Source organism: Panicum virgatum, chromosome 9N (assembly GCF_016808335.1).
Source record: "Panicum virgatum strain AP13 chromosome 9N, P.virgatum_v5, whole genome shotgun sequence".
NCBI lineage: Eukaryota > Viridiplantae > Streptophyta > Magnoliopsida > Poales > Poaceae > Panicum > Panicum virgatum.
This window is the reverse complement of record NC_053153.1, coordinates 73,895,767-73,956,714: the sequence shown is the minus strand read 5'-3', so window position 1 is coordinate 73,956,714 and position 60,948 is coordinate 73,895,767. Positions and strand designations below refer to the sequence as shown.

The window sequence follows — 60,948 nt, the reverse complement described above, 5'->3', positions numbered from 1 at the left end:
CATGGCATATCTCTGTTCTCAAATTACGCCTAACATTCAGTTACGATGAGTTTGCGACGTGACATATCTACGTATTGTAAGCCTGGAAATTGGATCTACCGTTTCTTTTGCCACTCTTGTGTGTTCAGACTTCAGACTTGTTTACCGGCCGGCAAACAAGGTGTTCATGCTTGAAGTTTGTCGTTCCTGGTGTTGTTGATATCTTATCTGCATACTTGATGTAACTCTTTTTGGTTACAAACCACTTGCGGCTTTGCAAATTGCTTGATAATCAGTTTTTATGGCTAGAATGAATAGCTTCATAATGAAACTGCTTATTTCAGCCATGAAACACCATAAAGAGGTACATACCCAGTTGTACTAATTTGGCTCAAATGAGAATTCATCTTAAGTCCTATGTGACTTTGTTATTATTCAGGCAACAAAGATGACTGTTACATATGGTTACAAGATGCGACGTTGATGACCAGTTTGCAATGACAGGGACTTCATTGTTTGTTTAGATAAAAAATTTCGGCCTTTTTTGCTTGCCGTTTTTCTTTTTGTTTTTCGAAAACTGCTTGCCGTTTTTCCACAGATGAAATTTGCAGGTCATCCATAGCTCGGCCGGGTAAAACTGAAAAAGGCCGCAGCGAACCCGGCGCCCTTCAGACTGGCAAAGCAAGCGCAAAAGCACGAGCAGTGGGCTGTGGCGCCGTGGCGGTGTGGGTGTGGCTCCACTCCACTCCACCACGACCACGAGGCCCGGGCAGTCTACTACGGCGGTCAGGTCTACACCTCGCGACAAAAGAGTAAAACCGCCAGGTTCAAACTCCATCGATCGTACGAATGAGGCGATCAAATCCTCGTTCGTCTCTTCTCCGCGGAGGCTCACAAACCAAACCCCCGATTATAAACCCTAACACGGCCAATCTCACTTCACCACTCCTCTCCCCTTCCCTGCTTGGCGAGTCCGGTCGGATGGCGTCCCCGTCGCCGCCGTCGTGGGTCATCCTTGGCACGGCCCCGCGCGTGTCCGCCGCCGCCGCCGAGCTCCAGCCCGTCCCCGACGTCTCCCTCGCGCTCGCCGCGCCGCCGCGCGTCACCCAGCTCACCGTCGCCCCGAGCCCCCGACCGTCTTCGCCGCCGACCCGGACCCGCAAGCCCGCATCTCCGACCCCTGCGTCCTCGCCGCGGACCCCTCCGGCCTCTTCCTCGTCCTCGCCCCGCCGTCCGTGTCCGAGCGCCCCCCCCCCCCCCCCCCCACGGAGGCGCGCGTCCACCGCGGCCCCGACGGCGTCGAGCGCACCATCCACGTCGGTCGCATCCCTACGCCGGCCTGCTTCGTCCTCAACGTGCCCTCCGCCGCCGCCTTCCGCGTCCCCGACCCGGACTTCCTCAACGCCTCCGGCGTCGGCGTCATCGCCGCGCCCGGCAGCCGCGGGTACATGGTCGTCGAGTTCCAGAACATTGTCGGCTGCGACGAGGCCACGCTGATCGGCTTCTCGTCCGAGACCGGCGAGTGGTTCGAGACTTCGAGCAGGACGTCGCCAACCCCCTGCCCGGCTGGATTTGGAGCTTCGACGACGTCATCTCTCACGACGGCAAGCTCTGGTGGGTCGACCTCGCCATGGGCCTCCTCGCCTGCGACCCCTTCGCCGACCAGCCGGACGTGGCCTACGTGCCGCTCCCCAAAGCAGGCGAACACGGCGGGGGCCGTCACGGTTGCAGCTACTGCTCCCAGAGAAAGCGCGACTCCCGCCGCACCGTGCAGGTCAGCGATGGCAAGTTCCGTTGTCTCGAGATGAGCTGGCCGCTCCAGTGCCAGGGCGGCGGCGCACCGAAGTTCACCATGCACACGCTCGCTGACCCGGAGAAAGCTCAGTGGGCGCCCGAGTACTGTGTAAGCTTTGCCGAGATCTGGGCCGGCGAGAGCTACAAGGCGGCGAGGCTGCCGAAGAAGGAGCCCCTGGTTGCCCTCATCACCCCAAGAACCGCGACGTCGTCTACTTCTTCGTGGAGGAGTACCTCTTCGCCGTCAACATGCATACCAAGGTGGTGGAGGGCGAAGCCCACATGGTCGGCGCCTCCCCTGTTCTCGCGTGGGAGCTGCCGCCCGCGCTAACTGCAGGTATATAATGCAGCTTGACCCTCCCCTGCGTGAACTGCTTCAATTTCAGGCTGATGATCGACTATTTGTACCCGTGATCTAAAATCTAAGGTGTCATTCTTACAGGCTTGCGTGCTCCAATGCTTAATTTCATAGTTGATAGGTCTGTGCGTGGCTGCGCGCTCAACATAGTTACATAGGGCATTTACATGTCGAAATTCCCTCACTTTGCTAGTTTGGGAATTTTCAAGTTTCACATTGTAAGCTTCATTCATGTTTGTTTTGCACCCATTTGGGGGCTTCATCTGGCATATTTTATACATGACTCTATCCATTCAGGCACCGGAGAATTGTGGTAGCTAGTAGTTACTTGTGTATTTGAGTGTGTTATGCAAGTAATTTTGCTTGACTGTTCTTGTTCGCTTTAATTTGCACTTGCTATGTGGCGCGTGGACTGCTACGGTGCTACCTGGCTTGAACGGTTCCTGGTGTTATGTTTGGGCTAGTTTTGGTTTGAAGTGTTGTACTTTATCTGTATAACATAGTTTTTGCAACTGCTATCTGAGCTCTGTTCATGAGTTGAGTGCTTAACTGCCCAGTACATTTGTCCACAAGAACTGAATGTCTTCCAAACGTGAAGAGAAAGGCATGAAGGAGTATTTTTACAACGTTCCTACCTAGCATGAAGACATTTGGGTACATATATAGAGCCCGTAGAGATGTTTTCTGGTTTGGCCGTAAGAATTTTCCGTAACGAATACTGCTATCTTGTTGTCCATAGCAAAGGATTTTTACTTCCTGGAATGTCTTGTTTCTCATTTGAGTAGCTTGCACAATGGCACAATGCTTGTACCTGCTTGTATGTAAGGTCATGCAGATGTTTGGCCATATGTTCATAACTTTAACATGAGCCGTTTATCATCTCAAATAAAAATAGACTATTGTTGTTGCCTGCTCCTGTGCAACTGTGCAAGTCACCTCCCGTCACATGTTTTGAAGACTAAGTAGTGTAAAGGAGGCCAGCTTATTTTATCAAAATAAAATGGACTCTGTATTTTGAATCTTTTAACAAACATGTGGCATTTATCATCTGATTTTAGGTTCCTCCGGGAGTCTCTGAAGATGAAGAAAGGGACGGGTGGCAAGCCGGCCACCTGATTGCAAGCAGATCTGCTAGCGTTCTCTTGCGTCGTACTCCAGGCCCAGAAGACAAGTTAGGAAGATGCTCTTCACCGGTGGACATTATGGTTGGTGTTCGTCTGCCTTTTTTTTTCCGAGCAATATCGGGGGGGTGTTCGTCTGCCTTTCAAAAGAGGAGATGTTTATCTTTGTAGAACTTTGTCTCTAGTTTCCTGCGAAACATTTCAGTGGCTCCGGTTGACTCAATAACCGATAGGCATGTCTGTGGATTCCTGTGCGCGGTGACCGGTAATGCCAGTGCCCCTACGTTTCATGAGTTATTTCTGGTTTTGTCCTCCTGCAGAGGCTTGAGTTAGTCTTGGTTGTGCATGGCTTGAGGCTCTACAGCTCGGTATATATCGGTGACAACGTACGCGCACCGATCATGTCGCGTTTTATTTTGTTATGGCTGCCATTCTGCTTTTTGGTGTCTGTTGCGACTTGCGAGTCATCCATCATACACATGGGCTCTTGCAAGTTTTTTCAGCAATACAAGATACACAGACGTATACACACAAGACATTCTCGCGCAATGCCTGCTTTGTACAGCACTCAACAAACTCTGAAAACTCAGAACACGCAACATTCATTCGACTACATGTAGGGGTGACACATTATTGTACAAGGATGACACTGATAGCTTTGTTCTGTAGACCGCCCAGCAACACAAACAGTAGTCACCCAAGGTCAGGTACCGTGAGAGACCACGAGACTGAACATTGAGCAACCAGAGTACACACAACGCACTAGCTACTTACGAGGGCACGGTAAGCATCTCATGGCTGCAGCTTCTTCGGAAGAACAGCAAGGTCGAGAGTCTTGCCATACATCTTTGCCAGAGCCTGCCCGCACCAACCATGACCATCATCCAGCGTCGGCATCCTCACCTCGATGAAGGGAGGAATGGCTGGCCCTTGAGGCTTGACGACTCCTGCAAACACTCTGAGGACATTGGCAGCGTCGATGTCCATACACACACTGATCTCAACCGATCCCTTGGGCAAAGGTGGAATGCCAGTGATCTTGAAGTACCCTAACAGATGGTTGTCTTCAGCACGTTCCCCTTCTCCTTCATACACAGCGATGAGTGCCTCAGTCTGGTTGTCGTGTGTCGTTGTGAACAGCATGTCCCTCCTTGCTGGAACTGTTGTGTTCCTGGGAATAATTGCTGCAAAGTTATCACCATCTGCGCGGATTCCCAGGTTCATAGGGGTCGCCTGAATTGTCAGAAGATCCAGGCTCCCTGAAGGGTCAGTAACTCCAGAAGCAATGGCTCCTTCCAATGCAGCACCTGCAACAGCAGCTTCTAGAGCATCTATGTTCTTGTAAGAGACTTCCTTCTTGCACAAGCCCAGGACAAGGCTTCTGATTCTGGGGATCCTAGAACACCCTCCAACCAATATGACATCATTGATGTCCTCTGGCCAACCAATATGACATCATTGATGTCCTCTGGGACTAACTTCGCATCAAACAAGCACTGGTTGATGATCTTCTCGCACTTCTCAAAAATCGCCCGATTAACTTGTTCGAACTCTGAATGGTCTAGCACCTTGGACACTTTCTGGCCATTCCCCAAATCTACATTAATCTCCACAGTCTCCTGGTTAGCCAGTCTGTGAATTGCATCCTGAGTTGCAATTCGCAGTAGACCCATCGACCTTATTCTATCCATTGTCTGACCAGCATATAAACTGTCAAAATTGGGAAGAACATGGCGCATTATATTCTGAAGGATATCCTCTCCACCAATAGTGCATCCTGATAATGCTCTTATTTGAGAAACACCTCCAGCGGTGGCGGCCACAGCTACATCACAGTACCCAGCACCCATGTTAAATATCAGGGCAATTTTCTCAATGCCACTTCCCATATTGTCATGCATAAGCTGCTGCTGCTGCTGAGCATATAGAAGTGCGACAGCAGTAGGCTCTGGCATCAACCTCAACACATGCAGCCCAGCCATTGCACAAGCTCTCTCAATCCTGGTCTGTTGAAACCGACTGAATGCAACTGGAATGGTAAGCACAGCATTCCTCACAGGATGTTTTAGATGCATCTCTACCAATGCCTTCAATTCAAGCAGAAAGATGGCAAGAACTTCTTCAGGAGTTGTAGATCGCCACATATTGTTCACCAGTGCTGCAATAAATGGTCTCACGCCAATACCCAATGTTTGCACAAGAAAAGGGAGGGCCTTGCTAGCTTGAACTACTTCATCCGTGTCCATTCTTCCAATCAGGCGTTTCATGTTGAATATGGCACTTCCTGACAAGATATCTCTTTCCTCATGTGCATTTTCCTGAGCTGCTCCTCCGGTAACTCCTGCTGAAAGATTGTCATCTTTGAACATGACATACGACCTCATCCCTTTTTGATTGCGGGTGTTTTTTAAGAGCTCAACTTGGTGGCCGTCCCAAACAGCAACACTGCATTTGGAGGTCCCAATGTCAATGCCGATAGCAACATCAGGAAATGACGGCTGTGATTTGTCTTCCCCTGTGGTTTCACTATCCGATGCCACAGTATACGACTGTTCAGCCATCCTACAAAGCAATACTCCATCAGACTTGTTCTTCGAAAGAAACTTTAAAATTATAGAACACAAGTACTGGACAGGAATAGGAACAAACCTAGTCTTTTAACTTTCAACATTACGAGTTAATTTCACAAACCTTCAACTACTTGTGCCTAAATATAAATGAACCACAAATTTTGGGACCAATTTCATATAACTACAACTACTTTTCAAGTTGAATCAAGTAGTTTGTCTAGCGGTAGTGAGTTGAATCAAGTAGTTCGTTTAGCACTAGTGGTATCAGCCATTATATACTCAGATAGTAGATATGGGCAAACCCAGACAAATTGCGTCACTCCTCAACTAGAGGCTGTAAATGCCACTAATACACTGAATTCCCACAAAAGGGAAGCGAGGCTTCGGAGGCGAAGAAGAGCACAATTATTCGCCAAATCTCTGCAATTCTGTGCCTCGTCCAGTCCTCCCATTCCCATTCCATGTTCAGTGCAAAATCTAGGTGGCCCTTAGCGCTAATCACCAAACTATCGCACCATGTATGGGTCCAAGGCTCCAAGCTGCCGCGAGCTCCGCATAGAAGCACAAGCAGGGCACAGGCGCGCATTGCGGACGGCCGAATGCGGGCATGCAGCATTAACTTACATTAAGTAGCAAGCTACACGCATCGCTGCGACCAACGAGATCACAGTTCGAAGCAAGGAAGTACAGGTGAGGGGGGGGGGGATTACTTACTTCACCAGGTGACGGGGGATCTCTGGGGGCGGGGCTTTGCGACGCTTCTTCAGAGAAGAGAACAACAGTGGCGGCGCGCGCGTGATCCGTGGGGGTGCGGAGTGGGATGAAGCGGGTGGAAGGAGGTAGAAGAAGAGGGAAAGGCGAGGCGCCGGGGTGCATCTTCTGGAGACGACGAGAGACCGCAGGCACGCACGCGGCGCGCGCACGCCGACAGGCGGCGCCGCGGAGCCCGCCGAGGTCGGTCGAGTTCTTCCTGGAAGAATCGGGAAGCGGGGGGTGTACGCCAGTGTGGGCTGACCGGCTGAGCATGGCGCCGCGTAGCCGCCCGACCTGGGCCCTTGCTGCAACTGCGTGCGTCTGGGCTGTCTTAGATCTGGGCCCATTAAATGGTCCACTGAAATGTGATGTACTGCCTATTACATCATGTTAGTTATATGGGCCCAATCGAAGCTGAAAAAAACTAAGCCAGCTAAGCCCAACCGGAGACGACACACGGATTTGGGCCTGCCGTTGATTTGCACTCGGGCTGATTATTCAACGCCACGAACTGCGAGTACTGTTTCCTTTTTCAGATCATGCCGCAAAGCCTCGCCACGCAGTATATAAACATGTAAAAGATCCGACAAGTTGATGTTGCCACTGAACTGAAGACGAATCAGGCCAAAAATGATTGCCATGACCTCTCCCCTCCTCCGGCCTCCGGGATCTGATTAGAGTACACCACTTGAGCACCAGCGACTTGCTCGTCTTCCCTCTTTTGACACCTGAGCCATGAATCTTTCCCAAAGGCCAAATCCCAAGCCCCAAGTAGACAAAGTTCAAACTCGGATACAGGTAAAGCGACCCTGCACTGCACCGCACCGACCGCATCGGCACGTCAGACACCAGATCCGGAACCGGAACCCCTTCTACGTTCAACGTCAGCCGGAGCCAGTAATCACCGCGCCCCGTCGAAAAAACTCCCAACTCCCCCACAAGCCGGCTCGGCATCCGGACAAGCCGCGTCGCGTCGTCGCACCACCCCCTAGCGCGGCACGAACACGGAGCCCCATTTCCCGCGCGGGTGCCGAGCACGAGCAGCGGAGCAGCAGCCGGCAGCCCAGCGGACACGGGGCGGTAGCGGCGGTCAGTTCAGCCAGCCTCCCACCCATCACGTCCGCCGAACCGAATCCACCGCGCACAGCATGGCTGCGCCCCCGTGCGCTGAAAACCCGCACGGCCGCGCATCGAGAGCTACCACGGCTGAGCCGCTGATGGGACGTGCATAGGGCACAGGAGCGAGTGGTAAGATTAGCGGCATGATTGGGCGGGTCGGACCCGGCCCGGCACGTACGTAATCATGCTGCTGGGCTAGTGGGTGGGAGATCGTCGATGGATCGTGCCCGACGAGAAGTGAGAACCCAAGAAAAAGATGAGAACACGCACCATGGGACTTGCTCTAGCTAGCTAATCTCTTTCTCTCTCTACTATCCGTCTCTACGTGCGTCACTGGGGAGTTTTGAATCCAGCGGCCAAATCCATGCAAAGTGCAACGACGACGCAGGTGTGGAACAGCCGAACAGGGCGATCCGTTGTCGCGCCGGTCGTCGCTCACCGCTCGCCCCGTGGACTTTTACGAGAGCATGCAGCTCTGAGTTGTAGCTAGAACACAGATCAGTGGTACCACCAGACCAGACAGCAATATATACAATTGTCTGTCGTCCAAGCAGGTTTTTTTTTGTTTCAAAATTTGAAACCCTGACTGCTGCTGCTGACTCGCAGACACTGAGACTGGGATACTCCTACCGCATGTCATACGGGGAGCTAGAGCTGGAGCTGGAGCTCGGTGCTCGGCCGCGAACCAACTTCCGCCGGAGTGACCAGAATTGGATCGATCCGACGGCCCCGCATGCAGGGGGGCGCGTGCGGGGGGTAGAAGGGAATAACGAACAAGACAAGGCCACACACTTGAGGGTGTCGCGCCGCGCGCTGGGCGTGCGTGTCAGGTGTCACGGCATGGGAGTTCGCAGCAGGTTCCCGCGCGTGGGGCCCCTACACAGTGCACAGCAGGTTGAGCGCGAGGCATAATTGTCAATGATGCCCGAATCCCTTGCACGGCATGTTGGGGCAGCGATTCAAACGCGGTTGACCCCGGCACGATCCACAGGCCACAGCCATATAATACTCGCGCTCTTGGATTTGTTCGACTAATTATGTGACTTAAGAACAGTGGTTAAGCTATAGGCTGCCACTGCAGCGCAGGGTGGGGACGGTGGAGTCGTAGCTGATCGAGTAGGTGAGGTAGGGCCGCCGTAGGGGGGGCGCAGTGCAGACATGCGGGCCCGGTGCCCCGACATTCCGCGTGATCCGCGGTGGTCCGCCCCGTAAATCGTTGCATCCCCCGTGGTCTTCTCCACAAACGAACAAGAGCGCTAGCTGCGACCGAGAAGCCCGCTGCAGGAACCAACTAGGATTTGGTTTTGTGTCATTGTTACTTTGAGCGCTAATTATGGTATCAAACAAACTCAGTTTATAAAACTAATTTCAGAACCCTCGCACTAGTGACCCTGAATAATCTAATGAGATCTTTGACCGCGCGATTAGAGAATGGTACTGTAGCATCACTGTAGCCAATCATCGATTAATTATCGTCATTAAATTCGTCACGAAAAGTTACACTCATCCCTAAAAAATTTTTACAAATAGACTTCATTTAATATACCATGCTTACGAGTTTTTTTTTCGACAAACGTGAGCGGTAGAATGCTTACGGAACAAACAAGGCCCTAATTCTTCAGTAGGGACCTTGCGCTCGGCCCGAATCTGATTACCTGATCGATGGATCTCCCCTCTAGGCTCTAGCGCCCGCTCGCCTACCGCGTACGTGAACGTGACCCGCGTACAGTGCCTGTACTCACAGGGTTGGAACATTCGTCCTAGCCGCCGAGCACTCTGCGTCCGCAGCGTCTGTATGCGCTGTGAGCAGTCGTCTTCGGATTTCGCGCGATCTGTCCAGATGACGAATTCCGTTTCTGTTTTTGGCTCCAGAGGAATAATTACATTTTTTTTTCAAGGAATGAGGAATTGCATTTTACAGGCCAAGATAAGAATTACTGAGGAAACTTTGCAGTAACTGATTGTAATTTGTAGCTGATCATGTATGCTCGTGGATTCACTGCACTTGTCAGTAAATCCTATAAACAATACGCGTACTACTGGAGCACATGTGTTATGTGTAGGGTCTTGTTTAGTTGCCTCGTGTAAAATTTTTAAAAGAGTATTTTTTTTATATTTTAAGTACTAAACACAGATTAATTACAAAATAAATTATAGAACTCGTCTGTAAATCGCGAGACGAATCTAATGAGTCTAATTAATCCATCATTAGAGATTGTTTACTGTAGCAATTTAGCGTCTAATTAAGGCCTAATTAGGTTCATTAGATTCATCTCGCGATTTACAGGCAAACTGTGCAATGCGTTTTTTATTTCGTCTAGATTTAAGTCTCCATGCGGGTGCCGGAAAAAATTTTGGAATTTTGAACTTGGCAACAAGACAAAGGGTAGGTCAATGACTGCCTGCTTGTGGCCGGGAATGGTGATTGTTTATTTGACAACTTTGACGGCTTGACGCTGGCCCGGGGGTAGGTTTGCCTGACACCGCATGCGGCATGCATACATGCATCAGCTCTCTGATCGCCCAGCTAGTTAGGGCGTAGCTAGTGGACGGAACGCTCCGCAGTCAGGCAGGGAGCCCTTTGGACTGACCGAAACCCGCCGCTTGTTCTTGCATCATCTCATTGCCGACAAGGAACTGAGTACGCCTCGTTCAGCGTCGAGCTTTCTCGGGGAAATGAACGGTAAGCTGGAAAATCGCAGACAGTCAAGGTGTTTGCCCTGTTTGGCTTTGGCATGGCGCTCGATCATGTGAGAGGATTGTACATTTGTAAGTACCACGCAAAATGGCAACCTTCAAATGGGGAATGCATGCTAGGCATCGTACGAAGCCTGAGCGCAGCGGCTCGAGTGCAGCGGCAGAGCGGGATTGGCTCTCTGCTTGATGCTGCCAGCAGTTCTCTCATCCCCATGACGGCCCGATGGAAGCAACACGGCCTTGGAGTACATACTGGGCTCCGTTTGGATCACTAGTAGCACAACTAGCACAAAAAAGAGAATCTTCATTGCATGATGCACTAAACGAAGTTTATTTGCAAAAAAATTTCACAGATGGGTATAATTTTATGCGACGAATCTAATGACGGTAATTAATCGATGATTGACTACAGTGATACTACAGTAACCGCCCTTTAATCGTGCGGTCAAAAGCCTCATTAGATTCGTCTCGTGAAATAACGCAGAAGTTGCGGAGTTAATTTTGCAAACTGACTTTACATAGTACCTCTAATTATTGGTCAAAAATTGTGCTACAGACCAAACCAAACAGGTCCACACGTCTTCTTCCTCTCTTTTTTTTTAATGAAAAAAATAGAGAACTAGTACGAGCACCATCATTCATATCTGCAGATTTTCTGTTGTCTCATGTACAACACCACCATATCATAATTTCATAGATCTAAACATGGCTTTTTTTTTTTCTTTCAGAAGATTTGTAAAGTGAAGCTGTGCATCATCATCATCGTGAGAGCAGCCATGAAAAATTGAAAATGAAACTGTGCGGAGAGAGAGCAGAGCCGAACTGTACCCACCAAATCCGTCAATCAATCGACCCATCCACTCCATCCACCGATCGAGCAATCACGGGGCTCCACCATGGCCACCATGCATGGTGCCGCTGCGGCGACGTGACGCGAACCCGCCGGACCTTGCGAGACTTCCCCAAACAAACAATGGAGGCAGCCCCGCCGCCCCGGAGCCGAAACAAAACCAACCCCAATGGGCGACGCAGCGCCGCGCCCCCTCACTCTCACCCTCAGCGCCAGCGCGCGCCTGCCCGGCCCATCCCCTCTCTCGCGTCCCCGTCGCCTCATCGTCCTCGGCCGCGGGATTCCGCCGGGCGCAACCCGACGCAGCGCTCGCCGCCAACTCGCCCGACCCGGGTCAACCAACCCAAACCGCCCATGCGGCCCAAGCCGGCGTTGCAACTTGCAAGTTTAGTTCGCATGCATGCATGCAACGCACGCTCGCCGGTGGATCTCTCCTCTGTTTCCCGGCGTCGGGGATTGCAAAAGGCGGGCTCGCCCCGCCGGCCCCACGACGGCGGTGGCGGCGTCTGCCGACGGGGACCGGCCGGACGGCGTGCTCGGCCTCGGCTTGCATTGGGTTGTAATCTGCACGGGGGCCTTTGGACTCGGGAGGAAAGCTGGAAAAGGGCGGTTAGGTAAGCTGCCAGCACTGTCGCGGACGGGGGCAGCCAGTTTTTTGCGGATAAAGGCCCGGGACGAGGTGCCGCTTTTGCTCGCCTCGCCTCGCGTCTCGTCTCGCCGGCAGTTGGCTGCCGGCTTGCCGGCGAGGGCGCCGCATGCATACGTCAGTGGGACTGAAGCTTTCCATTTCGAAATCCTTGTCCGGGCTGGGCCAGGGCCAGGCCTGCGTGCCCAGTTAGGGTCCAGTGCCGGCTCACGGGCGTTCTTTTCTTTTTTATATTTAAAAAAAATCAAAATTTCAAAAATATATATCCGTTTTGAAAAATTTCAAAACTACCCCGGTCGCACTATTGGGCGACAAGCCCTAGATATAATTTTTTTTTCTTCAAATTTGAAACGAAGTCCATGGCCGAAAAAAAAGAAATGGGGGCCTGTCGCCCCCCATAAGCGACAGGGGGGCTTGTCGCCCCCCCCTCGGGCGACCGGTGGCCCCCACCCACAGGCGCTACAGGGGGGCTGTCGCCCCTCCCCTCGGGCGACCGGGCCATGCCCTCCTATATAAGCATCCGACCCCCACGGGTAGTGCACAACTTGGGAAGCCGTGTGCAGTACGAAGACAGCCACGGGTCGTCCCAGGCCTCGTCGTCGTTCCCGTGTCCGTCGACTGTGCACGAGCAGACGTCGCAGTTCTTTCCCAAGTGCAGGTAACGTACATATCTTTTTAAAATTAGATCAAGTGTTCCTACATATTTACTAATATCACAAACAGGATACGATCCAGCTACTGCGTTCGGCCATACTGGAATGTTTAGAGGGACAGCACCAGTTGGCGGACCGTATCCAGGGATGGTACCGGGGCCACAGATACTGGCCTACACAGGTTAGTTTATGTTTCGTATTTCGGTTTCTACATGTCATGACGAAAGACACGAGCGTACGCTAACATCCGGATTTTATGCGTAGGATTCTACCCCGATGCGGGCGCCGGACCTTTTTCTTCCTCCGTTCGACTAGATAACGAGGGCTTCACCTTAGACAACATCGACAGCTTGACTCCAGAAGAGCCTGCCGCGGAAGGTGACCCCGATGTCTTGGGGTATTCACAGCTAAGAGGAGCACCACTTGGGATCTCTCAGCAGCAGACACCGCAGCCCCTTTCGCGTCCTGAGCGACAGGTGAGGTCTCCGGATGTTCTCACCTACTCCGAGGGCCATGTCCGTGCCCAACAGAGGGCTAAGAGGGTCCGACGCCCTAGGGGTGGTTAGATATATTTGATATTTGTATCTCTGATGTTTATTTGTAATGAGATAGTTGTGGACCGCTTATTTGTATCCGATGTTTATGATTGTGCTAGTTTACTTGTCATTTGTTTCTATAGATACTATTGATGTGGACTTATTATGTTTGTGGGTTCCATAATGCTCGTGAAATCAGGGAAGTTCTTTCGAATTTTTTCCGTGATTTAATGAAGGACAAGTTAGGTGCGGTAGGAGTTAGCGGCCGAGATCCCGTCGACGATGATGACGACTACACGCTCGAATAGCTCAAAATAGGAACCATAGTGTATCTAGCTGCGTGTACGAGATCACATGTTGCCACTGCTCAGCACGGCGATCACGGGTTTCCCAAATGTCGCATTCTTTGCCCAGACATACGTGACAAAAGACGACAACCCAATAGCAGTGTCCTTTCACCATTTCAAAAAGATGTGACAACACGACAACCACACCAGCTCACCTTCAAAGCAGTCTCTCTGGCAAGGACGACGGACCTGTCATTCTACAGCGAAGGTCAGTGGCGTGTAGTGGGGAAGGCGGCATCTAGGCGCGATCGACCGAGCGGCAGCAATGCAGTGCTGTGAGTCTGCATGCACAAAGATGCATCGAGTAGTCATTTCGAGAATCGAATCTAGCCTTTTTAGTGTTAGGTCAGCTAGCCTCTTCATTGTGTTGTCATGTAGGCTTTTTAGGTGCATTTACACTCCACACTCCGGGTATCAAATCTTTGTGCGCCTATAAATACTCCGAAGTTTGTGAACTCCCAGCAACACTCAAACACCAAAGCTCATTGTATATCCAATGTCTGGAGGTGGGTCTAGCGGGAAGAATTACTACGGTTTTGGGAAAGAAAAAGGGGGAAGAAAGGGAGACCCCATAATATGGGAGGGGCCTCTTGGACCTGATTCCTTTCCGGAACCAGTGTTTGAGTTTCCACCACAGCACAAGAGTGAATTTACCAATGAAACTCCTCTTCGACAATACGATAACCGTAGAGAACCGTGGCCAAAATGCAGACATGGTGAGGGCTGCTTAGTGCAGATGTGCACCGACGGGATGGATGGCGGTCGGCGTTTCTTTAAATGTCCACACGCATGGGTAATACTCGGTTGTTTCATTTCTTTATCTTCAATGAGACATCTTACATGAAATTTATTTTGCAGTCTTCCGATGCTCCAGAAAACTGTGGTTTTACTAGGTGGGTCGATCCTGCACCAATTGATTCTGTTCAGGAGTTCATCGAGTACATCCAGATAAAGATCTTTGATCTGGAATGCAAGGTGAACCATTATGAGGAAGTGAGCGAGGGTAACAAAGATGACGAAGATGATGATACCAGCAATGCTGCTGGTTCACAGGATGAACCATGCACTATTCCTTACTGCAACTGCCCTTGTCACAAGAAGAAGGGCCCTGCGCCTCCGGCACCACCGCCTGCACCACCTGCAATGGGTGGATACTGCGGAGAAGGCTCAACGCAGTTTGCTACGTGGGGGTACGGCTACTAGGACTACCCTAGTGCTAGTGACATGCTGCATCGTTGTGTTTGTTGTGTTTTTTAAATTACCTAAGGCATGTTAGGTTAGTCCGGAATCTGTTTACCGTAGTTTGCAACGGGTTCTGCCATGCCACTGCATGTGTGATGTGTGTTTCATTATCGTTGTATTATGATGTAAAATTTGATGGTTCACATTATGTAATGCATTTTCTTAGTTCTTATTTCTTATCGTTATATTAATTAAATGTGTGCTTTTTAGTATTCTAGTGACATGAAAAACTCCGAAAATATTAAGGACAAGTTCAAACATTTCATAGATTCCCGGCTACAACTGCAAATTAATGGTAAAAGTTACAACACACAGAGTCAAGCTCTCAACTGAAAACATAAACAACTAATTACAGTGGCATGTGCACGCGACAAGATAATTTCTTGTTGCATCTAAACCTACCATGCCTTATGGAATGTAAAATGCCGGGATTACATGGTACTACTCTACTGAGTGCACCGAGGATATTTGCCCTTCCTAATTGCTTCGGGCCCGGCTTCCTTCGCACGGCGTGCCCTCTCTCGCTTTCTCTCTCTGTCAGCTTCACGTTCGGCCGCCGCCTTACGATCCACCTCCTCCATCCTCTTGCGGATCTCTTCTTGCTCTTTCTTGCGCTTCTCCTCTTGCTGTTCCTCGTGCTTCATTCGGCGTCAACGTTCTGCAGCCCACCTTGCTTGTTGTTCCACAAAGTCCTTTGCCTGCTGCGACTGCACGGTGTCGAACCACTGCATAAAATCACAAAGAGGCGGAGGAGACTTTGTCCAACAAAAGTTAGAACCATAACTCAATGTTAGGTCACAAAGAAAAATAGCGTATGTTGTCCTGCTACCTTGGCCCGGTCTTTGCCGTATCGCTTAGGTGGATCATATTCGTAGTTCTCACACATAAAGAACCTCATGCCGTAGTCATCTCCTAAAACCTCAGATTGCATGAACTTGCATAACGAACCGCAGAAGCACATTGGCACATTAATTCCTTCAGGTACGGTGGCTACACACTTGCTCCACGGAATGTAGGTTGATCCTGACGAAGACATTGGCGCTATAGTGCGGTGCGCCAAATGACGAACAATGATTTAAATAATGCACATATCGTATACCAAATCGATGCGTGAAAATATAGGTACTGTCATAATTCTATTGTCTTATGCTGCAATATCAATAAGATACTGTCATAATTCTATTCTAATACAAAATTAATTTAAAAACAAGTATGTAATAGTACTCAAATTGTAATACTAAACGAGTGTTCTAAAGCACCAAATCTAATTCAGCTAATCCGCTAATTAAATTAAATTGTTATACAGTATCAACGGATTCATACGAAAGTTATCGGTAGATCACAAATGCGGAATTCGGCAGAGTTTCGCCGCTTTTCTTCTCCTCACCCCTCTCTTTTTTCCGGAATTTTTAGGCTCAAATGACAAGGGAATGGCGGCCAGGGCTTATATAGGGGGAGGGACCTGTCGACCGTGGGGGGGCGACAGGCCCCCCTTTCATTTTTTTTCGGCCATGGACCTCGTTGCAAATTTGAAGAAAAAAATTACATCTAGGGCCTGTCCCCCTAGGGCGACCGGGGGTATTTTTGAAATTTTTCAAAACGGACATATATTTTTGAAATTTTGATTTTTTTAATATAAAAAAGAAAAAAAGTCCGGCCCACGGTCTCCAACCCCAAGAAGCCCAGCCCTGTCCAGGTCCAATCAAGGCACTGAGCGTTAGAAACGCCACCAGCCCACCACCACCATTGTCTGCCGGGTGCCTGCGTGCAAATCTTGTACCCCTCTGTTGGTCGCCCACTATCTACCCTAGCTGGTTTCATGGCCATCTGTCGCGTCGTGGACACGTACGCCCGATCGTGCCGGTGCAGCCTTGAGCCTTGTGATTTGTGAAAACCACCAAAGCAATGGCTCCATCCATCACTGATGCCCGCAACAAGGCTAGCTTCATGCTTTTTAAGCTTTGGTGGCAGCAAAAGTAGCGAGACGACAATCATTGCAACAACAACACGGGCACGGCACATCAACAATCAACCGGCAATCATTTGCGCGGCACTAGTTGGCATTCATTTGAAGTTCAGGCCCTGCATAGTTCCCAACCCATAAACCCGGTGAACGCAAAAAAAAAAACATCACATCCACTACTACAGAAAGGTTAATTTGTCCCGGTTGGAAAACTTTTGTTGTCCCGGTTGGGAAACTTTTGTTGTCCCGGTTTCCCAACCGGAAACGCGAGGCCGGGACAAAAGGGGGTCCTTTTGTCCCGGGTCTGGCAACCGGGACAAAATGCTACCTTTTGTCCCGGTTGGTGTTCCCAACCGGGAACCGGGACAAAAGGTCCTTTTTTTTCCTGTTTTTCTTTTCTCAATTCTTTTTCTATTTCAATTATACGTTTGCATTTCAATTAAACTTATCTATTGGAATTTAGTGTGTATGATCTCCACTAATATATATATATATATATAATATTTGTCCTAGATAATTTTCATATATAAATTAATTCACTTATATATATATGTATACACATATCTATACATGTGAATTCCTTTACATTTGAAAATGTCTAAGACCAATATTATATTTATATATAATACATACATACTCATAAATAGAAATTTAATACATACACACATATATATTTACATAGGTATATTCGTTCTTAATTACATATATACGCGCATATTATCATATTTGCTGCGATTGTCAATATTAGATAGTCCATCATAGTAGAATTCGCCTTTTGGATCGAGGACTTGCTCAATAATAAATCCGGACAATTGTTCTTGAATCGCCAAAATCTTTTCCTCCGTTGTGAGTTTATCGCGTATCTCCTCGACCTATGGAAAAAGGGGATAATTAATTACTCGTAATTAAAATACGAGTTCAAATATTTACAAGTTTTTTACTTACTTCCTCCTCCCAATCTGTCCAGTCCTTTGGAGGACCTACCAGACCATGGATGTTCTCGCATACATAGTATGCGCATAATACAGTGCCTTGTTTCTGCCTCATACACTTTAAGAGAGAAGAAATTATCAGGTATTTACATGAATATATAATAAAACTAATGAATCGTGCAACGAATCATCCAAGTGCGTACCGCAAAATCTGTCTTGATCTTCAATTCCTTGTCAAATTTGCCTGGATGATTTTTAGCGAATTCTTTCCAAATCCTGTGCATGATTAGAACAATTATAGTCAAGTAACAAAGTGATTCAAATTATCGGTCATCGACGGAGTAGTGGTAGAATTACTTTTTCATCATGTTAAGAAGATTTTCGTATTGTTCTGGAGGTCTCCTCAATGAGTCCATAACCACGAGTAGGCTCTTCTCGGGAATTATGATAATTAGGACCCAGTGTTCACTGCAAGATTATACGGAGGCAGTTATTGGTAGTTAAGGTTTAAACAATTCGATTACAGAATAGAAAGAGTTAGATGAAAGGAATCACTCACGCAAAGTTGTAAAGAAACAATATCATTTGCTTGTTGTGATGAACACTTATGTACTTGAACAAGTTTTGGTATTGCTCATCGGCAGTGTCGCGTAGAATCCTCCAATTACAAGTAATTGGGTCGATGAAGCCGAGGTGAGAGTATCCCTTTCTCCTGCAAGTTTGTATCTCCATTCTACATGATACCGAATAAATTAAGGGATCAGTATGTTGAGATCATGCAAAACAATACGTAAGGAGAGTAAAATACTTACAGAACCCACAAGCCGACCATAGAGATGTCGAGGGCCTCCTGATGGAATAGTTGGTAAATTTCTTCCTAGTTTATCCATATAATGGCCTCCCCCCGTAAGAAATCGTCATCTTTAATCTTTGCGCCCTGCATGAAGATGCAATCGGCCATCACACGCATGTAGTGCTGGTGCAGCTTATACATTTGCGTTGGAAGCACGGACACTACTTCGGGGGGTACAAGAGTTTTGCCGATCTCATACGCCCATTTGACGACCACATCGGCCATTGGAATATCTTCTCCCCCTGCAATCTGAGCCGCTGTCAGGTTTGATTCTTTCAAAAATGTAACAAAGTCTTGTTCTTGCGTCGTCTGTGTGGCAGAACCACCTGAATTATCCCGGCTCAAGTGCGCAGGCCATCACCATAAAGGCAACACCAGCTCAAACGCACTTCAAACGGAACAATTCTTGGTCTGTCGGGTAACGTCCCGATACAACCACCGGTTCTCGGATTGAACAAGCATACCCCGCACGAAGGCGAGTCCAGAGATATTACAACCACAATTTTACAACACAGGCATAATATTGATTACAAACCAGTTCAAAACATTATTACAAAGCCAACTTAAGTAAAACAGTTATACAAACCAAAACTTAAGTTCAGAGTTTAGACAGCGGAAAAAAAAAATAAAACACGACGACTACAACACGTCGTAAAAGTATACCAGGCTAGCCCAAGCATAGTATCACTCGTCAAAGTCATTGCCGGCCGAAGACGTATCCCACTCTACGGACCAGCCAGGAGGCAAAGAGCATGGATAGGTCAAGCTAGCGATCTGATCCTCAAAACTCATACCTGAAAAATGGTTTCAATAGCAAGGCTGAGTATTTTAATACTCAGCAAGACTTAACCGTCAACGGGCCTACTAAACCCACTGTAGCTAGACTATGCAAGGTTCTGTGGGGCTCTGGTTTTCCTTTTTGCTGAAAAGCAATAAAGAGTATATCCTTACTTTCAAGTTTTAGCTTTCAAGATTCTAGTTGATTAACCATTCTATGTAAGCAACTACTATCCAATCATGGTAGAAAACTAAGCAAACATCAATATTGATAAATAATATTGTTGCTCTTATTACTCTGTGTGGCAAAGGAATCAAGCAGTCTCATTTCATCGTGAGAGGCGGATGATTCTGAATCGAAATTCAACCTTGCAAGGATAAACCTAGCACACACGTCTGGAACACCGCCAGGTCATTCCCAAACAACCGTTCACCTTTCTTTCCGGCTTGTGGATAGTGCCACTCTCCCCGACTACAGGGCTCCAAGGCCGAACCTTGTCCCTCGAAGTCGTAGTGTTGCGCAACATAAAAATAAAACCTATCCCTAAGAGAGAGTGGGAGGTATATCCACTCCCCGGTCCAATCGGCTACTAGGCTTGCCGCGTACCATATTTACGGCATGTGACTAGTACTTTCAAAAACTTAACCACCGCTACCACACACCGCGACCTTAGCAAGTTCATCAACACAGACGGGGTCTCACATAAAGGTCATGATATCGAACACGACCCCGTCCGTCGTCCTTATATTGATAACAGAAAGTAAACAAACAATTCCTATAAAGCTCGCGAGTGACAGGCAATCACTCGACTTTTACCGGTCCTATAAGCTTAGCAAGTAGTCGAACTCAAATCTAGTATTCAGTACACGAGTTCCTAGGATCATGCATCTAGGGTTTCACTTCAACTCCTAAGAACTGTAAATGCATAAGCAAATAATAACAGTAAATGATAATAATTTGAAATATAGGTTATGTCCGGGGCTTGCCTTCTCGGTAGTCGCTAACTATTTCAGCTCTAGGCTCTTCCGAACATTGGTTCGGGGCTTCAGTTAGTTCAGCGGCGTTCACCTGGACTTCTGGATCACCTCCGTCAGACTCCGGGATCAGCTCGTACGTCCCGTCCGACAAAGTAGTCGTATCTATATGTAATGCAAGAACAACATTAAAAACACACATGGGCAATCGTTTATAGAGTAGTTAAATAACAAATCTAACTACACAAGGCATCATGATCAACAGCACAACAAGGTTAGACTAACTTCATAAAGTGAGTGGTGGTTGATTCCAATAGCAATTAAATCAAGGTTTGCTAATTAAATAAACAACTCAGACCACAAATCGTAATAAATTTAGCAAAATTATCCTAAACAGAACATGAACAGAGTAGGCTACCCTGTAAAAATCATGCCAAAACATGTAGCCATTTAATCACAATAATTCATTCATTCAGACAACACCTAGAATAAGCTTGAATTATACAGGTCAGAGTAGAGCAAAGTAGAAGCTCAAAATTTAACAGGAGGTTGACACAGGAATTAACTAGCTGCTGGGGGCTCCAGCGCGAGGCAACAGGCGGGGGGGGGGGAGGAGCAGAGCGACGCGTGGGTACCAGCGCGAAGCAAAGGGGTGGCCGGGAAGGCTCTCCACGTCGTCGGCGTCGGTGCTCTGCACAGCGGCGGCGAGAAATAGAGCAGGGGACTGGGGGAAGGGGAAAAGAGCCCAAACGCAATTCCAAAAACTCCAGGGACCCCACTGTAAAACAGCGATAACTTTTAAAATAGGGCTCAAATGAAAAAGTGCCCAACATGAAAGTTGTTCAACTTTTCAAGATCTACAACTTTGATGTTGTGCAAAAATTTATTTGACCAAAGATTCAAGAGCTAAAATTAAAAACATAGAAGGGAATTTGAATTCTAGGAATTTTGTCTTTTTCAAAGCAATTTAACTTCAAATATAGACTTACAAGCAAAATGTGTTGCCATGCAATAAATGCACTGAATTTTGCAAAAACACCCTCCACAAAAGCTATAATTGCACACCCAAATCAAACATAACTGCAGAAAGGACCTTGCATAAAATCATAATTACACATATAACCTTTTATAATTACAAAAAGATCCTTTTTCAAGTAATTCAAGCACATGATGCATATAAAATATACACAACTACTGTGCAGACACCCAGGGTGTTACAGTCTGTCCCACTACGAGAGGCTCTATTGATTGTTTCTTTTGGGCTCCGAGCTGTGGAACGTCGGACGACGACGACTTTGATTGTCTCTTCTTTTTCTCAGTAGTTTTGATAATTGTGCGTTCGTAGTCTGAAGGGGGATCTCTCGGAATGAATTTTCTCTTATTTGCTTCGCACATTCCCTTAAAAAATTTCAAATCTATCAGATTTATCACTTTCTCGGGCTCCGGCTTCGGCTTGAAGTGCTCTTTAACTCTTTCTTGAGTTATCCGATCGCATTCTTCAAGGCACATGTCCCAGGGTTTAATAGGAGCCTCCTTGGTTTTCTTCTCCTTTTCCTTCTTCTTTGGAGGCTCCTTAGCCGGTGCAACTACCTTCTTTGCCAGCCGCTGTTTCTGCTTCTTTGCCGGCGGCGGAGGGGGTGACCATGGAGGCGACGGTGACGTTTGAGTGTTCATCGGCGCATGAGATGATGGTGATGGAGAATGTGCCGGTGAACCTTGCCGAGACAGTGCTGCCCTTGGGGAGTTTTGCGGAGATGCCGGCCTTGGAGAGGCATGCTGAGATGCCGGTCTTGGTGTTTGATCATCTGACTTTAGGACAATGTAGCGCTTATCCCATAGGATGTTGCCATGAATGGCTTCTGCTAGTGTCCTCTCCCCATCGCCTCCAGGAATATCAAGCTCGAGTGTCTCCCAATCCTGGCACACCTGCTCCACGCCAACTCTTGTGTATCCTGGCGGAATTTGCTGCCCGTGGTACACGTCGCCTGGTTGGGTTGGCATGGCGGTACCGTACGCAACAGTGAACATTAAGTTCTTAAGGGCAGTCTGCAGGTCACAAGGTGTCCGCTGGGTGATCTCATCCACTGGAAATCGCTGTGGGGCCGTCGCTTCACCTGCGGCCTGGATCCCCGTTGGCTCGGCGACGGCGACATCTGTGGAAGCACAGCTGCTTTTCCGCTGAGACAGATGATCGGCTGCGACATTAGGCTCTGGAGGCACCGTTTGCGCTTGCTGTTGCTGGCTCATTACTATGGCCACTTGGCGTTGAACCTCTTCCTCCAGTCTTTGATCATGTGACATGAGCCGTTCCTCTAGCCTTCGCAAGTGCTCCCGCTCATCATTCTTTCTTCTTTGCCGGCTTCTATATGATTCAATGTAATCCCTGAACCCATACTTCCAGGGAACCACGCCGTTGCCTCTTGTGCGGCCCGGATGCTCTGGATTCCCAAGGGCGTAAGTCAGCTCGTCCCTCTCTCTATCCGGCTGGAATGTTCCCTCGGCCGCTGCTTGTATGGCCTCCTGTAGTCTCTGGGCTGCTCGCTGGATGTTTGGCCCATAGATGCAGTCACCAGTCAATGGGTCCAAGCTTCCCCCGTGACCATAAAACCAGGTCCTTGACCTTTCAGGCCAATTCATGGTCGCAGGTTGGATGCCTCTGTCAAGCAGATCCTGCTCCATCTTCTCCCATTTGAGTATTGCAAGCTTGTAGCCTCCTTGGCCTAGAGTGTGATGGTACACTTTCTTCGAGGCGTTGTCTTTGGCCTTCTGCACCTTCTAAAGCCCAAGCTCTGAAGACTTGTATTCCATAAATGCATCCCAGTGACCCCTGAGCTTTTCGAGCTCGCCGGTAAATACGGGTGTGGTCCCGGTCTTGATATATTTCTTTGTCAAAATTTTCTTGAATGATTGCAGCTGTTCGGCCGTCTTACTCAGGGACCAGCGCTTGCATATCTCTTCGGATTTAGCTGGAACCGTGAAGTTTTTTTAAGCTCCCGCCAGCACCATTCTTTTTCTCTTTCGGGTACCGCATCCCGTTCCTCGCTTGGATTGGAAGCTTTCCAGAGCCTGAAGCTGATCGGGATGTAGTCCCTGACAATACATCCGGATTGTCTTATGAATTTTTTGGCAGCAGCTTCTGGAGCGATCGGTTCGCCATCTGGACCAACTTCTGTTAAAATGAACCGCCCTTCCAGTTTTTTAGTTGGGCCTCGCTTCGTCTTTTTCTGCTGCGACGATGATCCAGACAGCTATAAAAAAACATTCATAGTATTCATATAGATTCAGATGAAAATATGATTGTCACTACAAATAAGTATAGTTGTGATATGTACATTAGCACTTTGTTCAGTAGCAGCGTCATACTGAATAGATGGTGGCTCAATTCCATCACCGGACATATTCAAATATATGTCGGTATTACTGCCATCATCAACTTGTTCAGCAACATCTCCTTGACCTTCGCCAATCATATTCCACAGGAACTGTTCGTCTTCCGCGTCTGTGTGTCGCGGGTCCATCGTAACTAAAATATGAATACAAATAATTCAATAAAATATTCACATCAATATTGACTAAGTAATTCCAAGTATGTCACTAAGTAATTCAATAAAATATTCACTAAGTAATTCCCATATTATGACTATACTGAATAGATCTAGTCACAAGAATTCCAAAAAGTCCTTATTTGCCCCGATCTAGAAGGAGACTATGTTTGGATCGGACTTCGTTTCGCTAGATGTTTCTTTGGATCGTCGTACGTTTAGATAGACGAGTATTAGATGGGACGACAACGTTTACATGGACGTGGATTGGATCGGCATACGTTTAGCTGGACGAGGATCAAATCGGCGTACGTTTAGCTGGACAAGGATTGGATCGGCGTACGTACACACATACACACATATACATACACATATACATACACATTCATATATTTACAAATTAAATATAATTTCACTATACATTAACTCATTAAACAAATTAACACCTAATTTACATCAAATTAAATACCATAATTTACAATTTAAGAAATTCACACAAAAAAATTAACACATTAAACAAATTAATTTTACTAAAATTCATTATCAACTAATTTCATACTACATCAAATTAAATACCCTAATTTACCATTTACAAATTAACACATTAAACAAATTTCATATCCTCAAATTTGTAAATTAACACATTGAACACATTAAACAAATTAACACCTAATTTACATCAAATTATGGTTTTAATTTGCACAAAATTCACTAAAATTTGGTCATAAATCAACTAAAATTTGAGCCTAATTCACAAAAAATGTAGGGTTTGCGGGCGGGGTGGCGGCTGCCCACAACTGGCGTGCTCACGTACTGCGGCGAGGTTGTGGCGGCACACAGGCGCGGCGACGGCTGGGCTCGGCGGCGGCGCACGGGCGAGGCGGAGGTCGGGGACGACGAGGCCACGCAGTGCATCGATCCTCCGGGCGCGGCGCTCGGGGAGGCGGTCCACTGGGCGGGGAAGTCCTCCGGGCGGCGCTCGGGGAGGACGACGGCGGCGCACTGGGCGGGGAAGTAGTCCTCCGGGCGGTGCTCGGGGAGGACGACGGCGGTGCACTGGGCGGGGACGTCCTCCGGGCGGTGGTCGGGGCCACGACGCGGCGGCGGTCTCGGGGTCGCGGGGCGGCGGCGCGGAGCTCTCGGGGCGGCGGTGCGGAGCTCTCGGTCTGGGCAGCGCGGAGCTCGGGACGACGGCGGCGAGGAGGGTCGACGGCGCAGAAGTGGCTAAGTGCTGGAAAAGGGGGCGAGGGGAAGAAATATATGGGGGGCCTTTTGTCCCGAGTGGAGCCACGACCCGGGACAAAAGGCCCTTTTGTCCCGGGGGGTGGCTTCACCCGGGACAAAAGGCCCCTTTTGTCCCGGGTGAAGCCACCACCCGGGACAAAAAGGCCCCTTTTGTCCCGGGTCGTGGATTCACCCGGGACAAAAGGTATTTTTGGGCGGGCCGGGAAAATTCCCGGCCCGCGGCCCACCTTTAGTCCCGGGTGGATCTACCACCTAGGACAAAAGGGGCCCGTTTTCCCTCATTCCCGCCAAATCTTATGTTTGTTTTTATTTCTTTTTACTTCTCTTTTAAAATAGGCTTTCATTTGTTAATTTAGTTAATAAATTTTGATTCCAAAAATTATGGAACAAAATTTCTTATCTCTATATAAACTTGATACACGCAACAAAAATAATTAATTTTCATTCAAGTGATTGGGTCAACGAAATATCTAACTTTTTTGAATTCATATTTGTTATTTTTGACCATGCAAAAATATATTAGGTGAACAAATTTTTTGAAACTGTTGCTTTTCGACAGAGAGTGGATTCTATCACGATATTAACATTTAAAAAGTGAATTTTACATAAAATTAAGTAATTTCATGATATTAATGACTAGTGTGTGAGTTTGAGAGATAGTGTGTGTGTTAGTGAGATTGTGTGTGTTAATGAGAGAGTATAGTGTGTTAATGTGAATGTAATTTCATAAAATAAATAAAATTATAATTGAGTCTGATAATTAAGTGAAAAATATAAAAAATGATATATATAACACATAAAGTATAATTGTACAGTACATATATAATAAAAGTATTCGAATTGCGATTACGTTTTTATACAATAATATAAAATGATTCAAGTACACGAAAGATTAGCGTTAACAGACTTTCTCTTCACAAATGTACCTTGATTATGATCACGGCGCAAGTATGGAGCATCATCATTGTCTAGCAGGATGCATGGATCAACATTTACTTTGAAAGGTGGAATGGCAACAAAATTATTATATTCTTCTGACAAGTCTGTCTTGTCCTCCACTCCAACGATGTTTCTCTTTCCTGATAGAACTATGTGTCGCTTAGGCTCATCCTTTTGCTTGTTTATCCCTTTCTTTGGCTTGCTGGACATGTCCTTAATGTAGAAAACCTGAGCGACATCCTGGGCTAGGACAAATGGCTCGTCTATACCCAAGATTGTTGAGATCAACTATTGTCATCCCATACTCATCTTTTGTTACCCCTCCTCCAGATAGCTTAACCCATTGGCAACGAAATAGAGGCTCCTTGAAATTGGGACCGTAATCCAGCTCCCATATCTCTTCAATGTAGCCGTAATATGTGTCTTTTTTTCCATTATTATCCGTGGCATCCATACAAACACAACCGGAAATATCAGCTCAAAGCCAACAAGACATTGCACCACATCGTTTTGCAGCTTTATCAAATTCTCCGGGTCAATTATCTTCTGTGAAACTGCGTTGAGGAAGGCACATATCTTCACGATGGTTAACCGGACGTTATCAGGCAGAATCCCCCGCAGCACAACCGGAAGAAGTTCGGTCATAAGCACATGACAGTCATGGGACTTGAGATTTGTAAATTTCTTCTCTGCCAAATTTAAGATTCCTTTTATATTGGATGAGTATCCAGATGGAACCTTTATACTGCTCAAGCAGTCAAACATGGTTTCTTTCTCTTCCTTGCTAAGAGTATAGCTGGCAGGACTTAAATATTGTCGTCCATTATCTCGCTGTTGTGGATGTAAGGCATCTCGTTCTTCCATATGACGTGCTTCTACTGTATCTTTTGTATTTCCGTACACTCCCAAGAATGCTATCAGGTTGACGCAAAAATTCTTCGTGATGTGCATCACATCAATTGCATGACGAACATCTAAGACTTCCCAATATGGTAGCACCCAAAATATAGATTTCTTTTTCCACATGGGCGCCATTCCATTTTCGTTCGGAACAGGTTGGCTACCAGATCCCTTTCCAAAAATAACTTCTAGATCTTTTACCATGTTGAAGACGTGTTTACCACTACGGTGCATCGGTTTTGTTCGGTGGTCCGCTTGGCCTTTGAAATGCTTGCCCTTCTTTCGTACCGCATGCCTGATGGGAAGAAACCGACGATGACCCCTGTATACAACCTTCTTACAGTGAGTCAACCATATATTATCGGTATCATCTAAACAGTGTGTGCATGCTTTGTATCCCTTGTTCGAATGTCCTGACAAGTTACTAAGAGCATGCCAGTCATTGATCGTTACAAACAGCAATGCTCGTAGGTTGAAGTTTTCCTGTTTGTATTCATCCCACATCCGTACACCTTCATCGCCCCAGAGCAATAAGAGTTCTTCGACCAATGGTCTTAGGTACACATCAATGTCATTTCCGGGCTGCTTTGGACCCGGGATAAGCACTGGCATCATGATGAACTTTCGTTTCATGCAGAGCCATGGTGGAAGATTGTACATACAAAGAGTCACAGGCCAAGTGTTATGACAACTGCTCATCTCACCAAAAGGATTCATGCCATCCGTACTCAAACCGAACCTTATGTTTCTCGCATCCAAATCAAATTCAGGGTACGTTCTATCTATTTTTCTCCACTGCGACCCATCAGCGGGGTGTCTCAACATCGAGTCTTTCTTGCGTTTCTTTTTGTGCCATCGCATCAACTTAGCATTATCTTTATTTCTAAACAGACGCTTAAAATGTGGTATTATAGGCGAATACCACATGACCTTCGCAGGAACTCTCTTCCGGGGAGGCTCCCCCTCGACATCTCCAGGATCATCTTTTCTAATCTTGTAACGCAATGCACTGCATACGGGACATGCATCCAAATTCTCGTACTCGCCTCGGTAGAGGATGCAGTCATTGGGGAATGTATGTATCTTTTGCACTTCCAATCCTAAAGGGCAAACAAGTTGTTTGGCTTCATACGTTGTGGCAGGCAATTCGTTGTCCTTAGGAAGCATTTTTTTAACAAGTTTGAGTAATTCACCAAATCTCTTGTCGGATACACCATTTGTCGCCTTCCATTGCAGCAACTCCAAGGTGGTGCCAAGTTTCTTCAATCCATTTTGACAATCTGGGTACAACAACTTACGGTGGTCCTCTAACAACTTCTGGAACTTCAACCTCTCTGTTTCACAATCACAGTCTGCCTGCACATTGTGCAATGCTTGCCCCAGATCATCGCTGGGATCATTTTCTGCTACATCTACTTCGGGCTCTTCCATGGGAATATCGTCATCGAATGCACCGATTCCAGCATTCCCGGGATAGTGGTCGTCAAAATCTTCTTCTTCATTGTCTTCCATGGTAACCCCCTGTTCTCCGTGCTTCGTCCAACAAACATACTTCTCCATGAAACCATTTGCGAAAATGTGGCTGTGTAGGATTCTTGAAGATGAGTAATCCTTGTTATTGTTGCAATGAACACACGGGCAGCACATAAAACCATTCTGTTTGTTTGCCTCAACCACAAACAAAAAATAATGCAGGCCATCAATGAATTCTTTCGAACGTCGGTCAGCATTGTACATCCATTGCCGGTCCATCTGCATTTTAAATAAATCGATTTGAATTCTTTACACGTATCGAATTAATAAAATATATCAAACCTAAATTAAACTAAATGTAACATAACATGAATGATTAAAAGATATGCAATATCCATCATACATCTTGATTAATTAAAAGTAGTACTTAATCTATTACAGAACTTAACAAGGGAGTACTATACATGAAACTTAAAAATTCGGACAACAACACATAGGTTTTCAACCATCCTTGCGTTGGAACGCAGAATGCTGTAACGGATTTCTTGCTGGCGCAGAAGAAGATGGCGGAACTGAAACCTCCGAGGTTGGTGGTGACGAACCGTAACGTCGCAATAAATCCTCAAGATCAAACGGATGTTCCTCGCCCATTGCCATGCATTCTCTATATTCTTTTTCCAAATAATGGAGCGCTGCCGTATGAAAAGCACTAGGTTTTTTGGACCGACGACCTACTCGAGTTGTGCCCTTCTCTCCAGAAGGATAACGATCACCCCCACCGGCACCACTCCCTCCAGCTGCTGAAGCCATATTTTACTGAAAAATACCTTTATTTTCCACAAAATTATAAATTCTTACTATTACAATGCAAAAATTATTTACAATTACAATGATCAGATTAATAACTCTTGCAAATAATAATGAAATCATATAAAAAAGATGAAATGTATCATTAATTGAAAGAAATCTCTAATTAATTGAAAGAAATCTCTATAACTTCTAATTACTTTGACACCCTTCAGTTCCAGGAGTACACTCTTTTCAATATCCAGAAACCCTCTAGAAGAAAAATAAACCTTTATTTCTAAAAATGTATATGTCAGTAACCTCAACCCTGCGGTGATGACACTGCCTTTCGGGGGGACACGGTGCGGTACAAGGATGTCACCAATCGGCCGGTCGCAGCACCAACATTTACGATTAATAGGCACAGCACTTGGCACAGGCAGCGTGCTCGTTGATATGCTCTCAGTACAACAACGGCCATGCTGACTGCGTCAAATGCTGTCTTCTTATCAATCGGAAGTGCTGGTAATGCGACCAACCGATTCGCGACGTCCTTATAGCGCATCGTGTATCCCCAAAAGGTAGTGTCATCACCGTTGGATGGAGATTAACGACAGATACTTGTTTCGAAATAAAGATTTTTTTAGCTTCTAGATGGTTTCAATGTGAGCCTGAATAAATACATCACTAGAGTGTCAAAATAATCCATTCATAATACAAAAAATTCTAATATACTCATTTCATTAATTCATTCATGAATACAAAAATCAACTATCCACAATATGATCATATATACAAGTACATCACATTAAGTGTCTACACTCGTTCTAAAAATTTCTACTATCCACATACTCATCTAAATCTAAAAGAAAATCACACCTACATATGCAATCTAGCTAAATGTCCAAGAAATGAGCTAGCTACACATTTTCTCTATTTCTAAAGCATGAAATGAGCTATACAAGCCAAGGAAGAAGAGAAAAACAAGCCTCAAACCTTTAGCGCCGATGGATGGACGGGGAATCAAAGATCTTCACAAATGTGGTGAAGAAATGAGTAAGAACTCCTCTCTCCCGAGCCAAGAACAGCAAGAAACAAGTGAGCTGAATGGCTCGGGCGAGGGGAGAGGGAAGGGGATAAGGGGTACAAGGCCCTTTGTCCCGGTTGGAGACACCAACCGGGACAAAAGGGGGGGGCCATTTATCCCGGTTGGTGGCTCCAACCGGGACAAAAGGCTGCGTTGCCTCCAACCGGAACAAAAGGCCCTTGTCCCCCCGCTGGCCCGGCTAGCCGTTGGACCCGGGACAAAAGCCACCTATTGTCCCGGTCCCAAAGGCTGCCGGGACAAATGGCCTGGAACAAAGGCCTATTCTGTAGTAGTGATCAAATGTTTCGACACATGCATGGAGTACTAAATGAAGTCTATTTATAAAACTTTTTGCATGGATGGGCTGTAAATCGCGAGACGAATCTAATGAGCCTACTTAAGCCATAATTTGCAACATTGATGCTACAGTAACCATCCGCTAATTATTAATTAATCATTGATTAATTATCATCATTAGATTCGTCTCGCGATTTACAACCCATCTGTGAAAAAAAATTATAAATAGACTTCATTTAGTACTTCAAATTAGCAAGATTTCATTGCAATTTTTTTTTTTTCAAAACATCTAAACACGGCCTATCGGATACAGTCACGCTGTACGGAGTACCTGTCAATGGCACAAAATAAAACGCCTAGAGCTGCACTTGTTAATTCGTGCGAAACTGATTGCTGCTGCTAGCTTGCCAGAGGTGACGTGGCCCATGGATGATGATGCATGGGCTCCCACATTCCTCCGTGACCCAGCACACCATTAGCAACGAAAACTCGTGACGAAACAGCGGCAGATGGAGGACCAGCATGGTATTGGTAGGTAGCTAGCCTACGATGAGCTGCCGTGACATTGACCCGCACCTGCGTACGGACGGATCGGAGGAGTCGTCCATGGCGAAAAGGCACAGCGGCGGTTGGTGGTCGCGCGATGTGTCATCGTGCGTGGCGGCGAAAGCCACCGAGATGCCAAGGTAGCCTCGACACGGATCGCCGAGATCACATGAGTGATTGCCATGACCCAACAAAGACTTCTCCCATCGCCGTCAAAGGCTACGTACCTCTCGGCTCTCGCTGTCCCGGGCCCGGCCCCTCGAGATCGTCACAAGCCGAGCTTGAGGGCCAGGCGTGCCAGCTGCTACCAATAGCGCGATACGGTTGATGCTAATAATAAATAATCCCGGACAATGCAAGAGCGGCGCTAATGGACACCTCTGATCACAGGTTTGCCTGTTGCTCGCTTGGTGGTTAGCCATGCATGGGGGGGAAACCCCACGTGCGAACAGCAGCGGCGCATGCATGCGTGATGCGTACGTCTCGCGATCGAGCTCTCGGCGCATGTCCGGCGCCGGCGCCGAGCCAGCCGCCATGCATGCGCGGCGGGTGTCCGCTAGCTTGCTGCGCGCGCTCGCGCGCGCGACGCCCCAACCGACGGTCTAGTCTTGCTATGCATGCAGCGACGCATGCATGCAAATGCAAAGGGGCTTCGCCGCTGCTTCTCTGCTTCGGCGGCTATGCCGGTGACGTTTTGTTCCAGAGAATAACACCGCTGGTCGAAGCATTGTCGTCAAATGTGAACGACTGTAGAAGCCTGACCCCGCATGCATGTGATCCGCTCCATTGGCATGGTGCGTGTCTTTTTTTTCAAAATAAAAACTTTAGTAGCGACGGCGGGCGGCGTGATGATAAAAATTGACAAAGTCATGTGAGTATATGTAAAAGAGAGTATAATGAAAAGAAAAATATTCATACGGTACACGTACGCAAATTCGATGATTACATATGCAACCACTTCATCAAACTTAAAGAGTACTCCCTCGGTTTTGGATATAGTTCACTTAAACTTTGTTCTAAGTCGAATTTATATAACTTTGTTAGCTAGGATCCATATCCACTATAAGTTACCTCCGTCCAACTAATGGATCAATTATGTAAATATTTAGATTTTCTCAGATCTTGCCAATGCCATCCTTATTTTCTAACCTCTACTACCAATTACACAGAAAATTGATATTTACCAACTTCCTAAGTTCACTCCTAAACCCCATTCATAAGGATTTTAGTCCACTTCGTCAAGGTGATATGTTTTCTCTTGGAGCTAGCAGCTTAGCACCTTGCCAAAAGAAATTTCTTATAGCTTTCACCATTTTTGATACAACATTTTTGTAAAGTAAATATCAATGTCAGTATTGATGATTACCACCTCAACTCTTTTAAAAGAATTGATCATCTTTAATCAAGTCATCATTTTAGAAAGACTAAGGAGCACTTTCAAGTTTCATGCGGCCTTCTCAACATCATCTATCGATCCCACAACAAATCTGAGATGGAATCATTGTATCCCGCTCCCATCACAAGTTGATGCATGCTTGCTGGCTCTCACATCATACACTAACCTGCACATATATAGCTCCATCTCTTGCTTCCATGCACTACAATCATCGGTAGCCCCCGTATTCTGACATTCAGGCATTCACTATTCCTGCGATTGGTGGTAAGCTACTTTGGCTCCGGCTTTCCTGAGTATCTAGACAAAGGTTGCTTGAACCTAGTGATGTAGATGCATGTCCTCATGTATTCATGTTTGGTTCTGTGATGTATGGTTGGTTGGGTAGACGGTCATGATTTTCAATGAATTGCTTCTCCACGTGGGCATTAGGTTGCAACGTGTCTTCTTGTCTCGGCAGTGAAATTCAACCCCTACTTGCCATCGAATATGGCTCTAAGCGAATCTTGTATAGACTGAACCAGATTGGGAATGACAGTAGACAACCAAGTATATATGAAAATGCTGCATCAGCATGAGTATGAGTGCGGATAGGATCCTACAACTAACCGATAATGATCTCACGGTATATGATCAAGATACTAAATTTAGGTGTTAACTAATATTTGAGTGTTGAAAGAAGCATTCAATTGTTACACTTAACGTTTCAATTTTTTTCATTGTGATTTTTTAGTTTGAATCGGCCTGCACACGGGTTACTTGCTTGGAATCATATGGATGCTGGTGGAAGAAAGGAAAACCGGTAAAAGTGGACGTCCAAAGCCCAAACGGTGGAACCTTGCGCGGGCAAACGTCCGTTGCCGTGTGCTCGTTCCCGTTGCCGTCAGCGCGCGGTCTCGGACGCCCCCGTTCAACCTGTGACTGTGAGTTGAACGGCACCCGCCCGGCCGGCTTATAATACTCTCTCCTCCGACTCCGATCCTCTCGCCCGGTCATCACTTCCCCTTCCCTCTCTCACTTCTGTCGCCACCCCACCACTTCACGGTTCACACCACTCCCCCTCTTCTACTCCCCTTCTTCCTCCTCGTGAGAGCTTCCGGCTTCCGCGATGGCCATCGACAAGGTGGACGCCAAGGAGAGGGAGAAGATCGAGGCCGTCCGCAAGCTGCTGCGCAAGCAGGCGCCGCTGTCCGCCAAGCAGGTGGCGCCCGAGAACCAGCTAGCTAGCTTTGCTTTCCATACATACATCTCTGCCTCTGCTCGTTTCCCCTAAGCTTGTTTTCTGGGCCATGGCGGCGAGCAGGCGCAGTACTGCAACGACGCGTGCGTGGAGCGGTTCCTGCGGTCGCGGGGGGAGAGCGTGAAGAAGGCGGCGAAGCACCTGAGGACCGTCCTCTCGTGGAGGGAGACCGTCGGAGCTGGTACGCTCATCAGCTCCCATTCGCCGGGAGCTCCCGCCTCGGCCCCTCTCCTCCTCCTTTCTTTTCGAAATCTGTGGTGGTTGCTCTGCCAGTGTTCATTAATGCCGCTCTGCTCTGCTCGAGCAGCCGCCGTGGCCGGTTTTTGCAGCTGCCGGAACCTACGGCACTGTGTATTTCTAGTCAAGCTACTGTACCGCCCGCGCAGAATTTATTGCGCTGCCTGCCGATTCGGTTCATTCCTAGAAATTTTCGAAGTACAGTCCGCAACAGTGCGATCCCTTGGTGCCATTATGTCCGAATGATTTTTGCTTCCTTGCTCGTGGAGCTGCTAACAAGGGGCCTGCTTTTCTCTGTGCGGGGCAGATCACATCATGGCCGACGAGTTCTCCGCCGAGCTCGCCGACGGCGTGGCCTTCGTCGCCGGCCACGACGACGACGGCCGCCCTGTCGTGGTACGCATCACACGCAGATCTTGCTAAGTGCCAAGCGCCTGCGGTTTTTACCTCAGACAAACTTTTCTTCAGACATACTGATGAGCTCTGACTGGAATTTGTTTCTGCTCGCGCAGGTGTTTCGAATCAAGCAGGACTACCCCAAGTTCCACTCCCAGAAATCGTAAGAGCCACCAGCACTCACCATCGACTCATTTGCCCGACATGCCCTTTCTTACACTTCCGTTTTGGTAGGTTTGTACGGCTGATGGTGTTCACGCTGGAGGTGGCCGTCGCGTGCATGTCCCGGTTCGTGGACCAGTTCGTCCTCCTCTTCGACGCAAGTAAGTAATCTACCCTCAGAACCGATACGAAAATACCCTGCGCGCTACGCTCCATTTCGTTCTTGGTGGTATTTGCCCTCGGCTCCTCCAGAAAACCGAAAGAAAAATTCCAGTCCGAGATCGAAGCAGCACTGGTATCCGTCGGTACTGGCTTGCAAGAGCCAGGCGCGGTCTCGGCCAGTGCAGAGCCGGTGGTCTGCTACTCTGGCTAGTGGCGGTCCGGTACCGCCTCCGCCGGCCAGACGCGCACATGCGCCTGGCTGGCTCGGTGAAGCCCTCTGCTCTGTGCTCACTGCTCAGAGGGTCAGTCAGACCCCCCCACCGCACCAGCTGCTGCCTGCTGCGTCGGCTCTGCGCCTGCGCTCGCTGTCCCCGCGCGGGCCGCGGCCTCGGGTCCGGTCGGCTCGGGTCGCGTCGCGTTGCCATGCCGGATGCCGCTGCCGCGGCGTGGCGTGGCCGTGGTCCCGGGCCTTGACCGAACGAGCGCTTTGGCACGGTGGCAGGCACGGCCGCCTCTTTTGGGGAGGCCGGGCCGTTCTCGCCGGCAGCAGCTCCGCTTCCCGCCGGTGCGGTATGAACGAAACGAGTAGTCGGGAAAAAATGATTGAGCTCGCCCCGGGAAAGTGCAGGGATTCAGGGAGGAAAAGGGAGTCGAGTGGGTGGGGTTGACTGGACGACGGACTGACGAGACGGTGCGAATCTCCTTTGTGGCGCAGGCTTTTTCCGCTCGGCGTCGGCGTTCCTCAACCTGCTCATGGGCACGCTCAAGATCGTCGCCGACTACTACCCCGGCCGCCTCCACCGCGCCTTCGTCATCGACCCGCCGTCCCTCTTCTCCGTCCTCTGGAAGGTATGTACGCGTTCCCGGTGTCTTGCATGCGCTCAGCGATCGGCATTGACCAAGAACGGAAGGAACGTAACAGTGGCATGCATGTTCGGCTCTGCTGCGCCCGTGTTGCAGGGAGTGCGGCCGTTCGTGGAGCTCGCTACGGCGACGGCGGTGGTGTGCTCGCTGGACTTCGAGGACTCGCTGGAGGACGCCTCGTTCACGGCGTACCCGCGGACGGCGTCGCTGCGGTTCGAGCCGGCGGCCGTCGTGGGGAAGGCCGGCGTCGGCTCGGCCTCGTCGCGGTTCTCCGTCACCCCCACCGACAACCCCGTCAAGCCGTGGTACCTCTCCACCATCCCGGCGTCCGTGGGCTCGCACTCCGTGGTGCCCACCAGCAGCAGCCCGTCGCTCGTCGGCGCGTCCCCGCTCTCCGCGCGCTCCTTCTCCTTCGCGTCCCCCGCCGCTCTGCGCTCCACGGCCGCCACGCCGCCGCCGTTCCCGCGCGGCGGCGGGGGCGCGCCGCTGACGCCGTCCTCCGCCGCCAAGGGCCAGAAGACCCCGCCGCCGCAGCCGCAGCCGCAGCAGTTCCCGCGGACGCCGCGGCCGTCGTTCCTGCAGTCGCCGTCCATGCTGTTCGCGTTCCGCAAGGACGGGCAGGCCAGCCGCGTGGAGCGCGAGCGCGAGTCCTTCCTCCCGTTCCTGCGCTTCTACCGCCGGCTCTACGACGAGATATCCTACCGCGCCAAGATGCGCCCGCCGCTCGGCGGCCTCATCTCCATCGTCGGCGAGAAGTTCAAGCAGAAGCCGGTGCAGCAGCCGCCGCGCCGCCACGCCGGACTCCACCAGCAGCACCACCACCATTACCAACACCAGCAGAGGATCTGATCCCCATCGGTGCTGCGTGGCGACCAGAGAATTTTCTCCATACAGCATAAATCCGATGCTATATTATGCTATGTTAGTCTTTTGCCAACCTTTTTTTCTCTCTCCCCAGTACTTAGGACCTATGATATTCTTGAATCCATGTAAAATAAACATCCCAAAAATGTGAATAAAATCGATCCCTTTCTGCGCCAGATTCTTGCTGATCTCACTGTGATTGGCTCATGTTCATCTCTCTGTTTGGTCAATTGAGCATGTGCTTGGCTCGAACCGAAATTTTAAAATACAAAATAAAAACTCTGGACAGAAAAGTAGTATCATACGACGACAGCAAGGGCTTGGACTCTTTTCAAAGTTCAAACACGCGACAATGTCACACGACAGCACGAGTCCACGGCCTCCCACACAGTTGAAGGCAGAAACCAACCGGCAAGGCTCCATGGCTCCATGCGTGATGATGCACGATCGAGTTAGGACGGGGCCCAGGTCACCTACCGTTGAGAAAATTCAAATGCTGAGAGCGAAGAAGAAGAAAGTGACGTGGAGATCGAGTCACGACGGTTTTTTCCTTTTCAAGCTTTTGCCGTAACCCTGTCGGCCACTCCGTAAACCACCCAAACCGTCCGTTTAGCAGGTCGTATTTGGTGGAGAGCCTGCAAGCAATACGGTTCGACCACCTTTTGATTTTCAACCTGTTTTTCTGTGTAAGTTGGTTTTGCTTTGAGGTCATCTGGGTTGACACTTTGTGTTTTCCTACGAGAGCTTACAAAAAACAAAGCTGCTCATGATGGAGATGATCACAAGACACATCATTTCCCTTGCTTTGCATCGATCCAAACTGAAATTTAAACGAGCAGCAAACATTGCTAGCCGGCGTGAGCAGCTAGCCTCTTTTCTCCCCCCTCGAGTTCCGGTAAAGCAAAGCCATGCAAAAGCACAGGGGGTGCATCACTGTTGTGCTTTCCTCTCTCTGTGACCGCCGCTGCTAAAACAATTGATCGCCGGCAACAGTGATGCAGTTGCTTTCGTTGATCCAGAGGCAGGATCTGCTCCGTGTGGGCCGGTCTGGATCCATCTTTGGCTTTGTCCGAGAAGGATCGCTGCATGCTCCGTTTGGGCAAACTGGGGGAAAAAATTTGGCTGGAACAGTCCCATCTTTTCACATGATTCACATCTGCTTTAAAATTTGTTGGGGACTCCGTGCTGGAAATCCAAAGTATTGTGCGCCTGCTCTCTGAAATTTTGTTGGATTTCGTGTGTGCAGTTTTGCTAGATTTTACTACTACTGGTGCATGTAGCTGAGTGTGTAATATCTGCATGGACTAGTGTGTGCAACTCATCTTTCCATACGTGATAGATGTGAGCTATGGAATCGACTGCACTCGCACCGTTGGATATGTTGGGTTTGATCATTACTCTGGATAAATCAACCTTGATTGCTTCTAAAGGTTCTCAAAAGATGAAGAAGAGAGCATTGATCAACGATGCGATTGAACTCGACCAATCTTGGTAACAACACTGGTAAATATAAAAATGAAACGAAAATAGGAATCAAAATGAAAGCGAATTTGGACCTCATGCCCTTGCTTTTCAAACCCATGCGTGTTGTGTAGCATTTCTATGTTCCTTTTGAAGTGCCTTTGTGTTGTGTTGTGTTGGTATAAATTTGTCAGTGATTCTTGCCTTGGTATGTACTAGTAGTAGTCCAGTCATACTTCCATGTATGTGAGTATGTGACCCTCATGAGCTGTATGTATGGGTCTCGCTAATTTACGGTTGACCCCCCTCCCTACGGTCGATCTCCCGACCGTTTTTTCTCTCTCCATTTTTAGTAATTTTTTTTATCGTTTTCCGATTTTAGAAATTTTTTTGTAAGAGAAAATTTGGAGAGAGAAATTTTTTGACAAAAAAAGTTAGAAACAAAAATTTGAGAAGAAAAAAATTGAGAAATTTTGAAAAGAAAAATTTTACATTCAGAACAAAAAAAAATTAGTAAAAAAAATTTGCATCCGAAAACAAAAAAATACTTATAGAAAAAAATGCATAAAAATCAAAAGAAAAAAAGTTTTGGGTACAAATTTTTGGTCGGTAAAAAAAATTTGATATATCAAAAAAAACTACCTCCCGCCCCGCCACCTCCCCGCCGCCGGATCCTCCGAGCCGCGCCTCCCCGTCGCCGCCGGCCCGCCCCACCGTCTCCCCGCCGCCGGAGCCGCCGCGCCTCCCCGCCGCCGGATCCGCCGCGCCGCGCCTCCCCGCCGCCGGAGCCGCCGCGCCACGTCTCCCCGCCGCCACCGGCCCCGGCCCCGGCGCTCGCTTCGCTGGATCCAGAAGGAGAGAGAAAAAAAGGAGATAGAGGAGGAAGGGAGTGGGTGAGGAGGAGGAGGAATCACGGGAGTGGGGTATGCGGTGGGGAGAGGAGATATGTGAGCACAGTGGGGCCCACCATGTGTTTGGGTGGAAAAAAATTGATCGGGAGAAAGAAAAATTACGGTCAACCTGAAAATCAGCATCGTACAAATATTTAATTCTGAAAGTGTATGGATCCAGGAGAGTACAACTTTTTTGGTAGCCATTCTGGCTGCACGCATGCACGTACCGACGTACTACGTAGGTAGGTGTACCGTGTACCTTTTGGCACGATCTCTCGTGGACAAAGGGAAGGAGAGAAAATTGCGAGCCGGATAGATAGATTCGTGAGGAGTCACGGGTGACGGGCCCAGGCCACCCAGTCCCTTCGTACCTCATCAAGACACGACACGACGCTACGACGGAATAGTATACCTGGCCGCAGGCTTCGGACCGCAGGAACGGTCGGTCTGCCTGCCCCGCGCATCGGACGGGGAGGACGCACACGCGCGCCGCAACGCCGGTGTCGCCACGGCAACCGTACCCCACGGCACGGCACGCACGCACGCACAGGCCAGGGCCCGGAGGACACGCAAAAATATTAGTGTCGCCGCCCAGTCGCCCACACGGATGCTGCCGGCCGCGCGCGCCGTCGACGGCCGCCCGGCCCGTCGCCCACCCGCCCTCCAGGCATCCCAGGCGCGGCCACGTACGCCCGCTTTACTCGTCGTCTCAACCTTGCCGCGAGGCACCGCTCGGTTCGTGACCCCTCGTGCAGTCGTGCTCGTCTCGATCCCACAAAGTCCACGAGCCGCTTCTCCGTGGCGGCATCGGCCGGTGGCGCGTGCCGCGCGCGGGCGGTGTCCGTAGCCGGCGTCGTCGCGGGGCTCGCGGCCCCGCGGCATCCGGCTGCGCTCGCCCGGCGCCCGCCCGGGGCCAAGCGGGAAGGCGCCAAGGCCACCGCGCCCTCCGATCCTCCCGGGCTCGGCGGCGACCGGTCCCGTCTCCCGCGCACAGTTTGATGCCGACGGGCGCGCGCATCGTTGTTTGGGACGCGTCTGGGCCGGGCGGGCGGGGCACGGCTTGGCGCCTGACGTCTTCCCGGGTGTCCGGTTCCCGTCGAGGCATTTCTTGCTAGGGCTGACCTTGGTATCGGTATCGCCGGGGGCTAAACTAAGTTACCGTCTTGTAAGCCGTATTGACGCTGCCTGTTCTCTTGTTCCTGTCTGCTTCTACCTTGCGAGAAGTTGCTGTTGTTCAGTGTCTTGGGACTGTGAACTCACTCCTCGCGAGGATCAGCCGGCCGGCTGCTGCGTAGGACGTCATATGCAGCAAGAAGGCTGATTAAAAACAGGGTGGATCAGTGAATGAACATTTTTAAATCAGTCAGCAACGGGATGTAGCACGAGTTTGAAGTTGAAACAAAAGGATTGAAGTGAAGAAGACGGTCGGGGCAGGTACGAGATTGATCAGTGATTCTGACACGGTGAATCACAGGAGAACGTTTGGTTGGTAACCCGGTGGAACGTTTGGTTGGTGCCAGTACGAGATTGATCAGTGCCAGTACGGTTGCCAGATTTTACCATCACAGGAGAACGCTTGGTTGGTAACCCGGTGGAAGCAGACCAAATTTGAGACAGTACCAGTATACCATAATAGAGCTTGCCATGCGATTACGGCCCCATTTGGATGTAGGCATTGAAGCTTGAAATTCGGAATTGATATTGAGGGCATCCAATACCAGCTGTTTGGATGTTCCAGGAATCGGCATTGGAAACTCTCACCAATACCGAATAGAATTCGGCGTACCACCGCACCCACTCCCACAATACCGAGCTCTCCACCTCTGTATTGTCTGGAATCGTCCTCCCCGCATCTCCTCTCTTCCTCCCCATATCCCTGAGCTCCGCCTCCGCTCCCTCTTCCTCCCCGCATCCCTCTCTACCTCTCCTCACTCCCTTCTCCCTCTCCCCGCTCCCCTCTCCTCTCTCTCGCACGCATCTTGCAGGGCCGCCGCGGAGCCGCACCGCCTGCAGCATCCCATCGCCATCGAAGAGGTGGTGCCCGGTGCGCGGCGCGTGGAGCGAGTCCCTCTGCTGGGTCTAGCAGCCCCCTCCCCCCGCGCACGAGGGCGCCGCCGAGGCTGCTGGACGAGGCTGGGTCCGCCGTCCGCGCCGTCCCTCTGTCGGGTCTGGCAGCACCCCTCCCCCGCACGCGCGAGGCCGCCGCCGAGGACGGAGCTCGCCCGCCATGGACGCCGGCTGGAGTTCGGCGCGGAGGAGGACGGGGCTCGGCGGCGGCGGCGCGAGTCCAGGACGCAGGAGGACGGAGCTCGCCCGCCATGGACGCCGGCTGGAGTTCGGCGCGGAGGAGGACGGGGCTCGGCCCTTTCCATGGACGCCGCCGTCGAGCTCCCCCTAGTTCGAGCTTCGCCCGCCATGGACGCCGCCGTCGAACTTCCACCCAAGGTCGGAGCTCTGCCTTTGGTCAATCTCGTACCATATTTCAATTCCATTCTTTTGCATCCAAACAGGAATCAGATTTGAGCTACTTGCTATGATTCCAAAAGGCAATTCAATGATCATCCAAACAATGATATTGGCATTATAGCCATTTCAATACCACAGCTGCTTTGGTATTGAACCCAATTCAATTCCAACCCTCTCAATATCTACATCCAAACGGAGCCTAAAGGTATTTCTAGTGTACGAAACCGAAAGCAGCAACTTTTATAGACATGTACCTTTCCCTTTCAAAGGGGTTTTGCATATAGGCTTATAGCTACTGATAAGCACAGATACCATTGTTCAGGACATGCAGAAGTCAATGCAAAAGAATTTACTGGCAATTTTCCTCTTATTCTGACAGTAACAAGATTATTGTATACATCCCTGAAGACAGTTAGGGTACTAAAATGTTTATAGTCTTGAGATGTTCCAGAACAATGCACATCATTTCCATGTCTTCGCACAATCTGCATATACCATGACATATCCCTTGGCCCTTTTTTCTGGTGGAACTAGGCTGTTACTTGTTAAACTGAAGACTGAATACCAATGATACCTGCAAGTTATTGACAGATATACATGTAAGTGCCATCTATCCGAGGGGTCATATAAGCACGTAAAGCAGCTTCCTTCATACAAGAATCTGTGTATGTACACTTCTAGTTTTAGAACTTTCTGTTAGACTTGCTTCAAAAAAATCGTAAAAAATGCCAGTCTCTTTCCTACAGTTTGCAATTGCAACACTAAAAAAAGGCTTGGCGTTTACCACATCCAATTCTAGCTCCTGCATTTCCTGTTGACTTGCTCAGTTCATGGCCACCTTAAAAAATATCAATGGAACATAGTCAGGAGCAGTTATAAAAATACGAAGATGCCTCACACTAGAACAATTATTAAGGAATCACAATTTGCAGATTATTACAGAAAATGGGAAACAGGGATCAAAACACTGATGCTTGAAGTGCAGCAGGGCAATCGGCAGTTGAAAAGAGTATGAAGAAAACATGCAAAACCAGGTGAAAAAATAAGTGCACATGTAAGTGAAAATTAGGTCAAAACATGGAAAATTTATTTATTTTTCCACTTGTAGCATCCAAATGATATCTGTAGCGATTGAACCTGTAACCAGTACTCCTAAGAATTCAGCATCCAATGAGTTACTATATGACAACTTTGTAAACAATTATCACATATTGTGCCATTATGGATGTTTTTCTTTAGCTAATGTTATCCCTGTATAAATACTGCTAATAAGCAATAAATGGAGGACGGAATCTCATAAGCCTCATGTACAAAACAGAAAGAGATTAAAATTTTGACAAGTAGTTCTCGGTTTCCAAGTGCATCATGATGTAGCAAATGGTATGGTAATGCTGCAAAATGGCACTATACTAGAAGCAACAGCTGTAATGATTGAATGAGATACTGCACCCTAGAAGCAACAAATGATAATTGGAAATCGCAATTGAGCAGCTGGCAATGTCAGTTATTCTGGCTACATCCAACATTCATTAAAATATTTCCAGAAAGATGAGGCCCCATCTACATCAATGATGAACATACAAGATATAATAAAGGGCCTTCAACTTTCTAAGAACTACAATATAATTGCAGTGGTAACACAAGCATGCTTACCCCTCCCTAGGTCATCAGGATCAGCATGAACAACAACTGCCCTTCCCAGTATGGAATGAGGCCCGCTCAATGAAATCTTCAGAAAGCAGCAGAGAAAGATTATCAGTTGATCAAAAATTAAAATTAACGAGCTTATATTTTACATCCTTGGAGACAACCAAACCTGTAGGTCCCTTATGAACACTTCTGCAACTCCTGAAATAAGTATTCGAGGCATTATCAGGAGGCAGGAAATGTTTCATAAACATACATCTTCCTTAGAGAATAAATGATCTAAGATTAGGCTTAGTACAAATCATCTTTGTTGGCTGCTATGTTTCCCAGGTTACCCACATGTCGTTCATTATCAAATGGTGCTCCATGGGGCTTATTGTGAGGGTTAAAATGGGGCCCTATGAAGCAAATAAATCTTTCAGAACAGCAATAAGAATGGTGGATACCAGCAAAACTATAACATGTATTGTTGTGAGACACTAAGGAGAAGCCCAATAGTAAAAAATATGTTTGCAATAAGCAATTCAATTTCCCTTGATCGCGCGCGATCTTGCAAAAGGATAAAACCCTTGTACTAGTAAGTGGTAATGATGTAGTGTTTGACACCTAGCTACACTATGGTTCCAGTAGACTAATATGAAGAAGGCAGTAGCTAGCAGTCTGATAGTATAGTCATAACAATAGGATGATGAAACAATAACAATGAAACTTATTCCATAGCAAACATCAAATTTCGCAATTCTCTGATTCACTACTAGTATTGGGTGCCCAGTTGGCCTTTTCATCAATAGCTGCTGAAGTAGTTTCATTCAATAGCAAAGGTGAAGTTTGGAACAGACCAAAAGAAGGTTTAGTAAAACGTCTCCCAGACATAGGAATTCCTGCGGTAACATGTATATGTACATATGCATAATCAGCATTTATGCACGACACGCTTTGTGTGACATGAGAACCTACCATATTGCAATATCTTCATTGTACAGCTGAACTGGTTCACGAAATCCCCAATCACACAGATTTTACACATCTTGAGGGTTACTTGAGCCGCTTAAAACGTTTCGAGTTTCGACGCAGTTGTGATTCACTGGCACATCAAGCAGTATTCCCAATTCGACAGCAACCGTCACAAACCAAGCAACCATGAATCCATGATAGGCAACGAAGGCGACGCACCGGTGGAGTTGCAGCCGTTGGTGGTGTCGCCGAAGACGTGGATGTGGAATCCATGCATGCCCGGAGCCAGGCCCGTGACCCTGCCCCTCACCTCGGTGTACCCTAGCACAGACACGGGGAACAAACACCAGCAGCGAGAAGAGGTGAGCTAGGACTTCCGACGGCCGTACGACCCGCAGAGTTCGAGAGAGCGGTTACCGGTGGCGGGATCCTGGAAGAAGTGTAGAGCGCCAGCGACCGTGCTGTTGGCCCCGCCGCCGATGAGGGCAACCCCCTTGAGTCCGCCGGCTTTCCCTGCCATGTTTCTCCGTCCGCCGTGCCGGCACTGGTTCGGCTTCCTCGCTTGCGCCTCTGCCTCTCTTTTTTTCGCCGTTTTGTCTTCCAAAAAAAAAACACGATGCAATCCGGCCCACCGGATAAATGGATCTGGCCCATCTGGAGAGTAGACCACCGACCACCGACAATGTCCACGACCCAGTCGGCCCATGAAAAACATGGATCGTGGGGCCTACCGATCTCTCCTCGGTTCCTCTCTTGTGGCTGGGCCAGCGCCCTCCACTCCTCAACGCCGGTGCTCCGGCCGCAACCTCGCCTCGCCGTCCGCCGTCCTCCTCCATTGCCACTCAGCTCGCTCGCCTCTCGGAGACGAGAGGGAGGGAAACGGACGATGCCGTCGGAGAATGAGGTGGACTGCGCCGAATCGGCAGTTCGGCATGCTCCTCCGTCTCCGTTCACTAGCAGGTATGCACCTGGACGCTATCCTCTTTATTAGAACCCTACCCTCTTAATCGGGATGGAGCTCGAGTAGCTTATTTTCTTCTCCTATATATATATATATATATATATATATATATATATATATATATATATATATATATATATATATATATATATATATATATATATATATATATATATATATATTTGAATCGAGGCCGCCCCCATTTCCATTCCTTGAACGGAAATACAGAAGTTCAGGTTGCAGAACAAGTCATCTGGAAAGCAGGGGGGGAGGGGGGAGAAGCTAGGAAGACAGAGCCCTAGCGCGTGTAGTCAGTAGTCACACGATTTGATTCAAGTCTAGCAACTACACGAGGCCTCGGAACCGCACAAAGATAGCTAGTCATTACATAACCAAAGAGGAGAAAAGTCTAAAAGACAGAGCAGCCCAGCGAGCACCGAGCTTTGGAAGTCCAGACATAGCACAACCCTCAGCAAGGACTTCATCATTCTTCATCGTCTTCTTTTGCCGCTTCATCTGTGTCTTGATCATTCGGTGGTGGTGGTAGGAGCATCCTTGTCGTCGTGCTGCTCTGATTAGCCAACATCTGACACGCCATTGACAGCAGCAAGCCAACTCCTTCCTTGATCTGAGCCTGCATCGTGTCCTTGTGGAGCCCTGCCCAAAAGGATAAGAAAGCACAAGCCCGACAAACGATTTCAGCCGGGTGACGAATCAGTTTTGCATTAAAACAAGCATTGTTCCGTGCTTCTCCTATGTATATGACTCATTTATTCCTATAACAAAAATCACCTCCCTTGGTTTCTATCACATAAGTACTTCTTGTCTGACGAATCAATCGGCCCCATCCAATGTTTCATGTAGTTAATTCAGAAATCAGTAACTTGTACTATATCTATATAAGCATTTGTAAAAGTATTACGTCTTTGGTATTTTATTTAGTAATTCTGATCCATGAACAAAACATATCAGTACGTATGATCCAATATGGTAGCATGGAATTCTTTTTGCATTGGTGGAGTTTCTTTGTTGGCCGGTAAGTAATCTAACAGTTTCTCAAGAAGAACTGTGCATACCCTTTGATATAATGGGCATCACATATACTCATACCATGTAGTCTGTCTCCTTGATAATATGTTCGGTGATCAAGGAACAAAATATCTGCTATGGTGTCCTCACCCATTGATCAGGAAATGCAGCATCTGCTATGGCATCCTCACGCATGGATCAAGAAATGCGTTGCACACTGCACATACTACACCTGTCCTTTCTTATTTGTTGTTTAAGATATCAACGCCGTCTCTTATAAAGGTATTTGAATATCGGCGTTTCTAGTTATATTATAGCAAAATTTATTGAGTTAGATGGCATTGAAGTTTCTTATGACTAATCTACCAATAGAATTTTCATCTGACATTTTAAGACTTATTTTATTTTATATCAAACCATCATACCAGTTCAACCAACTTTACACTTCTATTCTGCCAATCATGAACAGGTGGAATGCAATAACGAACAGGGAAAGAAATGGTAGGACAACAATATGCCATCCAAGCATGCCTAGTTGACTGGTACCAAAGGAAAATAAACATGCTTCCAGATCACATGGCTCAATATTCAGCTTCCTCGTCATCATCTTCAACTTCAGCTCCGACTTCCTCATAATCCTTCTCCAGTGCCGCAAGATCCTCCCTTGCCTCTGAGAACTCTCCTTCTTCCATCCCTTCGCCGACATACCAATGAACAAATGCACGCTTTGCATACATGAGATCAAATTTGCGGTCAATACGGGAGAAGACCTCAGCCACGGCTGTGTTGTTGCTGATCATGCAGACCGCTCGTTGCACCTTGGCCAGGTCCCCCTCCTGGGACTACAGTTGGTGGTTGGTAGTTTATCCCGCATTTGAATCCAGTAGGACACCTGTGCATGTGGAAACACAGAAAGATGGTCATGTCTCGTGCAGCTCCGAAGATTACAATCTATATCTGTCTGATATAACTAGGTAAGAGTTGTGAGCATATACCAATCCACAAACTGCACTGCTCTCTTGGTCTTGATTGAATGGACAGCAGCATTCACATCCTTTGGCACAACATCGCCACGATACATCAAACAGCATGCCATGTACTTACCATGCCTGGGGTCACATTTTGCCATCACACTTGATGGCTCAAACACAGAATTTGTGATCTCGGGAACAGAGTGTTGTTCACGGTAGGCCTTCTCCACTGAGATAATCGGAGCATAAGAAGAGAGCATAAAGTGTATTCGAGGATAAGGAACAACCGAACAAGGTTGGTCTGGAACTCAGTTATGTCAACATTAATAGCTCCATCAAACCTCAGCGAGGTGGTCAAAGATGATATAACTTGAGATATGAGCCTGTTCAGATTGGTATATGTTGGGCGCTCAATGTCAAGGGACCTCTTGCATATGTCATAAATAGCTTCATTGTCAAGAAGCACCACGACATCAGTGTGTTCAATTAGGGAATGTGTGGAGAACACACTATTATAAGGCTCGACGACAGCAGTTGAAATCTGCAGCACGAAATGGTTTCAGTACAGCGTACCTGTACTTTACAATGACAGGTACCTCTGCAAGCTTATAGCTAGGTACATAAATAGTAATGTTTAGAATACTTTTTTACTTGCTCTAGTCTGAAGCATACAGATTTATGTCTTATCCCATAAACTCTATGAGGATAATAAAGAGAATGATTATGATTGTTCCCTGGGAGAGAGTATAAAATTCTAATGGATCTCATCTTTGCTCTATTTAGAGGTACACATACTCACGTGAATATCAAGGTTATAATTAATACAGTAACACTCATGGAGATCCGTAGAGAAAATTAATTTTGTTACTATTAGTGATAAGTGAATGTAGGCCAGGGAAGGATAACTTTCTGAAGGCAAGCTATGTCTTATTGCAAGAACACTTGAACAAATAAAGAGTTTGGCTCACTGATAGAGGTAGCTCAACTGTAATGGTAACAAAATTTATACTTTATTGGGGACTCTTCCGGAAACTTGACAAAAGCAACATACTGGCTACTGGGTGGAGAGAGAAGGAATAGGTGCAAAAAGACTAGACTAGCTTACAAAAAAAATGAAAGTATGAAACATTACATATCTTGATTGACTTCTCTTTTGAAGTTATTAAAGATATTTGATTAATCATTTTGTTTGAATTGAGATCTTTCAATCTTGGTCGTACAACAAAACTGATGACACGACAAAAATATTTTTGGTCATGGGTACTATGTTATATCTGTAGTCTTGCCAAATCAAGGTTCATAATGACCACTAAAGTCATCTTATTTTCAATGTTACACACTGAATACTACAATTGTTTCTTGGGTGGTAGTACTTGGCAATTTATTGGTGACTGCATAGATGCGAATATGATAACAAAATGGTTCATACAGGAATGGTATGAGATTATCATAATAATACCTGTGGTGAAGGATAGATGGTGAATCCAAGCTTCAACTTCCTACCATAATCGACTGATAGACGCTCTAAAAGTAACGAACCAAGTCCAGAGCCAGTTCCGCCACCAACAGCATTGAAAACTAGAAAGCCTTGAAGACCAGTGCAGTTGTCTGCCAATTTTCTTATCCGATCAAGGCAAAGATCTATTACTTCTCTTCCAACTGCAACAGAAAAATAACTTCAAAAGACCCTCAGTATGCAAACAGGATAGGTATTAATAAGAGCATCTGACAGTTTCCCAAGCATGCTTATCTTTTTGAAGGTGCCCTAAGTTAAAAAAAAAGGTGATGTTGCTTGTATAGTACGACAAGTAGTTGCAACTTAGAATGATTGAATATTTAATTCATAGATCCTGTCCCCTCTAATATTCAACTTTTTGTGGGTTAGTTCAACCTGTACCTTTCTAGAATTATTCAAATAAACAAGTATATAGTTTACACAGCTTTTTTTTTTAGGGTCAACCGGGGGGAGAGAATCCCCCACCTGATTCATTCATGGTAGCCCCTTTACGTCTCGTGAGGTTTACAAAGGTTTTGAGTACATATTTTACACAGTTTGTAAATGCACCCAGAGTATTCCACAATTCAAGATAGCATTTCCGAACTCTAAGAGTTATTATACCCTGATCAATATACCATTTTAGATTGCTGAAGAGATTTTCTTTTCCTCAGGAAATGGATCAAGGTGAGGCACGGCATATCACACCTGTGTAATGTCCACGGGCAAAGTTGTTCGTAGCGTCTTCCTTGTGGGAGATGAGCTGCTCCGGATGGAAGAGCTGGCGATATGTCCCAGTCTTCACCTCGTCGATAACCGTGGGCTCCAAGTCAACGAACAAGGCTCTCGGAACATGCTTCCCTGCACTTGTTTCACTGAAGAACGTGTTGAATGCATCCCTTGCAACCCCAACCGAGGTGTCACTGCAAGGCAACGGGCAAAAAACAGAGAAATTTAATACTGCAAAAATAGGTGAGCTATGCATGCAAATCGGAGGCCAGTCACATGCTTATCCTCCCCGATGCTTGTTTCACAAAGGAGTTTCATTTGTATGCAGATATTTTTTCCCGTCTTTTGATTGTGGTCCCTTTTCTACTTTTTAAGCAAGTGGTTTTGGATGCAGGGGTGTCATCAACTCATAAAGAAAAGTTTCAGAGCATCCGACAAGGTTTCTCAAGCTTTTGCTTTAGGCTTTCATCCAGTAAAGATCGTCCACAGGATTATCTCCGAAAATTCCCTTTTGTGGCTACTACTACAAGAATCCAGAAGCCGCGTTATCTCAGATAAATTATCTGTGCTGGAATCATTACAGAGTGACAAAAATTCGACAGAATTCTCAAAGAAGGGTGAGATGAACAAAGAGTCAGAAGTGCAAGAATTGGCTTAGCAGAGGGCCTCACCTGGGCATGAGGCCATCAGGCTGGATACCATGCTCGACAGCTCGAGGCAGTAGAGCTCCCAGCACGAATTCCCCACCTGGATGCCTGCCTGCCCGATATGGATGCTGATGATCTTCCTCATCTCTCCGTCTTTCCCTCTCTCTGTTCTTCAATTCTGCGGCCCTGGGAGAGCAGGAGCAGACACTTGCACGGGGAAGAAACCTGCGAACCAAAAAGGCTTGCACCACTGCACACGGGGAAAGGGCTTGCCCCTGAGCAGACGGGAGAAAAGGAGGACAAGGCAGCGCAGCTGCGTCAACCGGAACGTTCTTCAGAAAGCAGAAAGCTGCCGATGGAGTGTGCGACGGTTCGCACAGGTCGGACGGAAAGCGACCCCTATGGACAAAAAATTCTTGGTGGATTGTCTAGCAACAACGATTACTCCTAGATGGGGGTGCCTATGGGACTGTAGATGATGATGATGGTGATGATGATCTACTCCAATCTGTCTGTCTGCTATCTTTAGGCTAATGACTGGGGAGTGGTGGAGTTGAAGGCAAATTCATTTCAAGATGGAGGCTTGGTCTGAATTTTCTCTGGTTCCTGCAGGAATAGACACATGCCGCTGTCGAAACCTACGCTCTGAATAGTTAATATTCTTTTTCATTGGGGGACTCGTGTAAAACCTAATAAAATAATCCTTCGTCTTCTGACATCTAAGTTGCCGTAGGTCGTCTGTCAACGTGGGAATGGAACTGCAGATCAGATCTTCTCATGTACTATGTTCCTCTCAGGACACGGGCCACGCCATCTGGTAAGATAAAAAAATGACCGCGCTTCGTTTTCACCATCCATACCAAAGCATGTGCCACCATCACAAACAAGAGTAGTAGGAGTAGGACACCGCCGCCGTGGATAATCCATGACAAGACGCTACGAAAGATGCGCGCCAGCCACGACTGCGGCACCGATGTGCGGCACCCCGTACAAGAGCGGCTCATGTTGATGAGCTCAACAGGGGCAATCTTCATTGTTACTCATGCTGTTCGCACCGTACCACTGGTTGAGGCCCCGATTCAGCAGCCTAACGAGCCAATGTTCTGCTCCTAATCAGTGCTCCAAATCTTCCGATATCTGACAGGACAGCACGAGCATCATGCGGCTCTGCCTGTCGTTGCCCTGGCTGGACAGTAACAGCAAGTGTACAAAATCCAGTTAAAATATCTTGTGTCTTCTCTGCATCACAAATTCGTCTCCGGAGAGGCAGAGAGACGTCGGGAATACTTGCCAAAAAAAATCGTAGACTTGTGAGTCCTAATTTTCCCCTACTTCAATTCCAAGTCCATCAGTACATACAAATCATCAAGTCGAATATCAAGTACATGTGTGCAATGCAACTCATGTATTATTGGACAAATCTACCGAAATCTAACCATCTTTTTTCTCTAAAATAAAACCTAACCAGCGTCAAGAACAGCAGCTATCTGAATCTACCAATGATTTTTCTTTTCAGTTTCGTTCGTTTAACATGGGAGTTGGGAAGTTCTGCACGAGCACACCTGAAACGAGGACAGGCACGCTTCAAGCTACGAGGATGAAAGCAAATATTGGCATGGCAGATTGAGGATGCCTTGGTTTTATTCTGCTCTTGATTCGCGCAGTCATCCCTGCCTCGACCCGAAGATGATGATTCTTCTTTCACCAAGTCCCAAATCTCTGCCTGCTCCTGTTTGACCTCGTGCTGCCAATATTCAGTCCATTGCAGGCAGTGAGCTCGCTGTTTGCCACGAGCCCACGACAAGCATTGCTTCAGGCTGCTACGCTACTCCGAGAGGTGGCACATGCGCGGGTGCAGCGGGCACCATAGTGGTTGGATCGGCTCGGCGCGGATGCCGCGCGCCACCATTCGGTACCTCCACTCGTTGAGCCGGGCCGTGGCGTTGGCGTAGCGCTTCCTCCCGTTGGCGCCCTTGTTCCCGGACCAGAGCGTCTCGGCGGCGGCGGCGGCCCTGGGCCAGAGCCTGGCGTCCAGCACGACGGCGTCCGACTGCTCCGACCAGAGCGCCACCTCGCCGCCGAGCACCCGCGTGGCCTCGTCCTCCGTGAGCCCGTGCAGGATGTCGTAGTCGTAGATGCGCTGCCACGTCTTGAAGGGCGCGCACCACGACCCGCCCGTGCCGCCGGGGTCGTTGAACAGAGGCGTGCCCTCGCGCTCCTTGTCCTGCACGTCGTAGCGGCTGTCGTTGCCGACCCACCCGCCGTGGCCGCAGTCCAGGTAGTAGTAGGACGCGGAGGAGACAATGGCGCGGTAGCCGGCGGCCACGATGCGCTTGGTGTTCTCGGCGCCGTTGTTCCAGGTCTGCAGCACGGTGGTGTCGCGGGGGAGCACCGTCTGCCCCACCGACACCTTGGGCCCCAGGAGGACGTCCTCCCAGTACACCACCGTGCGGTTCAGCTCGTGCACCAGGAACGGCCGCGTCGCGTTCACGAACAGCTCCAGCAGCCGGTCGTGGGAGCCGCCGTCGGCCAGGAAGCGCCGCACCACGGGGTCGTCCTCCCAGCACGCCGTGTTCACCTCGTCCGCGCCCCCGTGGAGGTACGGGTCCGGGAACAGGACCGCCAGGTCGCGCAGCACGTCCTGCGCCACGCGGTACGTCTTGGGGTTCAGCGGGTTCAGCTGCCCCGTGCCGGGCTCCGCCGCCAGGGCCGGCTTCGCCGCCGGCGCCCAGAACTTGTTCGCGCAGGTCACGATCTCCGGGTACGCTCCCGCCCACGACCCCGCGTGCCCTGAGGTGGAGTGGAGAGTTCGCGTTCGAGATAAAATGGAGTGGCCAATGCAGGACACGATTGATTTGGACTTGTTACTCACCGGGCATGTCGATCTCGGGGATGACGCGGATGCCGAAGGCCTCGGCGAAGCGGACGACGCGGCGGACGTCCTGGTCCGTGTAGCGCATTTCGGGGGAGTAGGAACCGAAGTTGGCGAGATTGGGGACGGAGGGGAGGACGAGGGGGAACGACTGGGAGTCGGTGATGTGCCAGTGGAACACGTTGAGCTTGTTGAAGGCCATGGCGCGGATGGTGCGAAGGATGTCGCGGACGGGGTAGTAGTTCCGGGCGGTGTCGAGGAGGATGCCGCGGTGGGTGAAGAGGGGGTGGTCGGAGATCTCGATGTCGCAGGGGACGATCGGCTGGCCTCCCGCGGCGGTGCCGCCGCCCGCCCAGGACATCTGGGAGAAGGTCTCGAGCCCACGGATGGCGCCCCATGTCGTGGCGGAGGAGATGTCGGCGGAGCCGGAGTTGAGGGGCACGGAGAGCGCGTAGGACTCGTCGACGTCGGGGCCGAGCGGGACCTCGGGGTCGGAGACGGAGAGCGCGAGCAGGCGGATGGGGACGCGGGAGAGGGTGTAGTTGGCCGGGGGCACAATCGGCGCGTGCCGCTCGCTGCGGATGAGGCGGCCGTAGTAGGCGATGGCGTGGCGGAGCGACGGGTGCGACGGCGAGGCGCGGATGCTGAACGACGGGGCGAGCGGCGCGTACACCGCCGTCGGCCACGAGACGGTCACCGGCTTGGGCCACACCTGCACCTTCTGAGGCGGCCGCGGCGGCGGCGGCTGCGAAGGCGGCAGGTCGCGGGAGGCGGGTGCGGCTGCTGGATGGACGAGCAGCAGCAGGAGGAGGAGATACGGCGATGCCGCCATCGCCGAGGTTTAGGAGGTTCACCGTGGGGATCGAGTGCGTGAGTGACAGCAGCGCACAACTGCAGATCCAGTCAGTGGGTTTGACATTCTTGAGTGAGTTTGTTAACCCCGTTCGGTATGGGTGGTTGGCGTTAATCCGCAGCACATGGATCCGAAATTACCCCTTCTGTGGCAGTCTTTATACTTATCGAAAGACCAGAGAACATCCAGGTCACCCCCGTAGGTTGCCTGAACAGAAATATCTAGGTCGTCCTTCTAGAGGGTCCGACTGGAGTGCAATGAGCAGTTTTGTGCAAACGTGCAAGCGGTAGCTACGGCACGCTCGATGCACATCCGACAGCGAGTCGTCATTATTCACTTAACCCCTCCCACATGGTAACGTTGGATAGAAAAACAAATGCTAATAACCCCTGGAAAACGAGAAATCTTACCGATCGTGCATCCTCTCTCGGCAGAAAGATCGCGCTATCAGCGCCTGCTTCTGCGCCGTCGCGGTTTGGTGGCCATCGCCGTCGTTCGACGGGGTAATCTGCGGCGTCGGCGTCGTCCAACTCGTCGCCCTCTTCCTTGCCGACGCAAGTGATTTGTGTCTTTCCGACGAGAGACGAGCCTCACTAATTGCTGCGTCTTCGGCCATCACCATCTCATCTTGTCCTTGCGTCTAGCGTCTTGGGTGAAAGAAGATCCGTACGTCGCATGGTTTTTAATTAGGTGCATGAGTTGTCATCAATGCTAAATCTTGATCGTTACAGCAGGATAGGTAGTATTAAATTAATGGATGAAGTTGAAGAGTTTGGTGCAAAAGGTGAGATTAATGTAATCCAGGGCACCAGTTTCAGTCCAGGCACCAATGCGACCGGCATGGACGAGAGGTAGTAATACCTACTTATTTATTGCATTAAATTTTCTATGGTTAGACATGTAACACGAGATCTTAAAATTTTTAGAATCGAAGTACCTTGCGATAATTTAGATGATGTCAAAGACGGTTACAAGGATGATGGATTTAGAACGCCAACGAAGAAAGCGAGTGTCCCTAAGGTGAGTATATTTTTTATTTAAAAAGTATACATTTACAATATGTTTATATTATTTTTTTGTTTATATTATATAATTATTTATTCACAACTGATATTCATATTATGCGGTTTTAAAGGTAGGGATGCTATTCGATGATGTAGAATCAGTACAGGAGTTTTACATGAACTATGCACATGACATCGGATATTGGGACATGCAGACCAAAACAAAAGGCAAAAAGATTCGGGTTCACGCAAGTGCACGATATGCAAAGATGTCGGGCATGATAGACGTAATTGTCCAAAGAAAGAATCAGGGGCTGATACACATGAAAGCTGAAGCCTGAACTGCAATTTGTTCATTATCTCTTCCTGCTACATAGAAAAATTGCATCTCAGATTTGTTTTCAGTATGGAACACTATAATCCTTTGAGTTTTGATCGCCCTCTTCATTGTTATGAATGCTACATATGCTATCTCATATTGCCTCTTCACTGCTTACATATTCTTAGAAATAATCACCTTCTCTACAAATGCAGTTATGGCAAAATGAACTTGAAACTCATCACTATTGCCAAAATTGATCAGCTTCACACATTCTTGCTCAATTATGCATTACAATTTGATGTTAAAAATCAAATAACTCAATTTGTCGAAGCTTACAACCAAACTTGCACACACAACTAAACACCATACAGTTCACCATACAGCTTACAACCAAAACACTTTCAAACTGTTTCAGTACTACAAGTACAAGGACCATTCAGCCTACCAAACAGTTTCAGGTTGTTGGTTTCAGAAACTACCAATGTGTGCAACTGTGCACTGATCATGACTAGAATAAGATTGGCAGCAATTCATTTATCTGAAACCTCCTCCTCTTCTTGTCCACACTATATCTCACAGAACCATGCTAAAACATAGCAAAGATCAAGGATGGCTACTAGTAGAAGCAAGTCACTTCATCTGTCGCAAATGACACAGGAGTACGTGCATTGCAGCACGGAGTACATGGCATCAAATTTGAATTTGAGGAGCTTTGTAGCCATGCACTACTGTGTGGACGACATCAGCGGAATCAAGGATGCATCCAAGAGCAAGGTTCTGTCCACCATCGACATCCAGGTTCTCCACCATCACCATCCTCGAACTCGATGAGCACCTTAAGATGGAATGGATTGGAGCCTTGTCCCACCCTGAAGGCAATCCCAGGAAGTGACGGAGGTAGGCGACTCGGGGCCAACGGCGGGCGGCGTCCCAGGGGCGCGGCAGAGGTCGGCGACCCAGGGGCGAGGGCGGGCGGTGTCCCAGGGGCACGGCGGAGGTCGCCAACCCGAGGGCGACGGCGGAGGTCGGCCCTAGCGGTGGACGAGGGCGAAGAGCCCGAGGGATGCGGCGGGCGACGCCCCTCGGAGCGGAGGAGAGCGGTGAGCCTGAGCGTCGGTGGGCGGGGAGCCGGGGAACCAGCGCGGCGGCGGCGACCAGGGCGACGAGTCACTCTCACACCAATGCGATGGGGGATCTGTAGACTGATTTGTGGTGGATCATTTTTCCTAGGGGGGTTTTCGCATTATGCTCATTGGGCTGCGGGTACTAAGCGGGAGGGGCTTATTGTAAAACTCGACTCGCCGTCGGATGTGCATCGAGCGTGCCGTAGCTGCCGCTTGCACGTTTGCACAAAACCGCTCATTGCACTCCAATCGGGCCCCTTCTAGAACATCCGCTACCGCCAAATGTGTACCTCGAGATTAGTGAAAAGCTAATACTCCCTCCGTTCCAAATTATAAATCATACCAAAAATTTTGGAGAGTGAAAGTTTTTCAAATTTAACTAAATTTATATAACAAAATAATAACATTTATAATACCAATTAAGTATCACTAGATTCTTTGTAAGTTATATTTTCATAGTATACTTATTTGCTGTCATAAATCTTTGTGTTTTTCTCTATAATTTTGGTCAAACTTTAAGATGATTTGACTCTCCAAAATTCTTGGAATGATTTATAATTTGGAACGGATGGAGTACCTTGGTTTAGGTAGTGTTCATTTGCATCAACCTTTGCGTACCAATATGTGATCCTAAGTAACATTCTTTTTTAACCGTGACACGATCAGGGTTAACGAAACCGGTGGGAACCGATCCGGTTTGACCGGTTACCGGTCAAACCGGTCCGGCCCGGTTACGATTTGGGCCGGTATCAAACCGGCCCCAATTCAAAATTTAAATTTGAATTCAAAAAAATAAAAATTCCCAAACCGGTCATACCGACCGGTAAACCGGTCAAACCGGCCGGTAAACCGGTCTACCGGCCCCAATTCAAAATTCAAATTTGAATTCAAAAAATAAAAAATTCCCAAACTGATCATACTGGCCAGTAAACCGGTCATCCCGGCCGGTAAACCAGTCACACCGGTCGGTATACCGGTCGGAACCGGTTGCACATGTGTAAGCATCTAGGCCTTCTAGGTTTGTTTCGGTGATTAATGACAACATTTATTGTGACTAATGAGTTTGTGCAGCTTAATGAATCATTATCGCTCATTTGGTCATATGTCAAAAGAGGCCCCTCAATTTCATTATTCAAAAAGGCGATCTCGGCATTCAACTCAAATATATATCAAGACTAAGGATCTTTCTAGTCCTAAGTGTCGTAAGGTTGAGAAGGACACTTAGGTTAGTATAGGTTTTATAGTTTTGTAGTAATCGCACTATTAAGAGGGGTTAAGGCCAAGTAACTTGAGCATGGTGTGACATCCCAGATTTTTAAGATGCTAAGCAAGGAATATTAAATATGATTTCATGCTTAATAAACAAGAAAAACTCAAATTATGTATTTCTTTTGGAAAATAATATGTGTGTATGTATGAATATGCATGTGTATGTATGTGTGTTTATGTGTATACGAATTTTTGCACATGAATGACAGGTCAAATGAATCATAGAATTCGAGGTTTTAAACAATCTTTCAAATTTTAAATAAATGTGCTTTGAAAATAATTTCTAAAATATAGCTCAAATGAATTTTTGTCCAAAACCAAAGTTGTAGGTTTTCAAAATACGAACAACATTCATGTTCAAAGTTTTTTGTGTTGCCACTCAAAAATGGGAGAAAATTTTGAATTTCGAAGCATATAGTATCTTTTCAAATGTATTCAAGTTTCTATTTTTATCTTTCAAACAAGTGTTCAAATGAAAAAGTACCTAAAACAAAAGTTGTAGATCTCGAAATTTTGAACAACTTTGGTATTCAAAAGTTTTTCGTTTGAAGCCGCGAAGAAGGAGAAAAGCTGTGTTTACGAACTGGATTTTAGAACTTCGCGTTATTTACAAAACTGCCCTCGCCCCCATCTCCTTCTTCCCTGTCGCAACGCCGTCGCCTCGCCGTCGGCCACGCGCCGCTCCCTCGCCGCGCCCCCAGCCCGCTCCGCCCCCGGTTCCTCCCTGAAGCATCTCGACGTTGCCACGCGTTGGTCCCAACCCTCTCCACCGCTTCTTGCTTCGCGCTGGAGCCTCCCCTGTCGTGCCACGCCGCCCAGAACCGCCTCACGGTCGCCATCTCGCCACCGCCGTGGAGGGCTCGCTGCAGCTCCCCATAGCCTCCTCTCTCGCGCGCACGAGCACTACAAACACCACAGAAAACTATTCCTCTCGTCCTTTTGCCAATTCCTCCACCCCACGCCCCAGAACAGCGCCGCCGCCCCGCTTGAACTCCGACGAGCACCACCCCGCCGTCGCCTCGCCATTCCAGAGCCGTTCCGCCCAAATCGACCACGCCAATAGCTTTGCCTCTCTCTCGCGCAGCTCACGGGCTACTTCTCGTTGACCATCTTCCACCGGAACCCCCTCACCGTCGATCCTCACCGCCGCCGCATCTCTGTCCGCCGTGGAGCCACCACCCTAGCCATCCATTGCTCGAATTGACCCTCCCACGAGCATCCCACACTCCAAACGGTGCTCATCGAGTCAACCATCGTCGCCCAGAGCCACCGGAGTCACCCCGCCGCCGTAGCCGAGCTTCGCAAGCCGCCGCTCGCCGTCGACACCCACTTTCCCGACCACCCCAGCCTCGATTCCAAGCACCAGGAGGTGCGCATCGACCTCTTCTTCATTTCCCACAACCCAGCCCTCGCCGCCGGTGAGCCGAGGCGCCGGTAAAGGCCGGCCATCCTCCCTCTGTTCTTTTCCCCGCGGCCAAGGACCTTGTGTTGAAAGAAACAAAAGCCCAGGGGGCTGTCTGCAAACCCCGTGACTCAGATGAATAGTGCCTTTAGGGACTTCTTTGTTATGATTTTTTGTGAACTTTGAAATTCAGTATAAATTCGTAGAAAATTCGTAAAATACCAAATCTTGATGTTCTGGAATCCTTGTGTAAATCTCTATGCAGTAGAATCAAAATATGGTGGGTGTTTGTTGAAAGTTTTTGCTGTAGAAGTAGATTTGTGTCACTAGGTATATAAAGACTAGATGTTTTATCTTTTTCTTAACTGATCATTGAAGCCATGTATTGCAGTCAAATTTTTGTGGTGATTTAACCATGTGACACTAGTATTTCTATAAAAATTTCTTGGTCAGTTCTCATGTGTAGCTATTTATTTGATTTAATACTTGTTTAGTATACTTTAATTATGATAAATAGTTTATGCTGATGATAAATCATGAAAATATTTCTGAGTAATATTTTTGAATATTTAGCTTGTATATAAAGTTTGAGACCCAGTTAATGACTAGAACAGGAGTTAAAAATGAATCTTATTAATCTAATGTTTGTTTTGTCTATTTTGTCATATTTATTTTTGTGTAGATAAAATCATGAAAAATTCACAGTAGCTAAATAATCCTTGTGTAGGTCTTCTGTTAAATTTTGAACTTCTGTTTTACTCTATTTTAATCTGTGTAATTCAAACTTGTTCTAGGTGTGGTCTGAATGATTGATTTGTTATGAATAATTAGCTACAAGTTTTAGCATGAAATTTGCAGGATAGCTTGTTCTGTTTAAAGTAATTTTTTCCGATTTTATTACTAAATATGCACTGAGTGACTAATTTGTTAGCAAACCATAGTTTGCTTGCTATAGAAAACCACTCCCACTTGTTTATGATGTTAATATAGCTTTCTTGTGCTGTTGATCATGATGCCTTGTGTAGTTAGATATGTTGAGTTACTACTCTATAAACGATTGCCTAGTAAAATATGAATGAAAGTGTTTCGCTCTTTAATTTCGGGTTTTGTTTGAATTACAACTTTATAGTGAAGCAAGTTATAAGTTGTTATCATCACAACAACTCACCCATGTGCATCTCATATAGATACTACCACTCTCGCTGACGGAACATACGAGCTGGTGCTCGAGTCCGAGAGTGAGCAGCATGAAGCTCAGGTGAATCTAACTGAAGTTACTGAAGACCCGAACCCAATTTCGGAAGAGCCCAGATCCAACTACGCCCAGGAAGGCAAGCCCCGGAGCATGTCCTACTATTTTAAATTTATGCAATTTATTATTATTACTATATACTTGTGCATTTAAGTTACAAGAGTTGATTGGAACCTTAGATGCATGATCCTAAGTACCTATGCTTGAACACTAGTATGTGTAGTTCGCTAGTTGGCTAGGCTAATGGTTCGGTAGAAGTCGAGTGATTTTCTGTCACTCGCGAGAATTATAAGAGTTGAATGTCTACTACATACTGCAACTATAAGGCTCACGGGCGGGGCTGTGGTACTTGTGATGCCCCGTCTGTTTAGTGAAAGCTGATAAGATCGCAGTGTGTGGTAGTGGTGGTTAAGCTTTTGAACGTACTAACCACATGCCGAGAAATATGGTAATCGGTAAGCTTAAGTAATTGATTGGCCCGGCAAGTGGACTTTACTCTCACCTTCTTTGAACGTCGTTTCTCATGCACGCACATGCGGGTGCAGAGTCGTCGTACTCTGTAGTCGAGGACGGTGACCTTGATCCACAACCCGGAAAGAAAGGGGAAAAGTCGTGTGGGTGACTTGGTTCCCATACGTGTGTGTTAGGTCTGCCTGGCCAGGTTAACAAATTCGATTCGAATCGTCCGCTTCTCACGGTTTGGGACTGCTTAACCCTTTTGCCACATAGAGTAAGAAGTGGAAGATGATGATGATGGTAAATTTGGATAGTTGGATGATGAAAGATAATTGTTTTCACCATGCATGCTATTGGATAGATGCTTATCTAGAATGGTTAATTGAACTAGAATTTTGAAGCTAAAACCTGAAATTAAGGATCTACTCTTTACTGCTTTTCGGCAAACAAACCCCTCAAGCCAAAATCCTTGCATGTCTAGATAAAGGGCTAAGTATACCCTTAGTCGGGTAAGCCTTGCTGAGTATTAGTATACTCAGCCTTGCTTGTGGCTTTGTTTTTCAGGTGGTACTTTTGAGGATGGATGACGTCATGTACGGGCTTCATCATGACGTCTGGTTTTGTCGCTAGACTTTCGTTCGTTTTTCGTCAAACTTGAACTCTGTTATACTTTTATGAATTCGAACTCGGTTTGTAATAATAATTCAATTTCATACTCTGTGTTGTAAAATTTGTGGAATGTTGTATTCTCTGAACTGCTTTGTCGATCCTATTTTAAGTGGTTTAATCGGGATTTTACCGGACAGCACTGTCGGATTACTCCGTTTTAAGTGCGTGTTAACC

General features: G+C 47.9%; 4 protein-coding genes, 1 long non-coding RNA gene and 2 pseudogenes across 6 annotated transcripts; 3 read left to right on the top strand and 4 right to left on the bottom strand.

The window, feature by feature from the left end:
• Positions 1 to 960: 960 nt before the first annotated feature.
• LOC120689346 lies at positions 961 to 2,289 on the top strand (annotated as a pseudogene).
• Positions 2,290 to 3,777: 1,488 nt separating this feature from the next.
• Positions 3,778 to 6,802, bottom strand: LOC120690386 (heat shock 70 kDa protein 8-like). The gene is made up of 3 exons (XM_039973024.1): positions 6,537 to 6,802; positions 4,716 to 5,814; positions 3,778 to 4,683 (listed from the first exon to the last, which is right to left on the bottom strand). Exons 2-3 carry the CDS (start codon positions 5,811 to 5,813, stop codon positions 4,045 to 4,047), a joined length of 1,737 nt encoding a protein of 578 aa, XP_039828958.1. The 5' UTR covers position 5,814; positions 6,537 to 6,802; the 3' UTR covers positions 3,778 to 4,044.
• Positions 6,803 to 33,364: 26,562 nt separating this feature from the next.
• LOC120693124 lies at positions 33,365 to 36,474 on the top strand. The gene is made up of 7 exons (XM_039976526.1): positions 33,365 to 33,574; positions 33,677 to 33,794; positions 34,158 to 34,246; positions 34,363 to 34,409; positions 34,481 to 34,569; positions 35,286 to 35,419; positions 35,531 to 36,474. The coding sequence occupies exons 1-7, from the start codon at positions 33,482 to 33,484 to the stop codon at positions 36,281 to 36,283; spliced, it is 1,323 nt and encodes a 440-aa protein (XP_039832460.1). The 5' UTR covers positions 33,365 to 33,481; the 3' UTR covers positions 36,284 to 36,474.
• Positions 36,475 to 41,374: 4,900 nt separating this feature from the next.
• On the bottom strand, positions 41,375 to 44,319 carry LOC120691064 (superoxide dismutase [Cu-Zn] 2-like). 2 transcript variants are annotated; one of them, XM_039974027.1, is made up of 7 exons: positions 44,137 to 44,314; positions 43,939 to 44,040; positions 43,068 to 43,163; positions 42,935 to 42,966; positions 42,772 to 42,847; positions 41,903 to 41,956; positions 41,375 to 41,692 (listed from the first exon to the last, which is right to left on the bottom strand). In XM_039974027.1, exons 1-7 carry the CDS (start codon positions 44,237 to 44,239, stop codon positions 41,664 to 41,666), a joined length of 492 nt encoding a protein of 163 aa, XP_039829961.1. In that variant the 5' UTR covers positions 44,240 to 44,314; the 3' UTR covers positions 41,375 to 41,663. The 2 variants fall into 2 exon arrangements, with proteins under 2 accessions (XP_039829961.1, XP_039829962.1); XM_039974028.1 differs by lacking the exon at positions 43,068 to 43,163 and having other exon boundaries at positions 44,137 to 44,319.
• A 1,772-nt stretch (positions 44,320 to 46,091) lies between these two features.
• On the bottom strand, positions 46,092 to 49,716 carry LOC120691063 (annotated as a pseudogene).
• On the top strand, positions 47,128 to 50,267 carry LOC120691066. The gene is made up of 3 exons (XR_005682085.1): positions 47,128 to 47,272; positions 48,850 to 49,147; positions 49,299 to 50,267. It is a non-coding gene; the product is annotated as an uncharacterized LOC120691066 (long non-coding RNA).
• Positions 50,268 to 50,859: 592 nt separating this feature from the next.
• Positions 50,860 to 53,414, bottom strand: LOC120691062 (beta-hexosaminidase 2-like). The gene is made up of 2 exons (XM_039974026.1): positions 52,424 to 53,414; positions 50,860 to 52,341 (listed from the first exon to the last, which is right to left on the bottom strand). The coding sequence occupies exons 1-2, from the start codon at positions 53,253 to 53,255 to the stop codon at positions 51,377 to 51,379; spliced, it is 1,797 nt and encodes a 598-aa protein (XP_039829960.1). The 5' UTR covers positions 53,256 to 53,414; the 3' UTR covers positions 50,860 to 51,376.
• Positions 53,415 to 60,948: the final 7,534 nt, after the last annotated feature.

Bases quoted from the DNA above. Each gene is read 5' to 3' on its own strand.
- LOC120691062 (XM_039974026.1), bottom strand. From the start codon at position 53,255: ATGGCGGCATCGCCGTATCTCCTCCTCCTGCTGCTGCTCGTCCATCCA. The intron at 52,342-52,423 runs GTGAGTAACAAG...ACTCCACCTCAG, and splicing joins CCCCGAGATCGACATGCCCG to GGCACGCGGGGTCGTGGGCG.
- LOC120691064 (XM_039974027.1), bottom strand. From the start codon at position 44,239: ATGGCAGGGAAAGCCGGCGGACTCAAGGGGGTTGCCCTCATCGGCGGC. The intron at 42,967-43,067 runs ATTTGTACTAAG...TACTTATTTCAG, and splicing joins CATAGCAGCCAACAAAGATG to GAGTTGCAGAAGTGTTCATA. The intron at 41,693-41,902 runs GTAAACGCCAAG...AATAACTTGCAG, and splicing joins AGGAGCTAGAATTGGATGTG to GTATCATTGGTATTCAGTCT.
- LOC120690386 (XM_039973024.1), bottom strand. From the start codon at position 5,813: ATGGCTGAACAGTCGTATACTGTGGCATCGGATAGTGAAACCACAGGG. The intron at 4,684-4,715 runs ATCAATGATGTC...TGGCCAGAGGAC, and splicing joins CGAAGTTAGTCCCAGAGGAC to ATCAATGATGTCATATTGGT.
- LOC120693124 (XM_039976526.1), top strand. From the start codon at position 33,482: ATGGCCATCGACAAGGTGGACGCCAAGGAGAGGGAGAAGATCGAGGCC. The intron at 34,570-35,285 runs GTAAGTAATCTA...TTTGTGGCGCAG, and splicing joins CGTCCTCCTCTTCGACGCAA to GCTTTTTCCGCTCGGCGTCG. The intron at 35,420-35,530 runs GTATGTACGCGT...CCCGTGTTGCAG, and splicing joins TCTTCTCCGTCCTCTGGAAG to GGAGTGCGGCCGTTCGTGGA.